The 62630-nt window shown below is 40.4% G+C and overlaps 6 protein-coding genes across 7 annotated transcripts; all 6 read left to right on the plus strand.

Annotated features, from left to right (window-relative positions):
• The first annotated feature begins 910 nt into the window (after window positions 1-910).
• clrn2 (clarin 2) lies at window positions 911-2684 on the plus strand. The gene is made up of 3 exons (XM_070927034.1): window positions 911-1163; window positions 1981-2160; window positions 2416-2684. The coding sequence occupies exons 1-3, from the start codon at window positions 911-913 to the stop codon at window positions 2682-2684; spliced, it is 702 nt and encodes a 233-aa protein (XP_070783135.1).
• Window positions 2685-4608: 1924 nt separating this feature from the next.
• lap3 (leucine aminopeptidase 3) lies at window positions 4609-12584 on the plus strand. Of its 2 annotated transcripts, XR_011598447.1 has the most exons (15): window positions 4609-4707; window positions 4858-4973; window positions 6204-6258; window positions 6339-6444; window positions 6544-6703; window positions 6836-7000; window positions 7171-7329; window positions 7434-7558; window positions 7764-7852; window positions 7952-8054; window positions 8569-8648; window positions 8745-8857; window positions 9626-10012; window positions 12373-12439; window positions 12553-12584. XR_011598447.1 is itself a non-coding variant. In XM_070918213.1 (13 exons), exons 1-13 carry the CDS (start codon window positions 4609-4611, stop codon window positions 9810-9812), a joined length of 1557 nt encoding a protein of 518 aa, XP_070774314.1. In that variant the 3' UTR covers window positions 9813-10111. The 2 variants fall into 2 exon arrangements, 1 of the variants encoding a protein (XP_070774314.1); XM_070918213.1 differs by lacking the exons at window positions 12373-12439; window positions 12553-12584 and having other exon boundaries at window positions 9626-10111.
• med28 (mediator complex subunit 28) lies at window positions 10973-13512 on the plus strand. The gene is made up of 4 exons (XM_070918230.1): window positions 10973-11131; window positions 12373-12439; window positions 12553-12665; window positions 12901-13512. Exons 1-4 carry the CDS (start codon window positions 10973-10975, stop codon window positions 13102-13104), a joined length of 543 nt encoding a protein of 180 aa, XP_070774331.1. The 3' UTR covers window positions 13105-13512.
• Window positions 13513-18691: 5179 nt separating this feature from the next.
• klhl2 (kelch-like family member 2) lies at window positions 18692-25965 on the plus strand. The gene is made up of 12 exons (XM_070912703.1): window positions 18692-18813; window positions 19324-19486; window positions 19704-19813; window positions 19910-20026; window positions 21150-21299; window positions 21424-21541; window positions 22939-23136; window positions 23260-23361; window positions 23899-24027; window positions 24192-24332; window positions 24425-24568; window positions 25937-25965. Exons 1-12 carry the CDS (start codon window positions 18697-18699, stop codon window positions 25963-25965), a joined length of 1518 nt encoding a protein of 505 aa, XP_070768804.1. The 5' UTR covers window positions 18692-18696.
• A 4296-nt stretch (window positions 25966-30261) lies between these two features.
• msmo1 (methylsterol monooxygenase 1) lies at window positions 30262-33317 on the plus strand. Its single transcript, XM_070912725.1, has 5 exons — window positions 30262-30516; window positions 30617-30765; window positions 31135-31261; window positions 31426-31580; window positions 32847-33317. The coding sequence occupies exons 1-5, from the start codon at window positions 30262-30264 to the stop codon at window positions 33034-33036; spliced, it is 876 nt and encodes a 291-aa protein (XP_070768826.1). The 3' UTR covers window positions 33037-33317.
• Window positions 33318-35055: 1738 nt separating this feature from the next.
• On the plus strand, window positions 35056-51283 carry cpe (carboxypeptidase E). Its single transcript, XM_070912714.1, has 9 exons — window positions 35056-35338; window positions 44730-44926; window positions 45134-45301; window positions 46088-46205; window positions 46577-46759; window positions 47763-47902; window positions 48625-48724; window positions 48994-49112; window positions 50059-51283. Exons 1-9 carry the CDS (start codon window positions 35098-35100, stop codon window positions 50155-50157), a joined length of 1365 nt encoding a protein of 454 aa, XP_070768815.1. The 5' UTR covers window positions 35056-35097; the 3' UTR covers window positions 50158-51283.
• The last annotated feature ends 11347 nt before the right edge of the window (window positions 51284-62630 follow it).

A 62630-nucleotide genomic window follows, 5' to 3' on the forward strand; every position in this document is an offset into this window, starting at 1 on the left:
CTGAATATATATTATAACATAACAATAACAATATAAAGTACCTAAATATACATTATAACATGACAATATCAATACAAGCGTGCCGACATATACGGTATAACATAATATGTAATATAACATGACAGTAACAATATAAAAGTATAAAAATATACATTATAACTTGACAATAACAATATAAAAGTACTAACATATACATTATATATTTTTACTTACTATGTGAAATCTTCAATGTAAGATTTTTACATGTAACAGAGTATTTTTAAAGAGTGGTATTGGTACTTTTACTTGAGTAAAAGATATGAGTATTTCTTCCACCACTGAATGCAGTGGAGTAAAAGTAGGAAGCTACTATAGCATCAAAGAGAACTAGTTCTCAAGTTAAGCAGGCTACTAATATGCAGAAGACCTTAATGAACAAGTGGAGCGTGCATGAGACAGGATGAGTCCTTCATATCTAAACTCTCTGGTCCTCCTCTGGTTGTTAACGCTCCAACGTGACCTTTATGGACCTCATCTGTCATTCTGACACTATTAACTCTGCTTGCATGATTTTATAGCCACAGCCGCCTCTAAGGTCACCGATCATGATAGATGTCCAGCTCAAAAGGCCAAGCTGCAAATGTTAATTCAGCCCCTGAATAAAGAGGAGTGTGAGGGGGAGAGAGAGGGAGCAGGGATAGAGTTTCTCCCCGGTAAGAGATCTCTTTGACCGCCATAGATTCGGTTTCTCCTCCTCTGTGACTCAGTACATCAGAGCAGTTTTACCGAGATAATTAACGACTTTTCTCCTGACAATGATTCATTTTTCTTTTTCTAAGCTATAGAATAAACTCATGGTGATCGCCAAGTGTGCTTCGCGGTCGCTGCCCGGCGTCCTGTTACCTTCCTCGGGGCACCATGGGCTCGTAAGATGCCTTCGCTGTGGAAACGGATAACGTTCTCGGTGGCCTCGGTGCTCTGTGTCGGCTCGGTGGTCCTCCTGGTCGTCGCCCTGTCCACGGAGCGGTGGGTCACCGGACGGATCCTGTGTAAAACAGGGGCGGAGATAGTGAACGCGTCCCACCCGGAGCTGGACCAGTTCATCGGGGACATTTACTACGGTTTGTTCCAGGGAGGAAAGGCCAAGAAGTGCGGGCTGGGCAAGAGGCGCTCCAAAATATACAGTAAGATTAAATACAGCCTGTAAGCTCTCTGCCTTCTTATTAAGACTGGTAGTCCAACCAAATAAATAAAGAAATCATTATGAAATATATATATGCATTTATTGTAATGTTAAAGAAATGTACATTTGTTATTTAGATACCCATTATCTACTTCTCTTCCTGAGGTCCACAACAATGTATTTATCACTGAAAATGCCACATATAACACCTAACATCCACATGTGGGGAAAGCTCAGCATAGTAGTATCACCTCTAGTAATCAATAAAGCAAATTTACACCCTCTGGTGAATCAGCTCACATCATCAAGAGCACGTCTTGGGTTGAGTATTTAATTAAATGTTAAGATTGAGGTAATAAAAACTGACGTGAGTTCATTAGATCTTTTCTGTTGATTTATCTTTTCTGTCTTTTAAATACTTTTCTGGTAATTTCTGCGGGAAATAAACTCCTCCACTTAAACTAAGGCATGAAGGTTGCCACAACACCACAAGACACATTATCACTACATGTACTGCAAACATTTAGACTTAGATATCAGTGTGACATCATATAGAATAACTTTACATCATCAAATTAAAACAGTAGGTCCAGACAATAACCTATTCCATGTGCAATCGTATTATCACATGCATAAAATAACTTAAGTTCATTATCATATACCAACATTTTCAGGAAAATCATCCTTTATGGATGTCATGAGTCTGAGGTCATTATCGTACATGTTTTTCATGGTCAGTCTCTCTCTTTTCAACTCGACTGATACAAACCACGTGTCTTTTCATCTGTGTTTCTCTTTGTTTCTGTCTGACGGTCCAGTTTTCCCGAAGCTTGTGCGGACGTTGAACGGTGGCCTTCACATGATGGTGATCCTCTTCCTGCTGGTGGCCATGGGCTTCGCGTTGGTCAGTCTGTCTTTCTGCATCTACAACGCACGCAAGGTTCCCTACCAGAGCATCAAAGGGCACAAAGGACTCTACCTGTGGAACTTCATTGCTGGTATGTGAGGCAACTTTACTCTTTAGCTCAAAATCTCCCTCAAGTGTTGATTTTATTTCTTACCTGCTTCACATTTCCTCCCTCATTTATTGCACTTCTGTCCACTCCCCCAGTTAACACTTCTTTCTGTCTCTTCACCAATTTCTTCCTCTTCTAATTTCAGTGCCCAGTATTTTCTCTCACCTTTCTATCCCTCTGAGCGTTACTGTCCCTCTCTGCTTCCCCTCCCTGACTTTTCTCCCCCTCTGTTTCCAGCTCTTTTCGGTGCCCTGGCCGTGCTGTGTTTCCTGGCAGCTATGAGGCACCACAGTCTGACCGAGCGGGTGGCCAATTATCGGGAGAACCTCTTTGTGCTGGTTGTCCTGGATGACAGCCTGGACTGGTCTTTCTGGTTGGGTGTTGGCAGTGTTGTGACTCACTTTGCCGTCTGTGGAGTGGTGGCCATGAGCCGGATCAAACTTCCCAAACCGGAGATCAAAAAACCTGAAGAACCCACCATCTCTTCTCTGGACCTGCTCTACTGAAGGACCAACCAAGGAGCATTGTTACGTCACTGATGGTTGACTAGAGCAAAACACAATGGCTGTGCCAGTGCCCCTTTCATTTTACGTGACTTTTACACTTACACTTGCTCATTACAGCCTCAATTTAGACTCATTTTTATGTCAACTCTCACAAATACTTTTCTCGTGTTAATAAATATTAATTTGTCTGTGACGATTATTTAGAGGATTCAAGTGTTGACTGGAAAGTGGTTCGCTTCCTCAAAAAGTGTGTTTTTCTATACTAGAGTCCTACCAGGCCCAAGATTTGCTGTGTGGTCATCTGGTAACGATAACAGACGGATCAGAGAAAAGGCTGAGACACAAACAGCAGATCTTCAGGCTTTTTTTTATCTTCAGGCTGTTTCTCTGTTGGCTGATATTTTCTGCCCTGGAAGAGTTAAGATTGATTGAACTAAGTGGTCTAAACCTCTATGGATAGTCTTGATACATACAACGCAAAGAGTCCTGCATCCCAACCCTTCTGCACATCCTGTCTTGTATATATTCTGTCTATAAGCTGCAATGTGTAAATACATCATTATTCTTTTCATTATATGTACAGAATATCATCAGATCTGTTTTTCCAGTTACTTTATGTTTTGTAGATTAAAGTCTTCAGTCTTTGGTTGAAAGCGTAAGTCAAGTCCTTTTATGAAGGATTTAAAGTCATTTTTGCTTTTTAAAGTAATTAGTGTGATTTATTATATGATCTTCCATAAACAGAAAGAGACTAAATAATTATCCTTTGATTTCTATTCACTTTCCGCTGTTATGAAGGTCAAAATAAGTCACTTTGGCCATCATTAAATGACTTAGATGTTAGATTGGTTATAATCTCATGTGTTGAGTTGGCTGCATGACTTCTGAATGTGGAGGCTCTTCTTGTCATTGTTTCTGTTTAAGGTGTTTCCTGTCAGAGAGGGAAACTAACAAACAGGACACTAACAAACACATTTACAGAATACATACTGTAAATTAAACAATTACTTGGAGTACGTGTTTCTTCTTTTTGTGTGTGTTTGTTTGTCTTTTCTTTTCTCTCTACAGTAAAATAATATTATATGTCCCAGTGAGGATTTCCTCATAATATAAATGTATGATGTCAGTGAAGAAGATACATCAAGTAAAACTTTTGTCCCCCCTCTGGACAGAACAAGAGCTGGGAGGGATTCCTTGTTTTGCTAAACAGTGTGCAGATTAATTCAATTCAAATACTCAGATCTTTTTTACTTAAGTAAAAGTAGTAAAAGTAAAAGTCCTGTAGTACAAATGTTACTTAAGTAAAAAAACAACAACAAGAGTATTAGCATCAAACTATACTGAAAGTAGCAAAAGTGAAATGCAGAATGGCCCGTTTCAGAATAATGTATATTATATTATTGTATTATCATTGATGCATTAATGTGTAAGCATCACTTTAATGTTGCAGCTGGTAAAGTTGGGGCAAATTTGAATTACATTATATAGTGCCGGTAGATTGTGAATTTACAAGAATCAATAAAGTATTATCTTAACCTATAATAATGCATCATTATCTATTTGTTGATTATATTTTGTGTTATTAATCTTAATCTGTATAAAGTAGCAAGAAATGGAAATACTCAAGTACCATACAAGTATATCAAAACTGTACTTAAGTACAGTGCTTGAGTAAATGTACTTCTGGTTAACTGATGTCACTGTTTATCACATCAGTTTTACCTGCTGCTGGTTCAAAGTCTCCTGCAGCTTCACTCTCCTGCCGCCAGGTGGCGACAAAGGCCCGTATTTGTCGCTTGTTGGTGACGCGTAAAAAACGCGACGCTGTCAAGTCGATCTGCTTCCTTTTGCACATGTAACGCGACCTCTAACTCTGTGAGTTAATAGTTTGTTTCGGGTTTATATATATTTATATGCAGAACGGATGACAATGCTTCTTCTGAGGAGAGCTGCGCAGACGGCGGTGCGGACAAACAACTGCAGGTCGTTTTCCGCTTCACAGACTCGCCTGAACGAGAGAAAAGTAAGAAGCTGACGTTAGCCTGTCAAACATTAGCTGACAGACAGTTAACTTACATCAGTGGCTCACACAGGACTCATACGCATCTCACGCTGTGTTTAAGTGTCTGTTTTTTCTCCTGTTAACCCTTCCTGTGCTGATGTGTGTCCTCAGGGTCTGGTGCTGGGAGTGTTTGAGAAGGAGGGAGAGGAGGGCAGCCTTCATCTGACAGAAGCAGCCGCAAGTTTTGACCAATCTCTGTCTGGGAAACTCTCTGAACTGCTGAAAATGTGAGTCTGTAATATCCGTCAGTATGTGTGTGATAACAATATACACTCAAAGTTTATTAGGTACTCCTAGCATAAACTAATGCAACTGTCCTGGTTATAATGTTAGGGAGGTGTTGATTCAACAATTCAAGATATCAGAAACACATTCACACACAATTCAAAAACACCACTACAGCCTCCAGAATTTGAATCAACTCCTCTCTGAAACATTAAGCTTGAAAGGTCATTCATGGAAACAGCAGTTGAGGAAATGATTTCCTCTCAAGGTCCACAAAATCCATAAGCAGATGAAGTTTACTCAATTGTCTTGGAACTGAAAGTTTTCTTTTGGGAAGTCTAAACAGAATACAAACTGAACATTATAACCTTCATGCAAGTATGATTTAGTGCAGGGCTGTTTGTATTAGACTGCATTAGTTTTAGTGTATATTGTCATAGAGAAATGTCTCTAAAATAACCAGAAGTGAATGAATGTTTACCTAAAATACCTGACAAACACCTGATAACAGTGTCTAGAAATGGAAAAGCAAAATCTATTCCAGTCATCGACCTCATATAAATCTCTATCGTCACTGTATATATTGTTATATAACCTAAGTATATATATATGGCTTATTGTGGAATTTGGATGTTTCCTCCCTTTCCTTCTTATTAACACAACTGTCAAATCAACAACAAAAAAGAGCAACAGCTGTTTATTTTTAAAACATTTATAGAAGCAACTTAATTACCAGAAAATGTCTGCCATAAATATCATTATTGATATTGACAGGATGTTGGGTATTCATTAGTGGTGCACTGTTTAAATACACTGCATCATATCTGAAATGTTACGGCTCTAAATGAACAGATCAGGTATTAGGAGGATGTGGACATCCAAATCAATCGCTGTTTCTATGTCTCTGTCATTATAAAATTGTGATAACGCAGTGTTTTAACCTTCATGGTTAAAATGTGCACAAGCCAACAAAGATTGAGGTTTACAGATTATACCTCACTTATAGATAGATAGAAAGAAAGAGCACTGGTAGCAGATCGGTATTTGGTGTTGGTCACTTCCCTGAGACATTTTGATTTGTCTCGGGAGAGAAAAAAATGTGATTGGTGCATCCCTTATATTGTATTAACTGAACACAACACACAGTACTGGGGCATTCCTAATGGATATCACTGTCTCACTAACTTGTTGCATAGTTGGTTAATAAGATGGTTTTGTTTTGTACTTTTCAGCTCTGGACCCGCTCTCAAGAAAGGCAAAAGCAGAATATTTTATGGAATCCACAAGGTAACTAGGTGTGTCATTAGATTAAAAAAATCTCTGTCTCTGGACAACATCAGATTAAATCCTCCCTGTGTCTTCTTCAGGACTTCCCGTGTGTGGCAGTAGTCGGGCTGGGTAAGAACAATGCAGGTGTGTGTGGGGCCGAGAGCTGGGACACCAGCAAGGAGAGCATCAGACAGGCGGTGTCAGGTAAGACACAGGACTCTCTCAGTGCTGCCTAAGTGGAACATTTTCTGGAGTTAGTACCTGGCTGATATCTGCGTATTTGTTGTTGTTGTGTGCCTTCAGTTGGCTGCCGGTTACTTCAGGACCTGGAGGTGAACCACGTGGAGGTGGACGGCTGCGGTGATGCCCAGTCAGCAGCGGAAGGTGCCGCTTTGGGTTTGTTTCAGTATGACCTACTCAAATCAAAGAAGAAGAACAAAGTGACCACACAGCTTCATGGAAGGTAGACTAACAAATGAGCTGTAGCCCAAAGCTGGGGCAAACTGAGCTTTATGGGTATTTAACACTTGGGTTAATACCGCCGTATGCAGCATCATGCTAATGTTTAAATATGTCTGTGTGTATTTGTCCTTAGTGCTGACTCGGTCAGTTGGGAGAAAGGTGTCATGTATGGTGAAGGCCAAAACCTGGCACGGCTTCTCATGGAAGCTCCAGCCAATCACATCACTCCTACTGCTTTTGCCAACACCATCGAAGAGAAACTAGCACCTCATGCAGAAAGAGTCACAATAAATAAGAGGTTTGTGCTTCATTCATCATAACTAACTACATTCACAAGGACTGCATTGTCCCAATCTGAAATATTCTATTCCTGAAAATGAAGTCTAGTCTGATTATTGATCCTTTTTGTCCTCTGAGAAGCAGATGAAGGAAAAGAGTTTTTGCCTGATGATTTATGTGTTTATGTAGATCTCAGGCTTGGATAGAGGAGCAACAGATGGGAGCGTTTCTCAGCGTGTCTAGAGGTTCAGAGGAGCCCCCTGTCTTCCTGGAGCTACATTACAACGGCTCTCCTGACAGCAGGCAGGCCCCGCTGCTCTTAGTGGGCAAGGGCATCACCTTTGACAGGTAAACAATAATGACCCACCACACTCCAGCTCACAGTCGCTAAAATATCTAGAACACATCTCATCACCTACAACGTTACAATGCCCCCCCCCCCCCCTTTGCAGCGGCGGTATATCTCTGAAGCCATCTCCTTCTATGGATGCAATGAGAGCTGATATGGGTGGAGCTGCCACCGTGTGTGCGTCTATCGTCACAGCAGCAGCTCTGAACCTGCCCATCAACATTATTGGTGAGCTTTTTAACAATATGAACAATACTACAACACTTTTTTTTTTTATCATAGATTATAAATGAAAGTGTCTGTGTATTTCTTTAGAGTCCACAAAACCTACCAGTGGACTTTTTAAATGTTTTTATGACTTTGAAACAAACCTATTGTAATGTTTAAGTGAAAACAAATCTCCTGTCCGTTTCCTCTCATTACGATAAATCAGGTCTGGCTCCCCTGTGTGAGAACATGCCCAGTGGAAAAGCTACTAAACCAGGTGATGTTGTCACAGCCAAAAATGGAAAAACAATCCAGGTGGGTGATCATGACTTGTGAATGTTTCAAACCGTTACCTGAGTGTGATGTTTGTGCACTTGTGTCCAGGTGAACAGGTGTCATTGTTGTTGTGCACAGGTTGATAATACAGATGCAGAGGGCAGACTGGTTCTCGCTGACGCACTGTGTTATGGACATACCTTCAACCCCAGAGCCATTGTCAATGTCGCTACGCTAACAGGTGGGATTTTTCTATTATGTTCGACATCACATTTACATCATGTTATGAGGCTGATTTTCTTTTGGTACAATTCAAACTGTAGTGCGTTTGCTCATTTGGTTTGGGGTGAAAGCTGTCAATCGTTGTGGACCAAACAACTGGACTGAGGCAGCTTGAAAAGCTGTTTTTCTTTGTGAGCTCTTTGTGACACCAGAGAAGATAAATTAACACTTACAGTGCAAGAAAGTGCTGCATGACTTGCTGTCACTCAGTGGGATTTGTTTTCGCCATGTGGATCCGTGGAGTGCTAATGATGCAGGATGGCAGTCACCAACATGTTTACAGCTCTTAGTTTGTTGGTAATAAGTCAGTGTGAACATGAAATGGACCAGAACTGAAAGACAAGAGTTGTTATGGAACAGCTGGACCGAACTACAGATGTGAAAGCCACCTAGCTGATAATGTTCCACTATTAAAAAAAAGTTATGCAAATATAATCAGTTAATATTAAAATGTGGCTTCTTCTGTCTCCAAGGTGCAATGGATGTAGCTCTTGGCTCAGCAGCAACTGGAGTATTTACAAACTCTGACTGGCTCTGGGAGCAGTTGCACAAGGTACTGTGTCTGTGTCTGCACAATAAACACACTCGCAACACCTCAGACTCTCAGCTCCTGTGTTGACTAATGGTGTGTGTGTGTGTGTGTGTGTAGGCTAGTGTTGTGACAGGTGACAGAGTGTGGCGGATGCCTCTGTTCCAGCACTACACCAGACAGGTGACTGACAGCCAGCTGGCCGACCTCAACAACATCGGCAAGTACAGCCGGTACGTATCCCACTGCACTCAGTGAGCGTCTTCAGCTCCTGCTTCAGACATCAGAGTAGTACAGGGCCCCTGAGCTGGTTTAAAATGCATCCAGAACAGAGCAATGAGTCCTTACGCCCAACCTGCAAGTGCACCTTATTGACAGTTAGCTGGATCATGACCGAGACGTGAACGAGTGTTGATATGATTGTGATTTTTAGATGAGAACATGCAGGTTATTGTAAAATCACTATGATCTGTTGATCTTGCTGAAAAGCTTATAATTATCACTTACAAGTCTCTTTCATGCCCACCGGGAACCTCCACCAATCATGCACCTAACATCCCTTGTCGTTTAACCATATTCACTGGTAATATCTAATGTTATTATATATATTATATTATATGTTATTATGTATATATCTAATATTTAACACTGATGAAAGTGTGGAAACATTATGGAGCACAATGTAGAACAAAATGACAACCGTAACAATGCAGGAACACACATAAATGAGACTTATGTCCATTAATCTACTGCCCCAGTGCATCAATCAGCACTCTGCCAATCAACTCTACTCTTTAGACTACTACTACTACTTTAGCCTTTATTTCAAAATAAGTGCAGTGTTACTCCAGATAACGGCATCCAGGATTAACAAATAAATCCTCAAATTTAGCTGAATAAACAGGCTTGTTTTAGCTATATTTGAAGAACAGGGCCAAGGAGTGCACTCATGGCTTTATTCACCTGAATCTGACTGGTGTGTCTGTTGATTATCTCTGTAGTTCTGGCGGTGCATGCACAGCAGCTGCATTCCTGAGAGAGTTTGTCACAGCTCCTCATTGGGCTCATCTGGACATCGCTGGTGTGATGAGTAACAAGGATGAAATTCCCTACCTGAGAAAAGGCATGTCTGGAAGACCAACACGTACGCTGGTGGAGTTTGCTGCCGGATTGGCCCACAATGGCTGAGAGATTGACACAATGTCAGATCAGACACATGACTCTCTGACTGTGAGCTTCTTCTTCAAGATTCAACAGCAATCTCTCAACATGGACGGAAAGAAAGAGCCAATGGTTTTAAGTTTAAATTCCTACAATTAAACTGAAAATGTTGGCAGTTATTCATAGCTGTATTTTGTTTACATACAGCTAATCCATCCATGGAAGAGGTCAGTGTCTCCCTATACTGTTGTGATTTCACCTGAAGCCCTGTATTAACTACATAGGTTACATAATTTATATGTTGTATAAATAAACTAAGATTTTAATTACGTGTGTGACACATTTGTTATCTCTCTGACTCTGTTGTCTAAACCACATGGATGTACACCACTTAGCCAAAAGTATGTGTACACCCAAACATAACACCCTGTTCCAAAACCTTGAGCATTAATGCGCTGCTGTAAGAGCTTCCACTCTTCTGAGAAGGCTTAGCACCAGATTTTGGAACCTGGCTGCGGGGATTTGCTTGCATTCAGCCACAGGCGCATTAGTGAAGTTGGGCGATAAGTCCTGACTCACATCCGGCGTTCATCCAAAAAGGCCCTTCAAGATCTTCCGAAACATTTCTTTGTAGACCTCTCATTGTGCAAGGGGGCATTGTCATGTGGAAAACAGGGAAGGGGTGTCCCCAAACTGTTGCCACAAGGTTGGAAGCACACTAGAATCTAAAACAGTGGTTTCAAATCTTTTTGGCTTGTGACCCCTTAAAATAAAGCAATGTCTGCTTGCGTTCCTGCATGAGTTGTGAGGAGTTCAAGCAAAGAGTGTTTTATCTTTTTATATTGCGTCAAATGAATGATTTGTAGAAGCATAATGAGGTGAAAGTATCCAATATTTCCCAAGCAAAAATACAGAAAAACATTTGTGTAATATACAGTATGCTTTCATTAATCACCCCTAATGGGTCCTGACCACTGGTCTAAAATAACATGATGTCCACTATCATCAATATTACTAATATTATTATAACTGAAACTTGCCAAACCACAAAAAAACAACCCCAGACCAACAAACATGTATATGTGAACAGGGTTGTCCCGTACATCCATTAGTTGTCCACAGAGAGCGCGCTCAGAAACATCCCCCTGTGTGCGCATGTGCGGACCGGTTAGCCAGACAACACCAAGATGGCATCGTCCATGAGTGGGATGTTCTCCGGTCAGCAGCCGTCTGGTGCGCATCCCGTTGGGGGTCCCGGTGGACCGGGACAGCCGGGCTTCCCCGGTACCGCTACTAGGGCCCCGGGAAACAACACGCTGGTGGATGAACTGGAGGCGTCCTTCGAGGTAGGAGGCTAACATGCTAACTTCCGTTAGCTGTGTGTGCTAACTGTTATGAGCTAATTTAGCTAACTAGGTGAGGTTTAATGTTTCATTCGCTGGTGTTGCTAAGAGACCACTGTCTCACATCCGAAGGCTATGAAAAGCGTAAGGTAGTTTGCGTCTTTATAGAGTAAGTCATGCTGAACTGCTAGATAACTGGTCTGTAGACGTTAAAGTAAATTAGTGAATGCTAATGCTAAGTTCCTTTCAGACAAGTTCATTAGCTTCACACTACAGGCTCCGACAGCTCCAGCTCCACTCCTTTTCCGACATAAAAAACCCCACTGTTTGTTTTTGACAGGTGACATGGAAATGACTAATTTAACTATTCCTTTCTTCCCAAACCCAAACAATGGCACCTACACAACATCACAAATCCATAGCTGTATGTTTGTGTTCCTTTACTTACGATGCTACAGCCAAGATTACAACTTTTTCATTTCCCTCTAGCTTAATTATTACTTTTAGGAGTCATACACTATGGCCACATGACTACTTTGGTTTACTTTTATTCTTTCCAGGAAGTCCTGTATACATATATTAATAAACAATAAAACAAAAAGCAGCAGCTTTTAAAGTAGGAAAAGCACAGATGTTACTAATAAAACAATAATGTCCCAGTAAGTCATGACAGTGTGACTGCCAGCAGCAACAATACCAGATTCCTGAAACCAAAGCAGTTAAATGGAATTCAGCCATCAGTCATTTTTATTATTTACACCAGTGCGATCAAGTGTAGTGTCCAGATTTCAATTTACATTTGATGGTCTGAGCCCTAATCTCAACCCCATCCAACAGCTTTGTGATGAACTGGAACGCCGTCTGTGAGCCAGGCTTTACCGTCCAGTGACAGTGGCCGACCTCATTAATGCTGTTGTGGCTGAATGGAAGCAAATCCCTGTGAGTGAGTGAAGGCTGTTACAGCAGTATGTTAATGCCCACCAGTCACGTACAGTATGAGTGTAATGTTCAGAGGTCAATACTTTTAACCATGTAGTCTATTATCTTGAATCTTCTTCTTCCAGTTACTTAAGATAGAAAGCTGGCATCAGTCAACGGGAAACAGATTCTCATGGCAAAGCATCCTTATTCATAACGTTAGGGACTAAAGGGGTACAAAACCACCTGCACTCAAACCCCAAGGAGCAGGATTTTGAACCACCATCAGATTTACTGATGTTGTTCTCTCTGTATTTATTCTTCAGGCATGTTTTGCATCCCTGGTAAGCCAAGACTACGTTAATGGAACTGACCAGGAGGAGATTCGAACTGGTGAGTGAAGCCTCTAATTTTTATTTTCTTTGTTTGTTTGTTTATGGTAGTTTTAGTTTACCTCATATTGTAATCTGTGTATCGATGTGTATCTGTTTGTCTGTGGATTGCAGGTGTTGACCAGTGCATACAAAAGTTCCTGGACGTGGCTCGACAGACGGAGTGCTTCTTCTTACAGAAAAGGCTTCAGTTATCTGTGCAGAAACCAGAGCAGGTGGTGAAAGAGGTAAATGATTATACTGACGTACTTTCAAGTTGATCATTGATCCCCAGGTGATCTGTGTAAGCATAAAACAAACTCTTGGAGATCCCAAACTCCTTGTTGAGAACATTCTCTATGTCGTATCCAGGGTTCACTGGCATGGCCTTTATTTCTTAGACCTGACTTTGTGACATGCTGTCAGTGTTTATGTATTATTTATTCCTGTCCGTTCGTTAATGTGCCTTCTCTCCTACTTCAGGATGTGTCAGAGTTACGTAATGAGCTACAGAGGAAAGAATTGCTGGTTCAGAAGCACTTGTCCAAACTGCACCACTGGCAACAAGTGCTTGAGGATGTGAGCGTTCAGCACCGCAAACCCTCAGATCTTCCTCCACCTGGACCACTGGCCTTTCTGGAGCAGGCGTCTGCGAGTCTGCCACCCGCCCCTTTAAAACCAAACTAACACACCAAAGGTACGGCCACATTAGACCTGACCTGCAAGTTAGCCACAGCCGGCTGGAGATCACGCTGAAACGGGAAACGCATGTTTGCATTCGTCAATCATACTGGCTGGACTTGAAGTGAATGGGAGGTGGAGCAAATATTTGCAGGACAGAAGTGTAACGTGATTGTACCGAAACCCTAAAGAAGAGTACACACACAACCACGTACGTCATGTGATGCTCACTGTCAAGTGTCAGCCTGTGAGAAAACTGAAGAACAGTTTGCTGTCACTGCACAGCTGTGGGGAAATCATGACATAGTTTTATTTCAACTTTTTTTTTTCCAGTATTTTGATTTATGTAAATATTTCTGTTGTCTCTTTTTTACTGTAAAAAATAAAATAAAATTTGAGTATTTTGAATCTGGACTGAAGTCTTAGTTATGATTTTCTTGTTGTGCAGTGCATACATTTGAAACAGGGTCAAGCTCTTCCTGTCGAGTTTAAAGGGGCTTTCTTTGTGTCAGTCTGTCTCTCACAAGTGCCCAAACTTTATGGAGACGCAACACTAAATCACTCCTGTAATCACCGAAGCTTGTCCCACATGGCAGTGAGTAGCTGGAATAGAAAACCACTTACAAAATTGTTCTAACTGTGATGCATAATTTAAAATATCCCTGTATTTACATTAAATATCCAAGTGTAATCTTGTCATTATGGGTCAAAACTGACAGTTTTAATTCCATGTCACTTTTGTATGAAATCATGGCCGAGAGATGACTTCAGAGAAGCCATGACTGAACCTCCTGTTGTCTCTAATGTATTCAGCGTCTTCACACCATAACAGACTTGTTCTCCCCAGCTTCACAGCTATCGCCTCTCCACTGACAGTACAGCCAGACACAAATCTTCACAGATGGGCTCCTGGGACAAAGCTTTTTTGCAAAACCGGGGTCTGTGGTCGTGGCATGAGAAAACAGCATTTGCAGAACTTCAAATAGGCTTCCATTTTCTTCTTTTTATACCTTCTCTAATTGAGATCATGTCTACTTAACTGTATTAGCTGTAGTTGTGTAAACCCTTCTCATGCATCCATTAGTTAAATCTTTTTACCTTATGGAAGAAATACGCATTGTAAGTCACTTTTATGAGACACTAGGTCAAACTTTTCACCCTCTCAGTAAATCGTTGAGTAACTTTGAGTTAGTCAAAGAGACATAAAGTAAAAATCGTGAGATACTCAGTCAACATTATGAAATATGAAGTCAAAAGAGTATGAGATTCTGAAGAAAACATGAGATTGTGAGGCAACATTTTGAGATGCATCAAAGTTTTGAGTTACCAAGTCGTAATTATGAGATATGAAGTCAACATTATTGTTTATTGGGATCCCCATTGCCACGGCAACAACTACTTTTCCTGGAGTCATGAGGGTTATGAGATACCAAATCAAAAATGTGAGGTAGAAAGTCAACGTTGTGAGATTAAAAACCCAGAGATTGAGATAAATCAGAATTGTGAGATTCTAAAGCAAGTTTTTACTAAGTAAGTCATAAGTTTCACTTACTAAATCAAATTTATGAGATATTGAAATGGTGACTCACTAAGTCAAAACTGAGGAATAAGTCAAATATATGAGCTACTATTCAAAATTGACTCACTGAAACAAAATTATGATTGCAAGTGAAGTTATTATGCCATCTTAATCCTAGATTATTACATAACAGACCTCTTCCTGTGACTACATTTATATTGAATGTACAGTTTTTAGTAGTATTTCTGAACAGAACATTATCCATTGATGTGCATTAATAATGTACAGTATATTATTGGGCACTATCATTGTAACTGTTTAATCAGTACACATTTGACTTACAGATTCTGGTCATTCTCATCTGTTATTTGCATGTTATGTTACATTATTTGGCTTTTTATTGATTTTTCTTCTTCCCGTCCTGTTTTTGTGACTTCACTACACACTGCACACTGCGCTGTTTCTATGTACAGTAGTCAGATGTTTACCATCAGTATTAGTGTTATTATCAGGTCCCTGTCGTGTGTCAGCCTCCTCCCCGGTCAGTCTTCCACAGCTAGAGGGAGACAGTGCTTTCTTGTGGGACGCCTTGGCTGCTCGGAGGACCGTCTTTGCCGACATGTCCTTGTTTGTGCGTTTTAATCAGCGATTGGAAAATAACAGGTAGCCTTGTCCGTTCGCCTCTCGCACCCAGATACACCCAGGAGAGAAGAGGGAGGGGGGTTACATCAAAATAAAGCCTATTCCTTTTGACGCTGCGGCTGACTCGCGTTTTTGTTGTTGTCTCTTGGGTGGGGGGGGGGCCGACAGGAGAAGCGGTCCGCAGGGTACAACAGCCGGGTTGAATCGCAACGTGTTTGCACTGAGTGTCACCGCAGTCGGGCTGTGTATTTACATGAAGCAGCCTGATTTAATGGGGCTGCCGTCAGCCCGTCTCACCGCCTCTGGACACATGATCGCCGCTTGAATTTAGACCCACTTAAAGACGACATCGTGGATATGGAATGGTGCATGCCGCTGGGCCAAGTTTTCAGCCTCTGAAAAACACCGGAATCATGGACAGTCATCCGCTGTAAGTGCAAAAAAAAGCAGAAAAAAAAAGCTGAGTGTGTGTGTTGACGTTTCAGTGGCTGCTTGACTGATGGTGCCGCATTGACAGAGACAGCGGCCAGCCGGTGTGGCTGCACCCTGACCGGGGAGATGGGGAGGGAGTGGTGGTGGTGGTGGGGGGGCCCGGGGTCTGATACCCGGGGACTGACACAAAGCCTGTCCGCAGCAGCAGGCTGGGGGTGATAATGTTAGGCTTTGTTGTTGTAACGGAGGTGTTTTGTTTGTTGCAGAGGGGATACATGTGTGTGTGTGTGTGTGTGTGTGTTAATTGCTGTATGGCCATGTGTGTGTGGGTGTGTTTGTGACAGAAAACAAGGGCCACGTGATTTTGCCATGAGCTGCATAATTAGATGTAAGTGTGTTGGATGTTTTATTATAAAAGGAAGAGGCCGGTTGTGTGTGCTGCTGAACAGTGGTGGGAAGTAACAGAAGTACATTTACAATTTTGAGGCACTTGTACTTCACTTGAGTAATTTCATTTTTATGCTTATACTTTACTACATTTCAGAAGCTAATATTGTGCTGTTTACTCCACCACATTTATTTGACAGCTGTATTTTACATGCACAACATATGCATATATATACATTGCAAAAGCATCAGCATAGCTTTCAACATTTTTGAGCTTGTGGCCATTAAAATGATCCAAAATACTTCTTAGATTAGGTAAAAGTTCAAAAACTGTTAAATAGTTTGGGAACCACTGGACTAAACTACATAACTGTATATAAAACAGTTAAAGTCAGCTCCACCTCAACCAGCTGCAACAGTAAATGCTACTTGATGCAACAGTATTAACTATTTAATAATGTAACACATAATAATGTATCAGTCTCAGAGGTAATTTTTCTGCAGAACGACTACTTTTATTTTTGATACTTTAAGTAAATTTTTCTGATAATACGTTTGTACTTTAACTCATGTAGGATTTTGAATGACTTTTACTTGTAAACAAGTATTTTTACATTAATGTATTGCTACTTGTCCTTAAGAAATTATCGGAATAATTTCTCCATTCAGTACTGCCAAATATTAGTTAATAATGTGCAGCGTCAACAAATTCAAATTAACACTCAGTGGCCACTTTATTAGGTCAAAGCTGGTTTATCATGCGGGCAAAAGCCTCAGGTTCACTGTGTGTCGTTGGTTTAGGTAATTTGATTAATTGATAATTTGTTAGGGAGCTAAAGTACAAAAACTAAGCCCAACCTGCCCTGCATTATTAGCTAATGTTGTGGCCCTGTCTGTCAAAAGCTCATCTGAAGACCTTAATTATTAGTTTATTGAGCTCACATGGTGCATATTCCGAATTAACACCTCAAACCAACTGACACACATAAAAGCTGAGACCAGGTAGTATTATTCAGGCATAGGAGTACTGGTTGGGTTGGGTCTTTACTTAATGGTAACTTGGAAGCAAAAGGGTACACATGCACTGCTCAGAGGGTGTTGGGCTTTCAACAGGGGCGAGTTTATGAGGTACTCCTAGCTAAAACTAATGTCGTATAATACAAAAGTTGTGCAATGTGTACTGAACCGTAGGATTTTTCTGGAGGCTGCAGTTTGTGGTGCTGTTGAATTGTGCTGCGTTATATTAAGAGGTGATTTTTCATATTAGTTACATTCTAATATTCTACACCTCAGTACAATGGAGGTGTTATTTGTGGTGCTCACAGCATTCAAAAATGACATTTAAAACCCTTAACTGCAACATCTCTCGCCACAATCAATGACCCAATGATCCACACAACATGCTGTCAGTAGTTTTCATGGGGACTATGTCTGCTGTGAAAAGTATTGTATTGTACAACAACAAAACCACATGGCGAGAAACCTCTGGGGGTAAATTATTTTATTTTATTTTTTGTAATTTGGGTGAATCAACCCTTTAACTGTGAAGTCACTAAATCACAGTTGTGGTTGCGACAGTGCTGACTCATGCCAGAGCAACAGTTGTCACATACTAATCGATCATGTCCCCGTCAACTCGTGACCTCTGTTTCTTCATGTAGTGTCTCCCTGTTGTGATGATTTTTGTGTACGCTTCCCTAGTTGAAGCAGTTTTTGTCATTTATATACATTAAGCTGTTATGCAGGAAGTGTTTACATTATTTTATGTCGTTTCTGATTGGCTGGCAGGCGTCCAGGTCACATCAAATAAAGACCCATAAAGACCAGTTCCACCTTGCTAACAGTTAAACCAACTCTCACAGGTGAAACAAACTCGCTGTGGTTTAAACTGATGATTATGAACAAGCTTAAGAAATAGATCACTGTTTGAACGCAGCTTCTCATTTTGGCCATCATATATGACAGATAACACGCCGAGATGTAACAGCATTATTCAGATTTACCTTGTTTTGTGTTATCACTTACGTGCCTCCCTCCTGTATGTAAAAGAAAGGGAGAAACAGTCCTAACAGGCAGCATAATGATCTGGACATTATTACTTAGTTATTCTCTGGTAATGTGTGTGCATGTTTGTCTGTTTGCTTCATGTATATGTCTCTGGACTGTCCCTCTCAGGTGCACTAGACTTTGTCCACACGCCTTGGACAAAGAGGATGGAGTCGAGAGGCAAGGGCCCGTCACTCTCAACCCTAGGCACATGAGGAAGGCGTTCAAAGTCATGAACGAGCTGCGCAGGTGACGCTCACTCTCTCTTCAGTTCTTTGCTGTCTCGTCATCCACCATTAATAACTGCAACCTCTCTATGTGTTAAATGCCCGTACAGCCAGAGCTTGTTGTGTGATGTGACCATAGTGGCGGAGGATGTAGAGATCTCTGCTCACAGGGTGGTTCTGGCTGCTGGGAGCCCCTACTTCCACGCTATGTTCACAGGTGAGGACTCTCTTCCATCCATGCTGCTGGACATCTGGCAGGATCTTTGCACCCTGTGTTTCCGTGTCTGTTATGTTTGTTGTGTCCTGCGTGGTAATGGGTGTCTAACATGTGTACCGACAGGTGAGATGGCAGAGAGCAGGGCGAAACGAGTGAGGATAAAGGAGATGGACGGCTGGACTCTGGGCCTGCTGGTAGACTACATCTACACAGCAGAGATACAGGTCACAGAGGATAACGTGCAGGTAAACCCACTCACACTTATACTCACATAGATCCATTAGCTGAATACCTACATCCTGTCATCCCATTGAGCAGACTCACACTGTCACTGGAAATTTATTTATCACAACCAGTAACTGTGTATTACAGAGCAGGAGAAGATGCATTACTTTTCCTGCCCATATCTTTTCCATGCTCAGAGATATATTTAAAAACAGAACTTACACGGCCAACTAATCAGGCTTTTTCAGCTGAGATGTTGCTGGGTTATATAGATATAGGTTATTATATAGATTATCGTGTGAATCTGTTTTCCATGATCTGCCTACAGGGAAATTCATTCTTTTTGAAAAGTGTTAAGATTAAAACTAAACTAAAAGGAATTTTGGAGTTCTTACTGTACTACTGGTATTTAGTTCAGTTTGGAAACACAGATCATGTACTGTTAGTTTAGTAGTTTAGTTTCTCACTCAAGGGAACTGTAGCCGTGACAAGCAGGTCATTTTTTCTGTGTGTGTGTGTGTGTTTGCCAGGCGTTGCTGCCTGCAGCGGGCCTGCTCCAGCTGAATGAGGTGAAAAAGGCTTGTTGTGAGTTCCTGAGCTCTCAGCTTCATCCATCCAACTGTCTGGGAATACGAGCCTTCGCTGACCTGCACGCCTGCTCTCAGCTCCTCACACAGGCCAACAGCTATGCAGGTTTGTGTAGTTTGTGTATGTGCGTGTGTGAACAGCTCTTATTGCTCTACTAACATGGGTTTGTGTGTGTCGTGGAGGATGTGGGGCAGTGCATGAGACAGAATGAGATCAGGTTTAATTAATGAAAATGTGGTGAAACACAGTTGTGGGGGTAAGAAAAGCTGTGTTCTTCTGCAGTCACAGAGGAGTTTTTTTATTCAGTCTTTTATGCCGACAGAGCAACATTTCACTGAGGTGGTTGGGAGTGAAGAGTTCCTCAATTTGGGCATGGAGCAAGTGTCCAGCCTGATTTCCAGCGACAAGCTCACCATCCCCACAGAGGAGAAGGTACACACTCATTCATCCTGCTCAGTGTACTCAGGTAGGACAGCACGCCCAGATTATTGTACCTGATGTGATTAAAGTGTGTACTTTATTGTGTAGGTGTTTGAGGCAGTGATAGCGTGGGTCAACCACGATAAAGATGTCCGGCAGGAACACTTGGCTCACCTGATGGAACATGTCCGCCTGCCGCTCCTCTCCAGAGAATACCTGGTGCAGGTATGAGTGTCTGCATCTCCATGTTTTTCTTGGAGAAAATATGTGCTCTTGAACTGAACGGGGCTGTTGCTCTGTCACTTAGCATCTGATCTAGCTTAGCTGCGGTTTAGAACAGGTTCTACAGATTTCTACAGAAGCACTGCAACCAGGTTCAAACTAAACCACAGGTGCAGTTTAAACCGTACCTTCTGAGGACACAGCATTGGGGTTTAAGTGATCATGTGACTTAAACCACAACGAATCTAATGACAGAGCAACAGCCCCAGTTATTCTGTGATCGAAGGCTTTAAGGTTTTAAGCTGCACAACACTGAAGGTCATTTGTTGTCGGTAACATCTCTTGTCTGTGGATCGCTGCTGCTTCAGAACTGCTCTGTGCTTAAGTGTCAGTCTTGTTTCAACACCCAGGCAGAATAAATACTCTCTGACTGTGTTTGCTAGCTCTCTGCCAGGCGACATGTTGCTACCCATCCAGTTTGCAGGAGACGTTGTCCAACTCGTTTTTTTCTGCTATTGTTGAAACATAGAGTCGGCAAAAACATGAGGTGTATTTTCTCACGCCGTTGCCAAATTAATTCAACAGTTTAAAGACTTATTCGTCACATACATAATGGTCAAAGAAAAAAGAAAAGTGGAATGGAATATGAAATATGGCTCAATATTGGACAAAATGTAAATGTGAACATTTTAAAGGATGGAATAAAGGTTTTTTTTTGGGTATCCAAGGAGCCCAAACACCCAGATACAAGAAAGCAGAGCAAAAGTCAACCATTTTGTTAATTTGACATCCACAGAGTGAATTCTGCAGTTGCTTCCCTCTCAAAACAACTGTGTGACTGACATATTTGGCTGCATGTGAAAAAGAATCCATGAATAACACAATAGGATGATACCAGTGGTGTAGTGAATTTGGGCAGTGCTTCACTTTTTAGGAAAGGTCATTTTGTTGTTCGTGATGGAGAAAAACTATATAACAACTTCTTTGATACTACTTCATTCTTGGAGGGACATTGCCATGTCTTGGGAATGATTTTAGTTTATATTATTCAGGTACCTCTGTGTCTCCAGCACTTTGTAAATCCAGTTGACTTATTGGTTCCTCTCTCTCTCTTTGGTTGTGTTAGCGGGTGGAGGAGGAGTCTCTGATTAAGAATAGCAGTGCGTGTAAAGACTACCTGATTGAGGCCATGAAGTACCACCTGCTGCCAGCTGACCAGAGAGCTCTGATGAAAACTGCACGCACACGCATGAGGACTCCGGCCTGCTGTCCTAAGGTACTTACACGGTCTCTACTAAGTTTCTCAAGATATGAAGACTAACTCTTGGTTTATAAGAAAAAAAACAAAAGTTGATCTACAATTCTTCATGTAATGACGCTGCTGCTACCGTTCTGTTTAGGTGATGGTTGTGGTTGGAGGCCAGGCTCCCAAGGCCATCCGCAGTGTTGAATGTTATGACTTTGAGGAGCAGCGATGGTACCAGGTGGCCGAGCTCCCGACCAGGAGGTGCAGAGCAGGTAGGAAACCCTCAATAACAATAACATAAACTGCATCACAATTAACGCACAGGGGGTTCCATCAGAGGACCTGGAAGCCCGACTAAATCCTCACCTACTCCCCAAAGACGCAGTCAGGTGGTCCTCATCAACTTGTAAATATTCAGTCAATAACACTGAGTTTATCACCTGGACCTTGCCCTCAAACAGCCAATAAAGTGTAAATACAGCTGGTAAACTGGACAGCTTTCATGATACATTAGCAGTGTTCCTGGCAAACACCGTACAAGGTTAATATTTAATATACTGTTTCTGTATAACGTCAATAAACCTGATATTGATAACTTAATTAATAGTGGTGTTCAGGCCTTCTTGTGGGTTTTCCATTGTTCTAAGTGATATATTTTCCAGTGACTGATGACCACAAATACCGCGTGCGGCGTGGTCATGTGATATTTCCAGATTTTATGAGTTGATTCACCTGACCGCTGTTTTACAAGATTCAGCAGCGCACAGTAGAATGGAGGATAGTGATGGTTGCAGAGAATACATTGATCACGTCCCTCAGATTCAGGCCAAAGAAGGCTGTATTTCTCTGCAGTGCGTGAAAAGGGAACAGAGCTTGTCGACACATTATGATGTACTCAGTACAGACGCAGCTACAGACTGTGATAACTTCTGTCTTTTTCATGCGACCATCAGACGTGTATGCACGCTCTCAGGTCGGGTCTTGACGTCGAGATTCATTCTATTTGTGATCAGAATTCATTTTGTGAGGCATTCTTGCTTTGGTTTTCGGTATTTTGCATATTTAAAGGTGATACGGGTATTGTTGCAAACAGCGTCACTCTTTTACCATGCCCCCCGGTGGCATGTTTCCGACTATCTTCCGCCATATACACCCACAGATGGATGTGGATACATGGAGGAAAACAAGTTTATTAATTTGTTACTGAGGAAATGCCAATGGTGGAAGAAGTACTCAGACCTTTTACGTAAAAGTAGCAACACTGCCGTAAAATTCTCTGGTACAAGTAAAATTCCTGCATTCAAAATGAAAAAAAAAGTAAAAGTACAAAAGTAGCACATTATTCCCGCATTCATATGTAAGCATCATGTTTCAGCTGGTGACGATGGAGCTAATTTCAACTACTTTATATACTGTTGGGTAACTTAATCTATGATAATACATCATCATTTATTAGTTGATTTATATCTATATTTGTATTAATGATCTGAATCTGCAAAGTAACTAGCTAAGTAATGCTGTCAGATAAATGTAGAGGAGTAAAAAGTATAATGTTGGCTTCTAAAATGTAGTAGAGTATAAGTATAAAGTAGCCTAAAATGGTAATACTAAAGTAAAGTACAGGTACTTCAAAAATGTATCTGCATATTCCCTGTGTTGTTGCCTTTAGGTGTGGTGTACGTGGGTGGGTGTGTGTATGCAGTTGGAGGTTTCAACGGTTCTTTGCGTGTGCGGACAGTCGACTGTTACGACCCAATGATGGACCGCTGGACGAGCGTGAGCAGCATGCAAGACCGCCGATCAACGCTCGGGGCTGCTGTGCTCAACGGACTCCTGTACGCTGTGGGGGGCTTTGACGGCAGCACAGGTACAGCTGTGTTGGTGTGACGGCCAAGACGCTGCATCCCTACAGGCTTTTAATTTGTGTGACAACAGGAAATGATAAAATACTGTTCGTGTTGTTTTTGATGCATTGTGTGTGTTTTTGCAGGTCTGTCGACAATCGAGGCGTACAATGCGAAAACAGACGAGTGGTTCCATGTGTTGCCCATGAGTACCCGAAGAAGCAGTGTAGGAGTGGGTGTTGTCAATGGTGAATACAGTTCCCAGTTCAGTTTTACAGTCTGCATTTAGTCTGCACAACACCGCAACAATACGATAGTCCTGCGATGAAGTGCATATCTTGTTATTATTTTATAATATTTTATAAATCTCTTATTTTGAGACGATCAGAGGAGAGACAGGAACTGGCTTGAAGCTCGCATTATTGCACTCTTTTAGTGTTGTGATGACTATAAAACACACGAAAACAGCATTAACAAACTGATTACAAGTTACACAGAATGTAAGCAAGCAAGCAAACTTTGTTTACATAGCTTTTTGTTTAAGAAGTTATCGGAGGGGCCTTACAGGAAGAAGAAAAAGGGAGAAAAAGAGACACAGAGGACAATATAGAGAGAAATAAGTGTAAAATGTTATGAAATCAAGAAAAAGCTAGAACATTGGTCCGTTTCAACATTTTGAGCTTCACAGACTTGTTACAATAGCTGCCATATTGTATCTGAGTCTCTTTCTATTATTTTGTCCTCCAAGTTATGAATGGCGCGCATATCTTGCGTGTGTTTTTCAGGGATCCTGTATGCAGTTGGAGGTTATGATGGTGCCACCAGACAATGTCTGAGTACAGTAGAAGCTTACAACCCTAAGAGCAACACGTGGAGCTACATCGCAGAGATGGGCACAAGACGTAGCGGAGCAGGTGTGTGTTTTATATTTGAATATTTTAATTTTATTTCAACAGACAGACAAACCATCCTCACAGATTTATGAATCAAAACAACACGCACCCTGTGAGACTTAATGATGCTGCTCCAGAAATGGTGACCAGATCTTGTAAAGTTTTTTGCCATGTGTCCCCTCCAGGTGTAGGTGTGTTAAAAGGTTTATTGTATGCTGTGGGGGGTCACGATGGTCCATTGGTGAGGAAGAGTTGTGAAGTTTATGATCCGGCCTCTAACAGCTGGCGACAGGTAGCTGACATGAACATGTGTCGACGTAACGCAGGTAAGGAAGACCGTCTGTCTACCAGGTGCGAGGTGTTACTCTGTTAGACGTCCAACTTCATTCTGTGTGTGTGTGTGTGTTTGTGGCTTCAGGTGTGTGTGCTGTAAATAACTTACTCTATGTGGTGGGAGGAGACGATGGCAGCTGCAATTTGGCCTCTGTGGAGTTCTACAATCCAAACTCGGACAAGTGGACACTACTGCCGACCTGCATGAGCACAGGACGCAGTTATGCAGGTGTGTGTAGGCAACACGTGAACATATGTGCTGAAAGCATGTGCAGGTACACTGCTGCTAGCTTCATATTTTGCATCCAAACTGCAGCGAGAGGTGACTTTCAAAAAAGGTTGAACTTAAGTTTGGGCCTTTCGGAGAATCAAACCATAATCATGTGATGAAGTCGTGTATCGTTTTACTAAATTCTGTTGTTCAAATCCATAATTTTAAGCAAATGGAAGTTTTTCCTTTGCAAGGATGTATTCAGCAGGATGTTTAAAATTGTCTGCCCTCTAGTGGACAAAATATGAAATGACAACACTTTCTGAATGACCTCAATATATCTTTGGTACTTTGTTACTGCAATTTCTGGTTATGATTGGCTGAGGTATACTGATACACTGAATCTGTAATAAGATAAAATTGGTCGGGCTCTACTCAGAACAATAGGATGCTGTTTTAGGACGGTCGAATAAATGCATTTTTGCACAAAATATTATTACAAACTTTACACACTGACATTAGACAAAGATATGATTACAGAAGAGAAAATGGAGAATTACTTATACCAGATATAAAATATCTTTTATTATAGATATTATAATTCATTATGTTGGTATTGTACAATGCAGAACTGTAACACTCTTAATGTAATACATATTTTATGCCACTTTATATTTTCTATATCATTCCTGTTTATCACTGTGTATTCTGTTATCCTAGAGTTATTGTTATACTATCCCATTATACTATATACTATCCTACATGTTTATACCAAATTCACTTTTGCCACTTTAACTACTGGTTGTTACTTTGGTTTCCTCAAAAATATAAACTACCCATAAATATCCATAAAAAGTTTTTCTTTCATTTGTTTCATTATTTTTATATTTGTATTTTTCAGTACGCACACTTATATAATACAGGATATGGCTTTTTATTTCAATTTGTTGTACAGTTTGTTCTCTACTTACTGTTTACTTTTTTGTATCTGTATAGAGATTTAAACTAATTCTGATTTATGGGTAGTTTATATTTTTTATTCCTATGGTTCCTCTGTCCTTTGTGAACGTGACCCGTTTCTTCTGCTGTGACACCTAATCCCCCCCTCAGGGATCAATAAAGTTTTAACTTAAAAATATCATATCAAAAAAGTGATGTGCAGTGCATTGCTAATACAAGTATTACACTATTCCTATTTTTAACACTGATATTCCTACTAGTAGTACGAGCAACAGTAATTATAGTGGAGATAAAAAAGTTTTTCTTTCATTTGTTTCATTATTTTTATATTTGTATTTTTCAACCTTTGCTATGAATGACATCATGTATGGCGATAGTGATGCACCATCCTAACCTTTGCTGTTGTTTTTTTTTTTTTAACCACAGGTGTGACTGTGATCGACAAGCCCTTATGACTGCTCTTGACACCTGCCACTGATGCGGAGCAGAATATGTTCTCCGGCTGAATACTGATCTTGGATCTGTCTATAATGCCAATGCTTCGATGTTGGGCAGCATTAGCACAGGCACTAACGAAGATGAAGAAAATGTCAAGATTGTTGTTGTTGAGGATGACGAGAAAGATTTTTGCACTTATGTGAACGGGGGAGCTGTAACAAACGGGGGTGGGGGGATCGAACCTGTGTTTTAATCCCCTAATGGCAGGACTGCCGCGGGCGACTGGACAAACCAGTTTGAAGCAGCACTGTACCACTGCAGTGTCAGTGAAACGCTACTGATATGAAGCTACTATAACTGCAAAGTTACTTTAACATTAGTGATGTTAACATGAACCAGCTCTGAGAGAGACCACTGATCTAATCTATGGGAGAGGAAGGCGGAGAGGGACCATTTGGGACTGAAATCTTTGTTTCTCTTTCGTTTTTTATCCTCCTGAAAAGTGTATGCGTGTGTGTGCCTGACTGTGTGTGTGTGTGTGTGTGTGTGTGTGTGAGCGCGCTTGCATTTAAAGGTGCTCCTTTGCTTGCACATGTGAGCATGTGTGTTCGTGTGCATCTGAGTCTCTGTGTGGTGGTTTGACGCCGCATGAACGCACTCTGTCTGACCTCTGACCTTTTACAGTGTTGCAGTGTGGCTGTTCAAGAGTGCCTGAATGTCAAATTACACCCCTGCGTCCCTCGTCTTTTCCTCCGTTACGTCTCGAGAACTGATAGCGGACAGAGCACAGCTGGACTCGGCACCGCTGTTCTGGCGTAAAGAAATGTATTTGAGATATTTGAGACTCTAGATTGCTGAGGATGCGTCGGTTGCGTTAGCCCGCATGAATTCAGAACAGCCATGTGAGAAGCAGTTGCAGAAAATGTAAAAAAAATGGACATTCACTGGAGTACGACTCTTCTGCTAAAGGAGAAGCCTCATTCATGTTGCCAAAAACAGTGACAGACAGAGGGAGAAGCTGTTTGAGGTGAAAAACAGTTGGATGTATCAGTGCTTTACTGTCTTTGCTGTGGTTGTAACCACTGATGACGACAACAGCCTGAACTCACTGCATGGTCCCCAACTCTAACCTCCTGTCCTTCAACAGTACCCTCCTCTCCCTCGGTGTAGCAACCCTATTAACTACTGCACACCCTGACGTACTATGAATGTGCCAATTTTAATATGTCTCTTTATTTATGTCTCTCTTTACTACTTTACTAATCTGTTCTCTCTTTCTGGAAAGTGACCAAACCTACTCTTGATTTTCTTTTCCTGCAGCCTCTTTCTCTTCCCTCTCCTCCTATATTGAAAATTGCTATAATAGTAACTGGTATCGCTGTTTCTTGTCAGTGTATTGAGGAATGTCCTGTAGGCTAATGACTTTGAAAATGTTTCATTACTTGTTTTATATTATCATTAATAAATATGCTTCTTGTATTTAAAGCTGTGAAATTATATAATCTGTTTTTAAAACTTTGCCAAATCAGTAAAACATTGAGATGGAACACGCTGTGTGTGATATTTTGATAATTGTACAGTGATTAATTTATTGAAATTTTATTTTATTTATTGCATTGATACTTTTTTGGTACTGACCAGAGTTTAATTGTCAAGTGACAAAAGCATCATTGGCTTGCTCAGTTTCACACTCTTCTTAGCTTTTGTGGTATTTTGTATTTTACTTCTGCCTGTATTTAGATTTAGTATTTGAGAACTTTGCTTCTTTTGCAGCGGTGGAAAATGACTAAGTACATTCTTGAAGTACTTGTACTGTACTTGACTACTTCCATTTTATGCGACTTTGTACTTCTACTTCACTTCATTTATTTGATAGCTGTAGTTACATAAGATTTTGAATGAAGGAATTTTACTTGTAATGCAGTACGGTACAGTACAGTACTGTGCTGTACTTTTAATTAAGGCTTTGAATACTTCTTCCACCACTGAGGTAAAGTATTGCTTTGGTATTGCCACAGAAACTCAGCTATGATATTAGCACTACTACTGAAAAATTACAAATGATACTCCGCCCTATAGTCACAATTAAATGTTAAACATGACAAGTTCTTTATTGTCATATGCACATTAATTACAGTGAAGCAGTCAATATGTCACGTATGTAAATGGGTTTTTTCTCTCTTAGAATTTAAGACATGAAATAGTGCAGCAGCTGAAATATAGGAATAAAATATAATCTTGTGGTAGACAGGTGTACAATAATAGTAAAATGTATAAACTAATTTAAACAGGTTGTGCAGTAATGTAGTAAATGTATAATGAGAACAGGTTGTAGACAGGTATGATTATAAATATGCATATAGTGATGTGTTCAGGTGTAAACGGGTAGTAATAAATATATATACTAAGGAGTAAACAGTAAGTAACCAGGTGGAACAAGTGCAGTAGATTATGTACAGTAGTACTAGTAAATATAGTACAGCAGTAGTAGTATCCATCTGTTATAATGTAGATTTAAGGCGGAAGACACACACGTATGACTCAAAGTTCTCCGGACCACACCATCTCTTCGCTCATACAGTCTGTTCAGCACTGCGAACGTTATGAAAGCAGAGCTCACCTCTGATTGGCCGTTGCTGTAGAAACCCTCAGTCTCACTATCATCGCTCCATCCCGCGGACCAATCAGCGACGCCGCACGGCCCCCCGACGTCAGTCTCCCCTCCCCTCGGCCAATCAGATGGTTCGATATGACTGTACTTCTCCCTGCCGGCCGCCGGTCGCTCAGGTAGACGGGACGTACCGACGTAAGGTGAGAGTTCGCTGTTATTGTTGCCTTCAAACGATGTATTTAGCTGAATGTTTTGAGCAGTTAATGCTAAAGTACATCTGTTGCTTCTGTATTTCAGCGAAGAATAGAGACAGATGTTCGGCCGCGAGTCGTGAAACCTTAAGAAAAATATTTAGGCCTGTTTCATAATCTGGAACACACCAGTTGTTATGATTAATAATCATGAGATATAGTCAGTGTTCAGGTGTCAGGGAGAGCAGCGGGATGTTTTAGCTGTCCAAGTCTTTTCTGTCTGTACCGACATGTTTGGCAGCTGTGAGTGTTTGTCGGCTTGTTACATTGAGGTGTAACGTTAGAAGTTCTTGTGCTAACAGTCTGCTAGCAGTCTGATTCTGCATGCTCCTGTGTAGAATGTAATGGTGTGAATAGTATTTATTGCAGCCTTATGCACATTGCCAAGTGCATATTGTAAATTGTGATCTGAAAGTTAGTTACATTTTTGTGAGTTTAGTACTGTAATTCAGTAGTATATGTGCAGGTAAATGTCTTTAAATACTGCAGTGGTTGAATATATGCTGCTTTTTATTTTCATTTACTTCTACTCGATGTTGTACTTTTTACTGCGCAACTATACAAAATATATGACACATTTATAAAATATAATGCAGAATTAACTATAGATTAAACTACCCTACTATATAAAGTAATTAACAGCTCCTCCTGACTAGCTGCACCATTGAAATGTTTCTTATATGTTAATGCTCGATAATAATCCAGTAATGTAATATGTAACACTGTCAAAGAGGCCATTTTGCATTGTAAGTACTTTTACTGTTGATACTTTAGGTATATTTTGCTTTGAATGCGGGACTTTTAACATGGTGTTGTAACAAGTTTTACATAAATAAAGGATCTGGGTACCTCTTACATTACAGTGTGTTAGTAGAGTTTCTGCATGCTTGTAAATCGTATTTATTGTTTCAAAAACCAACTGTACACGGACCAGACAAGTTGAGATGCACAAACTGAAAACTACCACTACTTATGTGCAGCAAACCAAAGTGTCTGAATTGTGGGTGTAGTTATGATTAGTACACATTTTAAATTGTGATATTGTTTGGTTATAGTTTTACAGTATTTGTATATTCATAAAAATAATGCAAAATGTGTTAATAACTACAATAGACATAGAATAGACTTTACGTTAAAATGTGGCAACAACTAAAATAACTCAGTTAAGAACTGTGCATGTGCAGCAAAGTAAAGCGTCTGAACTTTTGGTGAATTTATAATTTGCATACATTGTAAATTGAGATTTAAAGAGATTTTCATGAGTGTTTAAGTTCTTTGAGAGTTAGAGACAAACTTGGAGTCGACTGACTAACATGACTGATATTATTAGCTGTCCACCTGTAGCTGTAATGACTTCAGTCATGCGTCCACTCTGAGAGTTGCACATGTAACACGGTGTTCCTGTTTTCCAGTCTTCTCTCCAGACCTGCAGTCACCTCACGTTGTCCATCATGGCGGTGAACGGCACGGCAGACATCTTGAGCTCTGCCTACCTGGCGGTGGAGTACGTAGATGCAGCGCTGCCAGAAAACCCCTTCCAGCCATCCCTGAAACACGCTTGGGGCTACATGATGGACAACTACACCAAGTTCCAGATCGCCACCTGGGGGTCGCTCATCGTCCATGAGTTCATCTACTTCCTGTTCTGCCTCCCTGGTTTCCTCTTCCAGTTCATGCCCTTCATGCAGAAATACAAGATCCAACAGGTGTGTGTGGGTGTTTGGTTGTTAGGATTTTATTTTTTAAAAATCTAAGATGACATGCCTCTTAATAGACCTTCTCTCTATGTGCATGTGTCGTGTGCAGGACAAGCCAGAGACCTGGGAGAAACAGTGGAGATGTTTCAAGATGCTGCTCTTCAACCATTTCTGTATCCAGCTGCCTTTGATCTGTGGGACCTACTACTTCACTGAATTCTTCAACATCCCTTATGACTGGGACTCCATGCCTCGATGGTCAGTGGAAGTACAATAAAACATAATACCCTTGATGTAGACTCAGTGGGCTGTCAACAAGAGACAAAACTCACTCATCACATGTGTAAAACAAACAGTTGAACGACTAGTTTTGTTAATTATGATTTGCTTGTAATCATTCATTTGAACTGCAAAATTTAACAAAGATAACATAATAATATTAATACATTTATTTGTGCAGCTTAAAGCGCTTTACAAAAAAAAAACAATTTAACTTTGACATCTTGGACAGGGTGTGTATGAATGATCATGTATGTTTTTGTCTCTTGTTGCAAACAAACATTTCAATTTAATTGATTAAGTAATAACTCAGTGTGATGACCCTCCTCTGTCTGTCTCCCCCTCAAGGCCGTATGTCCTGGCTCAGTGCTTCGGCTGTGCTGTTGTTGAAGATACCTGGCACTACTTCCTCCATCGCCTGCTGCATCACCGCAGGATTTACAAATACATCCATAAAGTCCACCACGAGTTCACTGTAAGCGCAACACCCACGTGACAAGACAAATAAACACAAACACCCCACTATCTGGTTAATCTCTTTACTGAAGAGTTACCTATTAAACATGCTGTAGCTCCCACACATGTGAAAAAGCAAACACATGCACATGTCTTCATGATGGTGTCTCTGCTGTCCCTCAGTCTCCGTTCGGCATGCAGGCAGAATACGCTCATCCTGCTGAGACTCTCATCCTGGGAGCCGGGTTCTTCATCGGCATCATGATCTTCTGTAACCACGTGTTCTTCCTGTGGGCCTGGGTGTCCTTCCGCCTGCTGGAGACCGTTGATGTGCACAGGTAGGACACAGTAACAGCTTCCTTTCCTTCCCTCCCTCAGAGGTCTCAGAAATAGAGTTATGTCAGACAGTTTATTACTATAATATTACATTTATATATAAAAAGAGCAGAATATAAAATATATATACAATTTTCAAACATTGGAGAAACAGAGCAGCAGTTACATCACTGATTACAATAGACAGTGAGACGATGGTAACATGAGAAACTGCACGTTTCTCATCATATTAACTCTGTCAGTAACTTATGAGGTCGACCACTAGAGGGTGACAGAGAACAGCAGACGTTACTGTTATATTATTAGGTGACGTAAAACTCCTTTTTTTTCTTGAGATACTGCAGGCTTATTGTTATGATATGTTTATATTTTGCTGTTATTTTTGGATTACATACATGTATTTATACTGAGGACTTACATGCACATACAGAAAAAAAGACAAATCCTCTATTGATCAGGCAAGCAAGCTTTTTGTCTTTGTTGAAATGTTTTTTAAAGCACATTATTTTATACTTAACTTTTCTTTTGTTTTATATTTCATGTCACTCTGTGCTTTTGTTACGTTCTTACTTGAACATGAATTTGCTAAAATTTCATTTTATATAAAATGTTATTAAATTGATGATTGATTTATGAAAATGATATTTTATTCCGTATCATTTTATGTTAAATAACCCACTGATTCTAAATTACACTATCTTTGTAATTTACATCATTAATAAAGTAATAATTTAATCACAGATACAATACACAACATATATAACTCTCAAAAGTTAGAAAATGTAGAACAATACACAAAACGAGAGGTAAAATAAATAGATTCAGAAAAAGATAAAATGAATAATTTCTTCATTTTTTCTAGACTTTGACTTAATTTAAATCATTTTCTTTTGTTAGCTTTTCTTGCATTTTTATGAAATTATGGCCTCTAAGATAAAACAATGTTTGTGACACAAGTTTGACTTTCTTTCATCTTCACATCATAAATTACTTCTGTCATGTGCAACAGTATTTAATACATGAGCGCTAAGTCACCAAGTATTATTGTTTGTGGGAACAAACTCTTGATATCCAACCAAAATAAATACAATACCACCATTACAAAACATAGGTTTTAATCACTTCCTACGCTCCATCTGAAAAGCATTTGTCTTGTTGGAAGAATCTTTTTAAATGAAAATATTGACTCTTGATAACAAAGATTGGTGATTTCTTTGAATGAATAGCTGACAGACTTTAATTCCCTTTTATTTCTCGCTCCCTCTCAGTGGTTACGACATCCCTCTGAACCCGCTCCACCTGATCCCGTTCTATGCCGGCACCCGTTTCCACGACTTCCACCACATGAACTTCGTTGGGAACTACGCCTCCACCTTCACCTGGTGGGACAAGCTGCTGAATACGGACAACCAGTACAACAAGTACATGCAGAAACAGGGAGACAAGAAGGAGCAGTAAACCACTCGTACCTCTGTTCACACACACACACACACACATCTGGTCTGTGAGGAGGAGTGAAGAAGAGGCAGCGAGCTGTACAGACAGACAGTGAACACACAAACAGGGCTTCCTCTCTGTACACTTAACGAAACACACACACACATGCTGAAGGTTTACTAACTGCGGTTTGATTCCGAATCGGACTTCATGTTGACTTCAGTCCGTCTTCTGTGCCTTTCTGCAAAAGAAGTATTGTTGTCTGCTTCTGTTAAGAGCTGCTGGCTGAATAAAAACCATCAACATCCTCATTTTGTTTTTTTGCTTTGCTTGGTCATTGAATGAAAAACAGTTGTACCATACGACTCTCTTGTGAAATGCTTCCTTTTACCTCTGAATGTCTGAGCACTTTAGCGCTTCCTCTTGAGTTAACCTGAGTCAGAGTGACATTGTGTTGCAGCTGCAGTTCGGCGGAAACTGTCGAAACTCAGTGCTGACTTCTGAAACAAGTCAGGCATGTTTGATACAAACCCATGTACATTTTTGATTAAAAGGGATTGGGTAATATGGCACTTGCAGGTTGTTCAAGCCTGTTTTGTTTAATACTGTAAGAATAAATAAATGCTGTTTTGGTTTTACAAAAAGAAACCTTGAAAATGTTTTTCTGTTTTTTGTCATATTAGAATAAACATATATGAACAAATTTCAACAGAGGTTTGGTTGTGCTGATCAGTTTTTCGACATAATTTGGACATAACGCTTCATGCTCATTACATCATGATATATGTGCCACTATATAAATAAGATATTCTCTGTTATTGACACATGGACACATTTCTACATAGACATGGGATCAGTTTCTGTTAACATCCCAGATCTGAATCTTCTCAGTGAGAATGATGATTTCAAGAGCGTGTATGCTGTATAGATTCTCTCCATCTCCTCTCTGCTGCACTGTGGACACACCCCTACTGCCCCATCCAGCACATACAGCTGCATCAAGTCAGCCAGCAGCAGCAGGAGGTACCAAACAGGAAGTGAGGCAGTTTTTATTATATGTTAATCGCACTATTTTCTCGTGTCACCTCAGGGATTCATTTTTCATTGGCTGTATTTACTTTGGCGCTCTTTAATAGCAAAATAGCAAGGATTACAACTGACAATTATTTTCATTATCATTTAACTTGTTCATTATTTTTCAATTAATGACTGTTCAGTCTATGAGATATCAGAAAATAGTGAAAAATGCCATGCAATCTTCACGATGCTTCAGGTGTCCAATTTAAAGTGATACAAAACAGGAAAAAAAGCAACAAAACACTTGGAGCTATAATTTACTGTCAAATTACACAAGAGATTCATGACACATGCATTGAGCATGCAAATTTGAAAATAAAAGCATCTCTTTTTTAGCCTATACTTTCTGAGGAAAAGCTTTTGAGTCTTTCTTGTGTTTTTGCAGCCCCCCTTTGGTTGGATATAAACTGGGATACAAATTTGAAAAGCAATCTCAACTCAAGCAAAGAGAATAAACAGGCAATATCCTCACGGAAACCTAAACTATTCAATATTAAGTAAGTAAATAAAACAATATGAAATCAATAAAGAAATGTGTTATGTGTTTCACTGGAATGAAATAAAACTGACTTGCAATAAACTCAAACTAAAACAATAAGCTGTGTTTTAGCAATTTATTGGATTACATTTCATAGTTATATATTCTGTCTTATTTATTAATTCATATTGAACGCTTTTGGTCTCCGTATAGACTCGTCTTTGCTGTCTGCCCCCCTCCAAATATTATTGCCTTTTATTTTACCTTCTGCTGTTCATCTCTGCAATAAAAACCTCTTTATTTTGAAAGTTGTGAGCGGATGTACTAACCCCCTCTCCAGCATCACAGTGGAGGCAGTCTGCGCTCAGGTACGGCAGTGCATCACAGTCGGATAGAGGCAGAGAGGGAGAGCAGCACAGGGACAGATATTTATAGCCTACAGCGAGGCTGCAGCACAGAGATAAGGCTTGGGACCAAGCCGCAGGCAGGCAGACAGACAGGGCTTAGGGAAAACAGGACACGTCAAAATGAAACAGTTCCTTTCGGTAGTTTTATTCGGGGCCGCAGTGGTCGCCGCGGTCAGCGCAGCCGGTACCGAGGGTGAGATCTCCTTCGAGTACCACCGTTATGAGGAGCTGCGGAAGGCGCTGGTGTCGGTGTGGCTGCAGTGCCCGACCATCACCCGCATCTACACCATCGGGGAGAGCTTCGAGGGCCGCGAGCTGCTGGTGCTGGAGATGTCCGACAACCCCGGGACGCACGAGCCTGGTCAGTTTTACGCAAAGTCTGCTACTTAATGCGGTGAATGTGCGCCCCATCCCGCTCCCTTTGTCCCCGCTTTCCTTCGTGGTATAGGAACCCGTCACCGCACGCTGTGATAACACACTCACATCACGCACTATATTGCGCATAGCAGCCTGCAGATGCTGTTATTTAGTGTGAGGGCTACACAGAACACGACCCGTGAGGCTGATGTTGCTCAAATGCCCCGGAGAGGAGGAGCGCAGGTGAGTCGTGCTGCGCGTGAAACCGTGAGCGCGGGGCCTGCTGCATCACTTCAGAGGAAACCTAGATGATAGATTGTGGGATCAGCCACGCAACGCCGCCATTTTGCTGGTTGATAAAGATCTCTTCGTGATTATCTCGAGTCGTGGTTATGGAAAAAGAAAAAAAACAACAACAACATGCCAAAGACGGTGGATCACGCCACGGCTCATTCGGGCTGCGATTTGAATTATCATCCCTTCCAATCAAAAGTGTCAGCAGTGTTGGGTGCAACATATCAGAGAAAAGAGTTCAAAAGAGGAGACTGAATATTAAATGAAACTGCAAGTCCTGAGAGGGTTAGAGCAGTTATGATGTTCCATAGTGGACCTAAGGGTTATGTCATGACTTCCCAGCATCCCCATCACACTCCTTCATCCTGTCAGGACTGGACTGCAGGCTGGAAGAAACCACAGAGTAGAAGAAGAAGAAGTGAGACTTCAGTTTACACACCCTGTTCAGTTTAGATGCAATGCACCTTATTCTTATTTTAATATCAGCCTCTATTTCTGTGCATTATCGCTAAAAAGTCCATTTAGGAGTGCATAACATCACCTTGAAATTCATCTGATGTTTCCAGAATATCAGCCATGAAACAGCAGGAGTAGAAAACATCTTACCGTATTAAACACTGGTTTTCACACTGTTAAGAGGAAGCGGATTTTAACTGGGCTTCAAAGGCTTTTTTTTTTTGTGGAAATGGAGGATGGGCTTGAATTATTAAGCAGTTTGTGTGACGGGGGCAAACACTGAGAGCCAAATTCTCTGTAGTGTTCCTTTTACTTCTTCCCTATGGTGTTTTATATCAGGCTGGAATTAAATCAGACCATACATGATTAAAAAGTCTAGCTCTTTTAGCTATATTGTCTATTTCTTAATGTCAGAAATTGAATGCCTGTCTCCATCTTGATAAAGGCTGTTCTGACCAGGGACAGTGATGGAAATAAATATAAACTTACACATTTACTCAATTTTAAACCCATTAATCCAAAACAAATTTAACATTGAGTGCACTACTCTGTAAATGTTAACGTAAACGTAAACTTTGTACTCCTGATACTGTTACCGGACACTGTTTTGGGTCTTATAGAGCAATAATGCAACGTTAATGGATTACCCTGTAGTACGTTTAATCTTCAATGAACGTCTGGGAACGGGTCTGTGATTCCTGTCCAACTCTCTAAAGAGGACACACTGCAGGAAGTGATTAATTTCATCCACGTAATCCTGAAATAGAGCCCTCAAAAGAAAAACCAACTACAATTACTGTATATATAGTTTACAGTCTTTGTGGTGTTTAAACTGTAAGTCTAGCATTTTTTTGTGTAAAGGTGTATTTTCTTCTCTGGGGGGATTTGTGTGGTCTTAACGGTGCACCACAGGTTTTGTGTGTTTTGCAGCTTGCATGGTCACAGAGTCTAATGACCGTATGTTCGTACTAAATAAGCCTGTAATAGTCTGGTGGGCGTGCGCAGGCATGAGTCACAGTAGCGATGTGGAGCCCTTATTACTACCAGATGAGTTTCCAAGCCGCTGCCTCACCATCAGGGGCAGCACCTCCTCCCCTCCTCTCCCTCCACCTCTGCTGAGCAAAACATCCACAGCTAGAAGGAGGGGGATGAAACAGAGAAGGAAACAGGGAGAAGAGCTCCAGAGAATGATAGGGCAAAAGGAGAGAGAGGGGAGAAAAAAAGATGATGGTTTCAGTATCAGAGGTAGAAAAGAATAACGTGTGTGTGAGTGAAGGAGAATACAATCTGCAAAGACCGGAAATATTTTTAAGCTTCCCTTTAAGTTGCCCCACCAATATTTTATCTGACCCAGCAATGTGTTGAAACTCTAAGGTGGAGCCGAAATAGCAGTTGCCGGGGCAACAGATCGGCTTAGTTCACTGAGCTGACTGGCAGCTCCTGGTTGGCTGGCTGGCTGGCTGGCTCCGGAGGACAACGCTCCTGAGCTCATGCATCTGTCAGTAAGCAGCCATCTGTCATACGCTGCGGCACAGGACCTTCCTTCAGCCAAGAGTGTAAACAGACTGGTTACATATAAATATACAGTGCATGCAATGTAGGAACACAATGTAACTGAGTACATTTACTCAAGTGCTGCTCTTCTATAATAATTACTTTTGCATTAGCAATGGATCTCATGACCGCTTGTTTGTGAAAGGGGTCGCTAGTAGTCATAAACCCACTGAGAATTGTCATAAACTCTGCAGTTAGTAGCGCTATCAGCCCAGCACCAAACAGCGGTCAAAGTTAGCAACTAGCTGGTGAAGAAAGTGGAACATAAAGCAGCTAAAGAGCCAGATATTTCCCTCAGGAGTTGGTGGTGACTAAAACAACTAAAAGGTAATATTTTGTAAAATATATAAAATGAAGTAATTATTGGACTTAAATTATTGGACTTGGACACAATAGTCACCAGCTCCAAATGAATGCTAATGTTGCTCTGTGTCTACTGGACGTGTAAATGGGCAACTGTTTGCTAACAGGTTCACCACATCAACTGCTGAGCGGCGTTTTACATGGGCTTATGTGGTGGACTATTTCCTGGTCAGGCACAGTAACTTCCTGGAGTCTCAGCTGGTTGCCAGGCAACTGCTCGGAGCCAAGAAATCGTCCAGCACATAATTCCCCATAAAACAGCGAATTCTACGTGTTTGTTTGTGTGTGGCGTAAACAAACGATATAAAGTATTAATTAGCTTGGAGGTGTTGGTTGGCTAACCCTTGGACAGAGCCAGGCTAGCTGTTTCCTGTCTTTGTGATAAGCTAAGCCAACTGGTTACTAGCTTCATATTTAGCCTACAGACATCATTTCCCAAAATGTTGATGTAGTGTTATGGTATTTGTACTCTACTTGAGTAGGCCTATTTCAGTTATTATGTCACTTTATAGGCTACTTCTGCTCCATTACATTTCTAAAGGAAACTTTTTACTTTATACTCCACTACATCTATCTGATGGCTATAGTTACTGCTTACTACTTTACAGATTAAAGTTTACCTTTAACTACACAACAGTATTTAAAGTAATTAAATGTACACATTAACCGATCTATAATAAAACAATATACATTATATTTTATACATATAAATAAATATAAATAATATTACTAACAGGGGCCATTCTGCTGCATAATGAGTACTTTTACTTTTGATACTTTAAGTACATTTTGTTGATAATAATTATGTATGTTTACTTACTTAATTTGAGCGCAGTACTTTTACTTGTAGTGGTGTATTTTCCCAGTGTGGTATTGCTACTTTTACTTAAGTAAAGGATCTGAAATGCTTCTTCCACCACTAAACGTGGGTTTAATTTGAAGGAGGTGTCTACTTCTGGCAGCTGGGATATTATCTGAGTGTACAAGAGCTGAAAAGAGGGGTTTCTCCTCAGTGAAATGGGCTCTGGCTAAACTCTTTTGACTCTCATGTCTGGAACTATTTACAAGGCTTCTATGTATGAGGAGAAACCCTATCTTGTAATGGGTATGTGAGTATGAGGCACTGCTTCATCCAATGTGCTGTAGACCTTCTCATGTGGTGGAGAGTTTTATCAGACAAGGAGGAAGTATGTAATCCCCAGTGAGCACGCACATGTCCAGTTAAAGTGTCTAGCAGCTGGATATGGTCGTATCAAATGACAGATGGCATATTGAATGTAAAGTGAAACACAGGTAGACATGGATTTAATAGTACATGTTACAATGGAGGAGAATGGAGTGTACAGCCAGTGCATTGTGTGGACATTTTAGCTGTGAGGAGCCTCCTCAAGCAGAGATAGGGAAAACAGCTGAGCGGAAGGAGGAGCCGATGAAAAGCTGAGATAGAAAAGAAAGGAATGATGATTGAGAAAACGGGAAATGTAACAGGAGTGCAAGGGTTACAAGGGAGTAGAAGAAGGGTGGGCGAAAGAATGTAGAGGGAATAAGGGAGAGGCAGAAACAGAAAGAGGATGAGAGAAAGGCCAAGGAATCAGCCAGAGGTCATTTATTATACATCAGACTGCCACATGCGTCCTCCTCCTCTCTGCTTCACTGCTCTGACTACTTCTTCTTCTTCTACTTTGTGTTGTTTTGCCTCTTCTGCCGCCAAATTCTTCCTTTTATTCTGCCGATTTTCATTACTATTTGCTGTCTTGCAGGTTATTTTTGTATGGTTTGCTTGCTTCATATTGTGCATCTCGATATGCTGCGTGACTTCACCTCATATCATGCTGTTTATTGGCCATTTCAAGCAGTAGACAGCCAAAGTCCCGCCTCCTTTCATAGCCTCTGTTCTACTCGCTTCTGTGGGTTTCTCATTTGTCTTTATGAAAAAGCTAAAACATGTTCCCTGCCTTTCTAAGAGCTAAATACTACACACACGCTGAATGGTAGGATTTTAACCAAACAAATTAACAGCAGTTATTTTTCATTCAACAACTACAGCTCCCATGAAGCTAAAAACGATAAGAATCATGGGATATGTTGTCGTTAAGTACTAACATCTTCGTTTTATCTTGGACGTGTTCAAATTTTACTATCTTACTCTACACCAGTAGATATACATTAATGTAGAATATAAATAAATATTAGAGCTGAAACAATGAATCGATTAATATATCAGCAACTATTTTGACAATCAATCAGCTGAATATCTTGGGGTTTTGGACTGTTTTTCGGACAAAACAAGATATTTAAATCTATCTAGTATCACCATGGGAATTTGTCACCATTTCCTGACTAAACACTAAACTATTTTATGCACCAAACAATTAAGCAATTAATTGAGAAAATAATCTGCAGATGAATTGATGCTAGAAACACAGCAGGTGCTTGATGTATTTTGTTAAAATCTGAACGCTCTAAGCTAGGCTAGCTAGGAGTAGGTATGTCGCTCCGTACTATTATATGAACCAGCATTTTAACATTTTTCTATTTTTTATTTGACCTGTTTCGGTGCTCCATCTCTTCTGTGTGTGTGTCTCTGTAGTATCAGATGACAGAGCTGGCAGTCATTCAGAGCTAACAAACTGGCTGTATATGAGCATGATGGTGCATGTACCCGAGCACAAAACAGACACAGAGTGACACAGAGTGTGTTTACTCAACCTCCGGGTTGATTTGTCTCCCTAAGCACCTGCTTGTGTCAGGGTTGCCACGACGACTGAGAGCACCCTAATGTGGTGCTTCCCTAATGACGTTGCAGCAGCAGTCATTATTACGTAGTCACCTAGGAGACCGTATTGATCTCCTGCCAGACACTTTTTATAATTCCTGACAAAGCGTAGGATGATGCAGTGGGTTTTGTCACCCTCAGATGGGTTTTATTGACCTGTGGAGAGTAAAAATGGCCTTGAGTTTAAGGCAGGAGGTGTGCCACATCTGTGCCACATCACTTTTACTCACAGATCATAGGGATATTTAAGATCTCTTACCAAAAGGCGCATGTGATTTAGTTTTTCACATGTTTTCACTTGTGAAATGTTTAAAAACCAAGGGAAAGGAGAGGTTGTCCTTGATGATGCAACTCACTTCAAGCAAACGGAACAAAAAGCAGGCTATCAATAGGCTAGTCGAAGTCAGTTGATTAGTTGATTGACAAAAAATTAATTAGCAACTGTTTCAATAATTGATTAAGCATTTAAATCGTTTTTCAAACAAAAGTCATTCTTCTGCGATGTGAAGATTGGCTAGTTTTCTTTCTCTGTTTTATATCGTTAAATCGTTTAAACTAAATATATTGAGGTTTTGGACTGTTGGTCAGACAAAAAAAGACATTTCAAGACATCACCTTTGGCTCTTGGAAACTGTGTGAACTGTGATTTTTCACAGTTCTCTGACATTTTATGGACTCATGTTGCAGCCAAAAAAAATGACAGCTCCACTTACAATTTGCAGAACACATGACACAAAATAAGACCTATCATTTTTACTCACATATTTGCCTGAAGAAGACCTTGACGGTGGAATCATTCCATATTTGGGAGCTTGCAATAATTAGTGTAGCGGCCTACCTCTCCTTTTCCTTTGTGTGCTGCTGTTGTCCTGTGCCTGTACCCAATTTAGGTTGGATGTGCACACTGTCAACCTTCTTTGCTTTAAATGTACGAACACTACCACGTTTGTGCATTCACCACATATGAAATGTTGTTTTACTCAAAATGAATTCATCTGTGAACTTTGTTTCTGTTTCTAAAAACGCAAATGGGAAATTGTGATCACATGTGGTTATACATTTCAAAAGGGAACTGTTCAAAAAACCATATGTGAAGTTATCACGACCAATGCACATGTGACCTCTTTCTTTTACTTTGAGTGTGCGGTTTTGTGTGTGCCCGAGAGAATTAAAGCTCAGGGAGGTACAGACATTTTTACAGAGACGAGTAATAAATTGAGAACAAAAGGGAGAAGATACAGTCAGCTGGAGAGGATAAAGGACATTTTGAATTGTTCTACCTACGCAGTGATGCATCACGCTCGCTGTTGTGTAAAAATGCATACTCTGGTCAAAAATGTGTGAAAAAAGAGTAAGCAGAGCTGTTACATAAGCGTGAGTTAGCAAAAATGATAAGTAATGATATTAATACAAATTTCAGTGTTATTTATCAATTTATGCAGTACCTTCACTACCTACATGTGTGGGACAAAGGAAAGGTCTGCATATACTGAGCATCTGTGTAATAGCTTGAATTGTAGTAACTCATTTAGTCCAACTTCAAAGTGTGTGTGACTATTTGAGTGCATGTGTTTGACAGCTCTGTCAGGCCTCTGAAGCCTGTAAAAAACATTCACTCACGTCAGAACAGAAAGAGTTAATTATAGTCTTGAAATCATTAGTAGCAACTGAGAGAGGAACCAGATTTGAGCATTTAAAAATAACCTGACTACCAGATGTGTGCTGGGCGGTGTGTGTGTGTGTGTGTGTGTGTGTGTGTGTGTGTGAGTGTTACTCACTCGTAGCCACTTTACAGATACATCAAACACTCAAAGAAATCCACTAAAATTGATTACAAATAAGCAAATGTGAAAATATTGACACGTGCACACTTGCATCAGTATACAGTATATTAGCTTTATTATTATGATTATTTTTAACAAAGTGAAACGTGCAAATAGGACAAAAGAAATTCCTGAAAATGGTCAAATCAGAGTAGAGGTAAAAAAAAACTATAAAAACAGGACCCCTGCTGCAGTTTGGCTTCAAACGCACACATAAATAGACGCACACATCCCTCACCATCTGGAGCTACATTTCATAACTTATAATATTTTCTTAGTGCTCAGTACAGCCACAGAAAGCCATTGGTCTGTGGTTTGTAGTTGATCAAAAGAGCGTGTATACTGAAGCTCACACTTTATCATCTGATTTGTCACTTTGTTAAATGTTATATAGCTCCTTAGCAGCACACGTCTCTATGTTTGTATTTACATACATGAAGAGATTAAGAGAAGGAACGATTAATTAGTATGTTAAACAGATGGTCAGGGCCTTCGTCATTAAAACACAGCATTACTGAGCATACTGATATAAATAGCTCTCAAATATAAAACGAATATCTCCTATGATAAAGGACAGCAAAGCAAGTGAAGGTAAAGCGATCTAGTTATGTTTTTATGCCCATACACGACATGGTAAAACAAGGAAACAAATTTAGAATCAAACACATTCAGAAAGCATCAGTTTACATGGTGTATATTTTTTAAAGGTCAAAGATAAGTCTGAAATGATAAGTTGATTAAGCAATTGTGAAAGTGAAAAATTATTGGACAGCTAATTCAGTGATAGTTATTTCAACAGTTAGTACAGTAATTGAAGTTATGGTGAAAATAAAATGGTTTTCAAATGGTGAAAATAGGTGTATAAGATCAACATTAAGTCCCTATAGGAAGCACAGCACAGTTGTTAATCTAGCAAACATACATGTAAAGTCCACACAAGTAAAAGTCAGCAAGAGTAAACTACATAAACAGTTAAGTCAACAGTAAATGATCAGTTACTTATAATGTTGTAGTAGCAACGCATTAGCGCCAGACAGCTAGTGGCTAGCTTGGTTAGCAATAAACTGATAGCAGTGAGACTACATTAACAAATTAACAATCACTAAACAGCTACAATTAAAGTGAACCGACGGATAATGCTCCAACAAGGGCATTTGAGGAGTGGATAAAAGATGCAAGTCATTAGTTGCTCAGTCACAGACCTGAAAAAAATGGTAGATGAACTGAACTGTTCAACTAAAACCAACTGCCAGTGACAGAATACCATCATTGTGAACTGAAAACCATTGGATTCATAATTCGACGATGAAGATGCCGAAGATTTATTGCAAATCTGAATCGGGTCAATAATGAAAAAGAATAATAGACTGTTGGGAGCAGTCTTAGTAAAAGAGCAGTCGTCTTTTTGAGAATAAACAACCACACATTTCACATGTTTAGCAAATGTGAAACACCATTTTACACGTAAAATGTCTGATGTGAAAATGTGAAAGCATTAATTTCATACGTGCTTTTTTTGTAAGCGCAGTGACAGCATGAGGGTGATTCACTGATTACAAGCTACAGTACAAACAACATGAGGTTTATATGTTGCAAAAATCCCGGAGGATCCCTAATTTTACAACATCATGTCCTGGAGTCAAACTCTCTGTGATGAAGTCGAATCTGATCCCAGGCCTGTCACTACAGCAGGCTCCTCTTCACCAAGATTTAGACGGAACAATCTGTGACAGTGTCACTCAATAATCCACCGTCTCTCTGCCATTATTGTCCAAATGGAGTCCTGGACTGCAATGTTCAATCCTGTTTAACCTTTCAGCTGATGAGTCAGTGTGTTAGTCGCTGCTGGAGTGTGTGGATCCATTGTTAGGGTGTGTGTGTGTCCAGGCTAACCCCCCTATATGAGAATGCTTTTCAGTGACCTTCTCTTGGTCCAAAAGAGATAAAGGAAATGTTTTCCATGACTCCTGAATAAAATGGTTTCTCTTTTACAAAGATTGTGACGTTATGCCTCTGCCTATGCTCTGAGCCATAAACACGCTGTACAGATGAAGGTTGAATCCATAATGTAGACTTATATCTCTGTCTGTGACAAAGCAACACAGTAAGTGTCTTTTTGTTCCCTGCAGGTGAGCCTGAGTTTAAGTACATCGCCAACATGCACGGCAATGAGGCCGTGGGCAGAGAGCTGGTCATCTACCTGGCTCAGTACCTGTGCAACCAGTACCAGCAAGGCAATGAGACCATCATCGACCTCATCCACAACACCCGTATCCACTTCATGCCCTCCATGAACCCAGACGGCTTCGAGAAGGCCGCTTCACAGGTGATGACACAGCACAACAAAAACACACCTGATCCAAGGATTTATCACCAGACAGATTAAGCATACAAGACTACACACATTGACTTTAAACATTGGCTTTAAATCACACATACACAGCAAGAATAGTAATTACCAAAGCTCCAGACGATGTCTCGGGTCCCTTCACTCATATGTATGTTTAAACATCATCTCCTGTTTCCTGCTCAGCCTGGAGAGATCAAGGACTGGTTTGTCGGACGCAGTAACGCGCAGGGAGTGGATCTGAACCGAAACTTCCCCGATCTGGACCGCATCATTTACATCAACGAGCGGGAGGGTGGCGCCAACAACCACCTGCTGCAGAACATGAAGAAGGCTGTGGATGAAAACACCAAGGTACGCAAACAGACACGCAGATGCAGACAGTGTAAGTGATTAAAAGGCTTTAAGGCTGGTGTTATTTCTTATTGTCAACAAATCCCGTGAAAAGACCGAAACACTTTCCAACTTATCTGCCCTGTCTGTGGCACTCAGCCCCAAACCCATTAGTTCCTACTGAACATGAAAACCTTTAAAAACGGGTCACAAATATACTATAATTAAATTTTTCTTAAAACAACAACTAAAGCATCTGGCCACTGCAGTTTTTAGCAAACATTACTCAAACAGGCGTAAATAGTGCATTTGTTAGGGACTATTTTTAGATGCGGATTAAAAAACATATGTGTCTCTAGTGAGTATTTACAGCAGCAGGATGGTGTGTGTGTGTGATTGACTTAAAGCGGCCATTATCAATATTTTTATAATAACAATGTGAAAACAGTGTGAAAAGGTCGCTCATAGTGATGACCCTACAGAGAATTGTCAACAACAACAGTTTGATGTGTTTTAATAGTTTTTGGCAACAATGGAGCTCTGTGACACTTTACTTGTAAGAAGGATCAATTCATTGTTGGTTTTGGGGCATTTCTTGAGATTTGTTGACAATAACAATAAGAAGAAGAAGAAGAAGAAGAAGAAGGAGAAGAAAAAAAATGTAGAATATCACCAGACTTCTCCTTTAATGGTTTTTAAGACATCTGGTGTGTGTAGGTTGGAAGTGGTAATATTTCAGATACAGAAATGGCTCTTTGACGTGTTTGCAGGTGCAGTATGTACCTAGTTTTTTTTTTGCCTTTGCAGCTGGCTCCTGAGACCAAGGCAGTGATCCACTGGATCATGGATATCCCCTTCGTCCTCTCAGCTAACCTGCATGGAGGAGACGTGGTGGCCAACTACCCATATGATGAGACCCGCACTGGTATACAAACACATATGTGGACACACAATCTCAAACACACCCTGTTTTCCTGCTTGGGTTGTTAAATTGTATATAAAATGTTCCCTATACTCTATATGAGAATGTTTCCACTGATTTAATGAGACAAATAGTTGACCTATAACTGAAACAACAAATGTTTTATTAGTTTTTCTTCAGAATGTTGTAACTAATTTGAATCAGATGGAAAATGTTTACTGGCTCCCTGCACATTATTACTCAAAAGTAAACAAAATGTGTTTGCGTAGGCATACATTTAATGTGTTGCAGATGCAGGTGTTCAATTAAAACCTCATACTAATATCATAGCCGCTGTCTAAACATGATGCACTTGTTGGTTCCCTTATGTTAAGGCTCCACCCATGAGTACAGTGCCAGTCCAGATGATGTGATGTTCAAGTCTCTGGCAAAGGCTTACTCCATTTACAACCCAGTCATGTCCGACCCTCAACGACCCCCCTGCCGTAAGAACGATGACGACTCTAGCTTCAAAGATGGCATCACTAACGGTGGGGCCTGGTACAGTGTGCCAGGAGGTAAGTGACTACCAATACATGTGGTTTTGAAGAGTTCAGATAAATGAGGCAACTCTTTCTCTGAGGGATTTGTAGCTTTTCTAGATTGTGTTAGTTACTGGAAACGATGAAGAATGATACTTATTACTCATACCATTGTAACCCTAAAAACCTAGTGTTAAACCTGAAGTAACTTCACTAACCCCAAATCCTGCTTCATAGTACAGGCCTCTCATTGACAACCCATAGTAAAGAGTATAATCATGTTCCACACACTGGCAAGGGCTCGTCCGGGATTTGAACCCAGGATTTCTCACACCCTAAGCAGGAATCATACCCCTAGACCAACGAGCCATGTCACTTCTGTCATATCTGTCATCTTCTCATATTTAATCACTGTTGAATTACAGTAGGAACCGCTTTGTATATAAACCATTACCATGAAATTGCAGCGTCCTCAGTTTGAATCTGTTGCATGTCACCTTCATCTCTTTCTCCTTCCTTCATTTCCTATTCACTATATTCTGTACTCTATCTAATAGATATATAATAAAAAATACACCTCAAAAAATTGACCAATATATGCATTGAAGGCGCTATTTTACAGTTGTCATGATGCACAAGTTAAGCAATGGCAACACTTTCCAAATTACCCCTAACATATCTTTGGTATTTCTGTATTGCAAAATCTTGTTATTTATCATCCAGCACTAGAAACAATACTGACATATCTGTGTATATAAACTAAAATTGCCCATGCTGATGTATTGGACTGGCTAGGATGTGTTTAAATTTGTTTTTAAACAACGGTAATATTTCACTAGCATGTCTAAAAAAATGTTTGACAGAATCCAGGTCATTATAACACTAGAAGTCTAACTGTCTTCTGAAAATCACCAAAACCAGAATTACCGAGCTTTCATTTCCATCAAAAATGTCTGTTCTCTGCCGTCATAGGCAACATCTTGACTTCCTGCCACTTTCTCTCATTAATGTCAGTATCTCTTTAACTGACCCATTACAGGAATGCAGGACTTCAACTACCTCAGCAGCAACTGTTTTGAGATCACTCTGGAGCTCAGCTGTGACAAGTTCCCCAATGAGGACACACTCAAGACCTACTGGGAGCAGAACCGCAACTCGCTGGTCAACTACATCGAGCAGGTAGGCAGCACCACCAGGACTTTAGATATGTTCAAAGGTATATCTGGTTTCATTGGTGAATGGGATGTAATTTTGAATCTGGTATTAATGAATCTTAATGAAGTCACTCTAAATTATCATTGGAATTATCTATCTCAAGAGAATAAAATGTTAATAGTTTCATTACATGGGGTAAATTAAAACATGTCAAACAAGTCCTTGTACCTTAATGGTAAAACACGTTATTTGTGAGTGCCAAAATAAACTCTATAACTCTTCCAAAAATAGCACAATGCCCTTTCGGATTTTAAACCTTTATTTTCAAGGTATGGTTACGTTTAGCTAACTCGAACAACTTGATAAAGGTTTGGGAAAGATTGCCGTCAAGGTAAAAAGAAACCAGCGCTGCCTGTTGGCATAAACCACTATCTCACAGGGTTACAACCATCCTCACTAACCTTAGAGGGCTTATTGTGGTATGACAACACACTACTTCCACCAGGACAGTCATTGTTAGCGTGATCACAAGAGGTCCGCTGACAAGAAACATAACATTGGTTGTTGCTGTCGTTTTTCTGGTGAGGACTGTTGCATTTTATTCACATGGTCCATGATATTTTTACAGTCAAGTAATGGATGCAAAATGTCCTTGTGTCATTTTATGTGTATTTTCCCTCCAAAGAGCACCATGGCCCTTTTTCCTTGAACCAAGCTTGATAATGCCTCTTTGTGCGAGTTTGTAGGTTCACCGTGGCGTCAAGGGCTTCGTGCGAGACCTGCAGGGCAACCCCATTTCTAATGCCACCATCTCCGTGGAGGGCATTAACCATGACATCACCACAGGTATCAGCATCCAGTGCAATTTCACACAATCCCGACAACCACACCCACACTGCATTGACATGAGGTGTGGTATGAGAAATGTAATCGTAAGATGTTAATGTCATCTGGTGGACAAACCTGGTACTGCACTACTTTTTCCAGCAGCTGATTTATATTTGCACCTGCTCAGTGATGGTAACAGGTACTGAAAACACAATGTTGCGAGGATGCGTTGGATCCTCTGTTTATTGCTTGCTTGCGTGTATTAATGAGAAAATGTGTATTTGTAGCCAAAGACGGAGACTACTGGCGCCTTCTTGCTCCTGGAAACTACAAAGTGGCAGCCTCTGCCCCAGGATACCTGACTGTCATCAAGAAGGTGGCTGTTCCCTACAGCCCTGCAACCAGGGTAAGACTTACAGACAAGTTAAACAACCAAAGTCTGCCTCACATTCACCATGCACTCCGTTCATATTTCCAAAAGGCTTGCTTGCAGAGGACCTGACAGGCATTTAGCGCTATCCTTAGATCAAATCATCCATTATGTCTATGGTATCAGTCAAAAGTTTGTGAACATCCTGTACAAATACATTTTTTGGCTCAATCTCAGGCAAACTGCAAATTGATTGTAAATACTCTAATATTAGAGCATGTGAGTAAGAAATAAGTGTGTGACTTTGATCTAATAGGAAACTGTGACTTGATCACTATAATCAGGCACCTCTAACAGAGAAGATACTGCATATTTAACAATTTCTCAACCGTTTTTGCTTGTGACTTTTTAAAACAAAGCAATGCCTGTTTAAGAACGTTTTATTTTATAACCCTTGATTGTCAACAATTCCCATGAAATGACCAAACCCACAATGACTGTTCTAATACGGCTAATCAGTATTGCCTGTGTTTTTTTCCCGTCCTGCTGCCAGAAATACTCACTAGAGCACCAAATGTGTATTGTTCTGTGGCTGAAAAGAATCCTACTCCTGTTTAAGTGATGTTTGTTAAAAACTACAGTGTCCAGTTGTTTCAGGACTGTATATTTGTGACCCATTTTTTAAAGATTTATGTCTGAGGAAGGAATGGGTTTGGGCTTGAGAGAGGTTGGAAAGTACTTGAGACAGACTAAGGCATTGGTGGTTTTGGTCTTTTCATGGGATTTCATGGGACAGCCTTAATCTTTCAAGCCCTTCAGGGGGAGTCTTAGCTTGTCGTTTGATAAGTCGGAAAAATCTAAAATACAGTCTTTGGTGAGACATTTAGAAATTCTGTAAAATAAAAAGAACTCTAGTAACTCCACTGCATCTTTTTACATTTGACCTCTCATCTGTCTTCATGTCGCTCTCTCTGTGTGTCAGGTGGACTTTGAGCTGGAGTCTCTGATGGAGAGGAAGGAGGAGGAGCGAGAGGAACTGATGGACTGGTGGAAGATGATGTCAGAGACACTGAACTTCTAAAGCGTTTGTCTGGCTGATGATCTGATCGTCCGCACATCGATGTAATATATTCAACATCCTGTGTGCCCGTCCACTCTAAAAAGAATATATTGTCTCTCATTTGTTTTGTTCTCTTTTGTTCGATGTTTTAATTGATTATATTGTTTATTAATGTAATGGTTTGCCACATACTCCTGTAGATCATTTGAATATCCTGCAGACACACACATACATGCTTACGGACACAGGAGGGATTTACAAGTAGTTTGGTGGCAGTGGGATCGATGTGGATTTCTGTGGTATTGTGTTCTTTATCGTACACGTGATTGGTAACCATGGCACCCATCTATATAACCAGTGAATGACTGAGTAATTATGTATGTAAAAGAGCTGTTTACATCATTACGACATGGCTCTGTCCAAAATAATTCATATTTTTTCCTGTTTTAAATGTCTCTGTTTCTCCAGGCTTTAGTACAAATACACAAACACTAATACAAACACAGCCCTAGTTTACACAAAAACACACACCTTTCCCAGTAACTGTAAAGTGCACACACACACCCTGTTTCTCTATCTGTTTCTTTCCTTTAATATAAAAAATACAGTGCTATGGTTTTGAGATAATCAGGGACATTAAAAACACTGTAAAATCACTGTAAACATATTGTAAACAATCTATACAGGCAAGCTCATTTCCCTGTATGTTATTGATGTTGAGATTTTTTTTTTTTAACTTACTGCAGCACAGCTTTGATTTTAGCACAAGATGAATGGTTATAATATATACTGTATTTATGAACTAGGTATAGCAAGAAATGTGTGTTTTTTGTAACTAAAAAGAAAAATAAAAGAAAACAAGGCCATGACACCTATAAATCTGTCCACCTCTGTCTACCCAAAGCCATTCCTTTGTATGTGCACTACACAGGGAATACTATGGTACATGAAGGACTGCGGTACGTGTAGAAGTTGTTTTTCAAGAATAAATTAACACTTGTCTTCTGAGTGAACAGAGAAGGTTTAGCTGGCTGTGGGTATGCAGTTCCCCTATTTGAGACCACAGAAATAATTTATTGAATGTATAGCTATAGAAACAGTTACAAAAGCAAAGAATGAACTGATCAATAAAACTCCTCTTTATGTTGTCAAACTGCAGTCATGTCTCCTTGGTTTTCAGGTGAAAGTAGCCACCCCAGACAGAAACTGGGAGTGTACTATATGCACTAACTGGTGTATTGCACTTCTTAATGAGGCTGACTGGTGCGAACTAGTGAGGATAATGCCCTCTTTTATCTCCCTAGAATTCATTAAGGGACATTACATTCTACCTAAATAAAACCGAATTTGGGAAAACATTTGCTGGTTGCAAGGAAATGTATATAATTGAAATGGGTTGAGTTGGTGCCCCCTACAGTTATACTGGGTGTGGTACAACAAAATATTTAGGATCCTTCCTTAGACAGTCTTGGGTGGGAGTGAAATCAAGTTAAGTCAAACTTTATTTGTTTGTTTTTGTACCACAAGGATTTAAAAGTATTTTCCATTTTTATGAATTTCATATAAAGTTTTGGTGAAGTGATACTTATTTTTGGTGCTTTTTATATTTAAAATACACTCCCTTACAAAAAGTCGCTCATTAAGATAAGATAAGATATGATAAGCCCTCTATCAATCGACAGAAGGGAAATCCAGGTGTGGCAGCAGCACAAGGACAGACAATAAACGATAAAAAGATAAAAGTAAAGATAAAAGTAAAAAGTATATAAAATAGAAATAGAAACTATACAAGAGCAATTAAACTCAAACTTACAGGCAATTGGTATACATACAGTACCTGTGAACAGTGTTGTACTTAAAGTAATAGTTGAGTGAAGTGTCACAGTGGTGTAATTTGAAGCAGCAAAGTCAGCATAGTACTGTATATGTAAGAATAATATGATACCATGTACTACAACAACAAACACCAGAAATAATATATATTATGATTAAGTATTGTTTGTAAGTCTGTTATGGGATACACACAGAAAACACCCTTTGTTGAAGAGAGTGGGAGCACACATGATCAGCTTCATGGTTGCTAGGAGACAAATGTTTAATACGAGTATGTTCCATTTCTGGACGCTAGGGGGCAAATCAACTTCTCAACAAGCTAACAGATACACAGCTATCACCAAACCGCCGGTTGGATAAAGTTGTGATGGCTAACGTGTTGGCAAACACTTGCCTACTTCCACATCCAACTGATGAAGAGCGACAATATCGCCCCCCCTGAAGTCGTGTTTTTGTCCATCTGACGAATGTAAGTCGGATATTAGTTTTCTCTCTTTTTAGCTCTGGTTTGGTCCTCACCCGCTAGCTTGCTAGATGCTAAACCTTCATCATTAGCTAGCTAGTTGCTAACTTGGTCTGGTGATCTTTGGTACTTAGCAAAGGACAAAGCTGTAAGGTTTATTACTTTATTTCCCAGGAAATAGCGATTCATTCCTTTATTTGAGTTAGTATGGATATCAAAACATACACAAAAATGCAAATTTAACTGTTAGCTAACTGGTGATATTAGCTACATACTTTTCCCACATTTTCAGGAATTGTTTAACATCACTGTCAGTCAAGTCCGTATTTTGAATTGCAGCTCAGCCTCCTGCAACCTTGAAAATGGCACAACTAGCTTTATTTGTGTGCAATAACAAAGTAGTCACAGTTTTAGTTCGCAATATGTAAAGTAGTGTTCAAAAGTACACTCCCTGTGTCACTTTGTCATTGAGAAATATTAATAGTATTTACTGAAATATTGTATTATATGCTGGTCAGAATTCATATTATTCCTGTGGCTGCATTGAATATTAATTTAAATTTCTAGTCATTCAGGTTATAAGATAAGATAAACTTTATTTATCCCACAGCGGTGAAATTTACAAGTCACAGCAGCAAAGACAGAAAGGTGCAGAAACACACAGCAGACAAGCACTGTGTCAATAAAAACCAGAAGTGTTTTTTTCTTAAGAGACTAAAAACAGATCGAAAGTTACGGAGCTGCTGTAACAGGCTGCCACCAGCGCGGCGCCATCATTCCTTTAATCATTTCAGAATACGGGAGCATTATGGGGGGCCAGTGTGAGGTTCACTTGTGAATGACTGTCCGGTGGTCTTCATACAAAAAGTTAAACACACTGTCACTGAGGTTATCTCTCAGATGACTCCTGTGAAAGTGCATCTGCAGTCATTTGTAAAAACAAGGTTAAGGTTTTATAGTGGTGGATTTTCAGTACAAGATGTCTCCAGTACTGTGAAAGTACTACTACAACAAACTGTTAATGTTAATATGAAACTGAATCTAAGTTCAAATTGAGGACATTTTGTAATACCAGGCCGACATTCCAAAATCTATTCACAGCCCTCCAAGAGCTGTTCTGTTTGAAGACTAGATAAGGCTTGGGTTAATGTTAAGCCTGTAGTTCTGATGGACAATGTTATGGTTAAAGTTAGAAAATGCAATATCTCAACGTGACTCCTCACAAATGAAGTAAGCGTGACACTTTATTTGGTAACTGCACTGTCTGTAATTTATCTTATTCTTTTTTCCTTTATATTTTCACATGTTTGTTGTCAGCACCATCAGACCACGGCAAATTCCTTGTAATGTATGTTACTTGGCAATAAACAGTTTCTGATTCTGATAACTGAAAACACCTGTGCTGGTATGCAGGGCCTTTAGATAGACTCGCAGAGAAACAGCAATGACCAATCAGGACAAAAGGAGGGAGAAGGTGTTTTCCATTAACTCTTTAACTCATCAGTTTGTTGTGTCGTCACAGGTAGTCCCTGTATGGACAGGATGAATATATGGACAGTACATGTAAGTTTTTTGTGTGCGCTGCCATTTTCCTACTTCACTGTGGCTACACGCACCTTACCTTTTGAGAAGCCAAAATTCAATAGCACAAACCTTTTCATGTTGATTATTTTGCTCAAAAAGTAATAGACAATAAATACTTGGTCATATCACCCCTAATTCTATATCTCTAAAAAGAATTACTGATTCTTTTTCCAAATGTATCCTAGGTTGATTAATGTCATTGCTGCACATAATCGTGATTACAAGTCATCAGTTATTGTTGAGTTGAGAATCACAAAATGAATTGTTACGGGAGGGTATTGTTAAGTATTCACCTCCTGGCATACACACACACACACACACACACACACACACACACACACACACACACACAGAGCAAGGGTGGCACTTTTAGTCTAACTATGCAGTTGAATCAGCTGTTTTAGCATTAGATGCTAACTCTGCAGATCAATGACCCCCTCGGTCTATTAGTCATACCGGCCCTATTAGCATCTGCTATTAGCATCTCCTCATCGATACCATTGATCAAACTGCTCTGGCTTCAGGATGGAGCGGGACACAAAGGATGCCTGGTGAGAGAGAGAGAGAGAGAGAGATTTTATATCACTGTAAACTGAATATCTTTCAGTTTTGAATTGTTGGACAGACTAGTTGACATCATTTCCCTTTAGCATTAACAAACATTGTCAGTAGACTTTCTAGTGTGAACTGTAAAACTCCAGAAACCCTTGTTTGTTGTTGTTTACTTTTTAGAATATACAACTTCACTGCATTTTGTGAGGTATTAGTTTCCAAAATTGTTCAGCATCTCTGCAGGCAACAGGACAGCAGGACAACACAGATGATCTCAGACAAGAAAGGACTTTTTGAAAGTATACATCATCTGTAATTTTGTTTTTACTATATGAAAGAAGTGTTTTTGTCTTTCTTGGTCATGGCTATCATTTGTAATTTTACTCTCTGGCCTGGTGGTGCAGGTGTCCAGTGTGACAGCAGTCCATCTTCCTTTGTCATTACTCCTTTAATCCTGCAGATGACAGTAGTGTGCTGATGACCTGACAATCACTGGTAGAAGTTTGTAACTGAAGTGAAAATCAGTGTAGTCTACTGTAGAGACAAATTCCCTTTATAAGGATCCACTGCCTCATCACGGATCATTACTTGCATGTGGATTTGAGCTCTTGCATCTTGTGGCTGTTGTTAGTTGTGGTGATTGTGGACTCGGTGAATGTTCCTCATTAGAGAGTGGTTTCCCCTTCAGAGACTACCAACTCCCTGAAGTTCCACTTTGAACATGCGGGCCCATCTTTTCACAAACCTCTTTTAACTAGAACATTTTACTTATTTGTGCAAAAATGTGCATGTAATCTTTTTTCATCTGATATGTTAGAAAATGTGTACAAAGTGGAATTAGTAGCCTTGAGAACACAAAACAGTACATCCTCTCCTCTCATCTGTTCTGTGTGGCCTTTGAGTGTGTGCGTGGTGAGTTTATATTCAGTGAGGAATTAAGTAAGGCCAAGGATCAGCAGAGCAATACATCGCTGAAAAGCACTAAGTCATCCGAGCCAAAGGTAGAAAGTTAAAAACATCTTTACGGCTGTGATCAACTTATTTGGTAGATCCTAAGTAGTTTTGGTTTACTTTCCCTACACTCAAATAGTCTCAGCGTTACATTTTTTTAAATACTTACTTTAAAAATTGCTTGTCCTGTAGGTAATGTGTAATCATAATTTTTATTTAACCTCAGCGGACACTGTTAGCTTATTAGTAGCATCCAGCATGAATTGTATAGTTTTTGTATGATAATAGTAATAATGTCACTAATATTTAATACTAAAACATACAGCTGATGGAGCCTTAAAGGCATTATTCAGATCAATTTATAATATCTATTATTTTGATAGTTGCAAAAGATGTGAACTATAACTACAAATACTACTACTACTACAAATACTTAAAAGTGTTCTTAACCACTGAATATTATAAATGAATATCACTATTCATGATTTTCTGCTTATTTTCAGTGCAAGAATTAATAATAGCTCAACTATGAGGACAGAGAATGTTGTGCACAAGTGTATTTAGTAGTAGTTTATTAATCGTTACCGAGGTAAATGTGACAATCAATCGTGATACCAATTTTAGGTGACATTGCCCAGCCCTGTGATATACTGTAACTTAGGAAATTAACTATTTTGTCATGCACTGTGTGGCCACTTGACAGCTCATAAATATCTGTATATGTGAACGCACTGTAAGGGTCTTAACAGTTACTGACGATACCTTCTTTTCCTATAGGTGGTGCAGAACAGCCCACACCTGAGAAGAATCTGCTAAATATGACTAAGTGAGTTTGTGAGTGCTTTACAAGAGGTGCTTCTTCACATGAAATTATTTCACATAAAAAAAATGTTGACACCTGAAGAAAGACATGCATTTTTACAGATACAAAAGTGGGGGCTGAAAAGAAAACACACACACACACACACACACACACACACACACACACACACACACACACAGAGTCTAAGGTCTTCTCTGCTTATTTCTACAGTCTCTCTGAAAGGAAGCATATCTGCAGGGAGCAGAGGCCAGGACGCACACACACATACACACACACTCACACATTCACACAAACACAATCCCAAGTTCCTGAAGAAGTGCTTTGTCAGCAAGGGTCTACTGTTTACATTTACACACACACACACACATACACACACACACACACACACACACACACGCACACCCGTACAGCATCTTGGGCTTTCAGAGCAGTGAGATGGTATGAACAGGAGGATTTAGTCTGTTATGGAGTTATTGCTCACTCAGTACACTTCTTCTGTCTATGTCACTGTTCAATTCACCAAAATCCAACTCAGCATCGCCTGGTCTTTTATCCCACTGTCATCCTCCTTTGAAAAAAATGTCCAGATCAACAAATAATTTTAGTATTTAGTCTTCAAATGTGTTTTGTATCGAACTAGAAAACCTGCAACTGGGGTGAGATTAGTTCCCCTGTGTCCAAGTGGAATTTCACCACACAATACTTATAAAAACAAGTATGAAGTTCACTCTGAGATTTTCATTAGAATACATATGCATCTACAGTATGTCCACTTTATCTTGTTTTTGTTGTTGTTTCCAGATTTTAGTTTGTGTACGGATTAAACAAATAAGATAAACCATGTTAATTAGTAAGCTTTAGAGTTATTGGTATTTTTGAACCTTGGACAGCACCAGGCTAGTTGTTTCCCCTTGTCTCTATGCTAAGCTAGGATAATCACCTCCCAGCATCAGCTCTGTATTCAACACACAGACATGAGAATGATGTCAATCGTCGCATCTAACTCTTGGGAAGACAGCAAATAACATATTTTCCTAAATGTTGAACTATTCCTTTAAACAATGTGAAAAATATGCTTTATCTAACTTTGAAGATAAGATGAAATTTAAGGAGAATATGTGAGAAGTTAAACGTCTTGTACAACTACTCTACATCATTTTCCAATCAGACATTTATCAAGACGATATTCCACTATATAACTGAAACTGGTAAAATGTTCATTCCATCTTCTCTGTCCCCTCCACCTCCAGTATACGTTTCTCTGTTTTCCATCTTTTCCTTTTACTCCAACATGCATCCTGCGTTCATTCTTCTTCTCCCCTGTTGGTTAATTGTGTTGGCACAGACACAAAAGCGGTCCGTGTCATCTTTCCAAACGCGCGACCAGGATCATAAATGTGAGCCACAGGCTGGCACGTGCACACCCACACAGTCACGCCCACATGCATGAACAAACACAAGGGCAGCGGAGGAGAGATGAAGGTGGAGAATCTGAGCGCTGAGAGGTGCAGAAAAGAGGAAATAAGAATAGGAGAAAGAGAACGGCACGCACAGCTTGGCATTTAAACAGAGGATTTCCTCTGTACCTCGTCTTCCCTCCGCTCTCTCTGTTTACTTAAGGAGAGACTACTTCACATAGCTCTTATGAGAGTGTGTAATCTCTCCACTAACAGCCATCATTTATATTAAACATTTAAAAAGGTTTCACATTGTATCTTCATGTGTTGCGGTGGAGGTGTGGATCAGTGACTTGCTTAAAAAAACTTTCCCATAAGTTGCTTCAAAGTGAATACCTTCTTATGTTTTTTTTTTGTTTATTTGTCACCAATCAAATTTAAGGAAATTAAATAAAGGAAATTAAACAACTTAGATGTTTTTGGATTGCATTGATTTGATTTTGATTTTGATTTGATTGATTTGCATTACCATCCTCTGTTGTACTCTGCTGTGGTGTCAGCAGACTGTCTTCCTGTGGCATTTTAGCCAAAAGGTGATGGATGTCTCTGGCCACCACTTTGCTCCCTCAGGGGGAATTTCATAAAACACTTAAGGCACTATCACAGTCAGCAGGCCTGAGAGAAAACATAATATTTTCTTTTTTTTCTTCTTATCATTTCTGCCCTTCCTCTGCCTCCACCTTTTTATCAGCTGTCTAATGTTTCAGACAGCATACCTTGTAGAAAAAGTTGCTAGTTTGTTGGTTTCTTTATTGTCAGCAAAATGGAAAATTGTCTTCATCGGCTTCATCGCACGGCATTAAAAACGCTCTCCTTCTGTCAGTCTGAAAGGTAAGAAAAGGGCAACAGAGCAACACAGAAGTTAATCATTTAGTGGAGGTGTTTTTAAGTCTGTTGGGTAAGTCGAAGTCTAGTCTTCACCAATAAATTGCAAGTCATTTGTGACTCATTCTGGTAAAAATGGCATAGCATTTAAACAATTTCCTTTCAAAGCTGTTAAAGGCAGAGACCAACTCCTTTTAACGCATATGCCTTTATAATTAAATAGTCAAGATCTGTGGCGAGGCAAGACCTGTCTGTTGCTGTCCTCTCTGGTTAAAGGTTTCAAGTCTGTTGCACCACACCCACTTGATGCCGGGTGTGGTTGGGTATGGTCACAGGTGTGCTCTGTTGCACCTGTAATCACACCCAACAGTGATGTCATACCCTAGATTACAGCTCTACATCACTGCAGCACGGTGAGAGTTTTGATTCTTTTTGGCCACAAGTTGAAAACACAACACTGATATATTATCACCTTATAAAGTTGATTTTAGATTTATTTATAAATCCAGCAGACATGGAGCGACATTAATGCTCCATTATGTTCACCTGCTAGTTGCTAACTTTGCTGTTTGGGGCTGGGTAGGTAGTGTACAGTGGGTTTTTAGAGCTTTTTTGACCTCTGTAGAGCTGAGGAGGACTGCAATGTTGGGTGATAATTCTGTGTGGGTTTGTCACTACAAGTCACCCCTTTTGTTGATTATAAAAACATTGATTAGTGCAGCATAAATCTGAGTTGAGTCAATTCGAGTCTAGTATTTGGCCATATTTCATTGACGCTCCAAAGCTCTGCCTGCCTCTTTGTTGTGTTTAGAAGTTTATTGACTCAGTGACGATTGTTTAGAACATAATAAGCATTTGGATGGACAGCAGAGAGGAGGTGTGGTTCAAGAAGTTTCTGTGTTTCTCTGCAGTGAAAATTGGTCACGATTGGAATGCAACTGACTGAAGTTAAGATAAACTACTTCATCTCAAAAGTACACATTTTACAACTACCTTTTTTGATTTGAATGTTTGACGGATTTTGGGCAGAGTATATACCTTTTTAAAGCTAAACAAGTACAGTGCAGACCTTGTGGAGTTGAGCTACTGCATATAGAATTGATGGGGAAAGTGTGTTTGAGGAAAATAAAGCTAATAATAGTGCTCCAGTACCTGCAGACCACAGCACTTGGGGGAGTCTCGAGGGGCTGCTGCTCAGATTGAGGGTTCCTCCTGATGTGTGTGTGTGTGTGTGTGTGTGTGGTTTCAGGGAGGGGGTGGTGGTGGTGGTGGTCAGGGTGCTGGGTTAGAATGCTGGCGAGGTACTTTCACAGAGTTTCAGAGACGCACTGATCAATAAATGCTTTAAATAGGGACACAAATACCTGCACACAGCATTAATCTCAATAGCTGGATCCTATTTAAGAAAGAAGCATTGCACATTTGCTGAATAGATTGGCTGGATGGCAACCACACAGAGGTACAGTTAAGTGGTTGGAGAGGCCCAAACGCCACTCAGTGCCTTTCCCGGTGTTAATTAGCAATTGCTCAGGAGGGAAATCCAGACCACAAACACACATAGAAACACACACACACACACACACACACACACACACACACACATGATGTTGTATAGAGGTTTATCCACACATTGCCCCAAGTTTTTTGTTTATTCAGTTTTACACAACATAATTTATGTCCAGAGGGTAAACTAGTTTCGTTGCCCATGCACAGTGACAAATAACTATATTCAGCTGTACTTTGCGTGTTTTGCTAATTGGCATTTGCTAGCTTACTAAATTAAGATGGTGAACATGGTGAACATTATATCAACATGTTAGCATTTAGCTCAAAGCTTAGCCTCACAGAGCTGCTAGCATCGTAGACTATTAGTATTAACATTTTCTGACTAATTAAATTACATTTCAATATGAACGCCCAGTTATTTGCATGAGGAAACTATTGAAACCTGGTGGTGATTAACCAGCTCCTTCCTCTTATAGGCTGTATTGTATTATAAATTCAGGTTGTCACCTATTTTTTGGACAGAAATCAGGAGTGTGTTGACCTACACTACATAAATTCCTGTGTGTGTGTGTGTGTGTGTGTGCGCGTGCGCGTGTGCGTGCGCTGCCTCCAGGGGATTTGTGTCCATGCACCGGGCGTGTGTAGTGGACAGCTTGCGGCTGGATTGATAGAGTGACGTCAGCGCGCCGCTACCTCTCCCAGAGGGCAGGATTAGTCGCGAGCAGCAGAGACAGCGCTCCGGTAATCTCCCGGTAATAAATGGGGGGAGACGGGCACGTTCGGAACTGCCGGTACCGAGTGTCACCGGAGGCCCCCCGAGACTCCTGAGAAGATCCCGCTGCATTTGAAGCATGATGGGTCGCTTCGTGCCGCCGCAGCAAACCGACGCGCCCCGGGCAGGTAAACGCAGCAGGTAAGCTGTGGAGACGCAGGGTGAACTCGTCTCAGGAGGATTTACCTTGGCAAGGTGTTCACAGGCTGCACCGCTTGTCTGTCAACAACTGCTGCTGTTTTATTTTTACTGCTTGTGTCTGCCGTGTGTGCGCGTGTAGGTTGCACTTGGGAGATTATGGGTGGTTGTTGGCAACTTTACAGTCCGTGAAAATTTTAGGGAAAAAGACGCCGAAGTTTAACTGGCGGTAAATGCTCCTTTTCTCAATTTTGAAAGCGTCTTTGGTTTTACACGCAGTCACACAGTAGAGTAGAGGTTCCTTCAGTGTACTGGTGGGTACCAGTGGTGCAGTGCAGGATCACGATCCCACATGACCTCAGTCCACTCATCTGTTGTTGACCGGCCTACTGCTGGCAAGGTTAATGTTTATGACAGAGCAGAGAAGTCATCATAGCTGAATGACAGACTGATGCTGATCTATCTATCTATCTATAGAAATAATTATAAATAAAACTCAAAATCGTCAGTAAGTGTTGGTTTCAAGTAATTATTTATATTTTAGGCTCTATTTCTTTTCCACCTTACACAGTGTAAATCATGCCATTGTACAGGAAAACCACACCGCCCATATCTTGATTTGCACCGCCAAATAGAATAGGTGTTCAACGTGCTGAGGCGCTTCTTTTTACGCACAAGACCTAATCAAGCTTAAGTGTCCTGATTTGCAATTAATCTACACTTGGATCTCTTTTCCATTTCTCTCTGGCAGAAAATGAGGAGACGAGAGGAAGTATAGGACAGACTTGTCATGATCATAAAGGCAACCTAGTCTAGTTAGCCGACTACCTCTGGGCATTTATGGTTTGGCTGTCACCTACTTGGCACCTGCCTCTAAATAACCAGATAACAGTCATTATACACCGGTTCTAAGGGGTGATGGATACTAAAACCCACAAGCCAGTTTGTAGCCACCGTGTTACTTTTACCGCTACCGGTTTTTACTGTATGTTCACTGTATTTTACGGATCCGTTAAACCTGTAAAGATCAGTGCGCGCTTCCTCCACCGTCACCGCGCTGAGATGAGAAAGGAGCCCCTGAAGTGTATTTATTACAGTGGGTTAATCCAAATGTATGCACTTTCTGTGTGTGTGTGTGAGTGTCAGAGAGAGAGAGAGCGTGTCTGCACATTAAAACGGCATCAAATGCGAAATGAATAGAGACAATAGAAGACAAAGAAAGTTTTGGTTCTGCACCACTTAGGTTGAACAGTGCAGGTATTTGGCGGTGAGAGTGTGTGTGTGTGTGTGTGTGTGTGTGTGTGTGTGTAGGCGGTGCGCTGACTCGGGTTGAGAGAGAGAGACAGCACCACTACCGGACACAGGAGAGAGGGGGGGGGGCACTACGCGAGAGTGTGTGAGACAACAGTGCTGGTTGGAAATATGCGAGGCGGATGTTTCTTGTGTGAGTAGCAGACTCGCCGCCGCGCGTCTTTGCGCTCAGAGATCATTCAGTCCTGATCCCCTCACAGCTTCTCTCTCCTGTTTATCTCACAGCAGCCTCACCTGCGAAACCACAGCGGAGGACAGCGGAGCTTCTCAGCGGACACT

Source organism: Enoplosus armatus, chromosome 2 (assembly GCF_043641665.1).
Source record: "Enoplosus armatus isolate fEnoArm2 chromosome 2, fEnoArm2.hap1, whole genome shotgun sequence".
Lineage (NCBI taxonomy): Eukaryota > Metazoa > Chordata > Actinopteri > Centrarchiformes > Enoplosidae > Enoplosus > Enoplosus armatus.

Coding starts and splice junctions, on each gene's coding strand:
- cpe (XM_070912714.1), top strand. CDS start 35,098: ATGAAACAGTTCCTTTCGGTAGTTTTATTCGGGGCCGCAGTGGTCGCC. Junction 46,206..46,576: donor ATATGATGAGACCCGCACTG/GTATACAAACAC, acceptor CCTTATGTTAAG/GCTCCACCCATGAGTACAGT. Junction 48,725..48,993: donor TAACCATGACATCACCACAG/GTATCAGCATCC, acceptor GTGTATTTGTAG/CCAAAGACGGAGACTACTGG.
- med28 (XM_070918230.1), top strand. CDS start 10,973: ATGGCATCGTCCATGAGTGGGATGTTCTCCGGTCAGCAGCCGTCTGGT. Junction 11,132..12,372: donor AACTGGAGGCGTCCTTCGAG/GTAGGAGGCTAA, acceptor TTTATTCTTCAG/GCATGTTTTGCATCCCTGGT. Junction 12,666..12,900: donor CAGAGCAGGTGGTGAAAGAG/GTAAATGATTAT, acceptor CTCCTACTTCAG/GATGTGTCAGAGTTACGTAA.
- clrn2 (XM_070927034.1), top strand. CDS start 911: ATGCCTTCGCTGTGGAAACGGATAACGTTCTCGGTGGCCTCGGTGCTC. Junction 1,164..1,980: donor GAGGCGCTCCAAAATATACA/GTAAGATTAAAT, acceptor CTGACGGTCCAG/TTTTCCCGAAGCTTGTGCGG. Junction 2,161..2,415: donor CCTGTGGAACTTCATTGCTG/GTATGTGAGGCA, acceptor CTCTGTTTCCAG/CTCTTTTCGGTGCCCTGGCC.
- klhl2 (XM_070912703.1), top strand. CDS start 18,697: ATGGCAGAGAGCAGGGCGAAACGAGTGAGGATAAAGGAGATGGACGGC. Junction 18,814..19,323: donor TCACAGAGGATAACGTGCAG/GTAAACCCACTC, acceptor TGTGTTTGCCAG/GCGTTGCTGCCTGCAGCGGG. Junction 24,569..25,936: donor CACAGGACGCAGTTATGCAG/GTGTGTGTAGGC, acceptor TTTTAACCACAG/GTGTGACTGTGATCGACAAG.
- lap3 (XM_070918213.1), top strand. CDS start 4,609: ATGACAATGCTTCTTCTGAGGAGAGCTGCGCAGACGGCGGTGCGGACA. Junction 7,853..7,951: donor AAAATGGAAAAACAATCCAG/GTGGGTGATCAT, acceptor TGTTGTGCACAG/GTTGATAATACAGATGCAGA. Junction 8,055..8,568: donor CAATGTCGCTACGCTAACAG/GTGGGATTTTTC, acceptor TCTGTCTCCAAG/GTGCAATGGATGTAGCTCTT.
- msmo1 (XM_070912725.1), top strand. CDS start 30,262: ATGGCGGTGAACGGCACGGCAGACATCTTGAGCTCTGCCTACCTGGCG. Junction 30,517..30,616: donor AGAAATACAAGATCCAACAG/GTGTGTGTGGGT, acceptor TGTCGTGTGCAG/GACAAGCCAGAGACCTGGGA. Junction 31,581..32,846: donor GAGACCGTTGATGTGCACAG/GTAGGACACAGT, acceptor GCTCCCTCTCAG/TGGTTACGACATCCCTCTGA.